Raw genomic sequence first — 72,089 nt, 5'->3', positions numbered from 1 at the left:
ATGAATTTTACTCCACAGGCAAGAGAAGTGAAGGCAAAAATTAATGAATGGGACTACATCAGACTAAGAAGTTTTTGCTCAGCAAGAGAAACTGATAACAAAATAAACAGACAGCCAACTAAATGGGAAATGATATTTTCAAACAACAGCTCAGATAAGGGCCTAATATCCAAAATATACAAAGAACTCATAAAACTCTACAACAAACAAACAATCCAATAAAAAAATGGGAAGAGGATATGAACAGACACTTCTCCCAGGAGGAAGTACAAATGGCCAACAGATATATGAAAAGATGCTCATCTTCTTTAGCTATTAGAGAAATGCAAATCAAAACTGCAATGAGATACCACCTCACACCTGTTAGATTAGCTATTATTAGCAAGACAGGTAATAGCAAATGTTGGAGAGGCTGTGGAGAAAAAGGAACCCTCATACACTGTTGGTGGGAATGTAATGTAGTACAACCATTATGGAAGAAAGTATGGTGGTTCCTCAAAAAACTGAAAATAGAACTACCTTATGACCCAGCAATCCCTCTACTGGGTATATACCCCAAAAACTCAGAAACATTGATACATGAAGACACATGCAGCCCTATGTTCATTGCAGCATTGTTCACAGTGGCCAGGACATGGAAACAACCAAAAAGCCAGTCAATAGATGACTGGATAAAGAAGATGTGGCACATATACACTATGGAATACTAGTCAGCCATAAGAAATGATGACATCAAAACATTTACAGCAAAATGATGTGATCTTGATAACATGATACGAAGCGAAATAAGTAAATCAGAAAAAACCAGGAACTGCATTATTCCATACGTAGGTGGGACATAAAAGTGAAACTAAGAGACATTGATAAGAGTGTGGTGGTTACGGGGGGGAGGGGGGAATGGGAGAGGGAAAGGGGGTGGAGGAGGGGCACAAAGAAAACAAGATAGAAGGTGACAGAGGACAATCTGACTTTGGGTGATGGTAATGCAACATAATTGAACGACAAGATAACCTGGACTTGTTATCTTTGAATATATGTATCCTGATTTATTGCTGTCACTCCATTAAAAAAATGAAATTATTAAAAAAAAAAAAGAATGAAGAAACTCACTAAGGACTCCTTTTTAATTAGACTTTGGGGAAAAGGGAAACTAGGGTAAAATGAAACCAGCTTAATTGTCACTAAAGGTTAAAGGTTTTAAAATGAAGAGTTCTGACTAAAAGTAAATTGTTATAAATGCCAATTAGTTCTATCTAAGTTGCAAAAGGTTTGTACAGTTTATAGGAAATTGATCAGTCACATTTGTTTCTTTAGTAAACTGTATTGATAATAATGCTGTTTGTTAAATATTTGTTACATGTTATAAGTTAATATCCCTACATAACAGCCTCATGCTTTTCAGTAAATTAAGTAGAAAATTTGACTTAGGATATAAAACCAGTGGGAATGTTGTAAGGTACCAAAAAGCTGCAAATTAATATTAATATTCTGGGAGAAAACATCAGGCTTTCCTATCCTTTCTTTGGAAAATGGAGGAAGGAGAATATAAAAGTCTCCTGACTTACAAGGACAACTAGGGTCATTTGGTTTTAAATTCTCTGAAAGGATTAAGGTAATCTAAAGCAGTGATTTTCAACCTTTTTTGAGCCACAGCACATTTTTCACATTTACAAAATCCTGGGGCACACCACCTACTAAAATGATACTCTAACACAGTACATATTATACATATAGTTAATAATATAGTTTCTAAATGTATTTATACTCACTTAGTGTGAAACCTGGGCCTGTTTCAATGAACACAAAAGGGATATCCTGGCAGGAATGGTAGAAACACACACACAAAGCTCTTCCTCAACAGTTCTCAGTCTCTCTCTGTTTTTAGTTTTTATCGCAGTCAAGCTTGAGAAGCTCAGCTCACATAGATATGTGGTTGAAAACAGGAGTATTGTCAAAATAGCTTTGTTGGCCAGAATGGGGAACTCCTTGGCAACAGATAACCAAAAACTGTCCAAAGGAAGATCAGCAAACTTTAGCTTTAAAGTTAGATAACATTGTGATGCGTTGTATATCACCCTCTGCGGAGGCCTCTTTTAAAAAGAAAAAGGTCAAATATCTATATACACCATCAGGATAGACATAACCAGCTTAGGCTGAGGCTTCATCTAGTGGTGGCAACATTTACCTCCAGTCCTGACCAGGATTAGAAATCGGGACCATAGGGAGGAGTAGCAGCTTCACCTACTCGCAGTGGCCACACAATGACAAGTGTGCAGCAGCCCGAGCGGGGACCTTCCTGGGTGTGGATGAGAGGCAGCCTACTATTGGTTCATCGCTAGTGGTCAGGATGAATTCTAGAAGGTAATTGGTCAGTGAGCGTTCCCTGTGCCTCCACTCTTCCTGTCGCTGATAGCTAGAGGGATTGTGAGGGGAATATTTATGTTCAGATGGAGGCGGCTGGTGGCTGGTGGCGGGCCAGATAAATAGCCTCCACGGGCCATATCAGATACATGGGCTGTAGTTTGGGGACCCATGTTTAATTTCCCCATGGCACACCTGACTATGTCTCACGGCACACTAGTGTGCCACGGCACACTGGTTGAAAAACACTGATCTGCCTGACCTATGGTGGCGCAGTGGATAAAGTGTTGACCTGGAACACTGAGGTCACTGGTTCGAAACCCTGGGCTTGCCTGGTCAAGGCACATATAGGAGTTGATGCTTCCTGCTCCTCCCCCTACCTTTCACTCTCCTCTCTAAAAATGAATAAATTAAAAACAAAACAAAACACATAAAAAAAAAAAAAAAAAAGAAAAACACTGATCTAAAGAACTCCCTTTCGCTTTCAATAAGAGAGAAAATTAACATACCACCCTACACAGATCTTAGCTCTCCCTCCCTTCCTGGAATCCTAAGATTAATGTATACCTTTAGGCATAGGAAGAGAGATAGATACTGGAAGAATTTGTGAATGTCCTTGATTGTATTACCCTGAAAGTTTTAACGTTTTCTGTAAATCCCCTAGACCAGGGGTCTTAAACTCAACTCAGCATGTGGGCCGCAGAGCAAGATCATAGCCGTTCGGCGGGCCGCACTAGGTCTACAAAAGGCAACTGTTACGCAACACTTTTCTCACTGCAGTTGAAAACAAAAAAAAATCAGTACAACAAGCACAATCGTACATGCAGTTTACTCAGTGTCACAAAACGACCAGAAACTGTAGTTCGCATCACAACTGCTGTTAACTAAGCTAATATCTAGCTAGGATGCTAGAGAAATGAAAAATACAAGTAGGCCCCTAGGCTTACTTAATTTTATCCAAAATATTTTGAACTTCATTGATTAGTCTGCGGGCCATACAAAATTGTTTGGCGGGCTGCATGAGGCCCGCGGGCCACGAGTTTGAGACCCCTGCCCTAGACAAATGTTAATCTTGTTAATGTAACATAAATCTTGTTAAATATTAATCTTGTTAATAATTATGTCATGCTGTCATGCCCCCTCCACCTGTATGTAGTCAAAGGGTATATCACCAGCCTCTGAAATATACTCAGCATGCACAATTTGGGCCTGCTATGCCCCGTGTCAGCCATATGCGACTGACATATTTAACATATTTCCTCCTTCAATAAAACTCTTCAAAATTTATCTGGACTGGGTGTCTCTACACGGACTCTATGAAGTGAGGTACAGTGCCTTTCAGAATCTGGGGTGTGGCACTTTATAACAAGTATTGTAGGTGAAGCTTCTCTGGCTTGGGTTGCTGTATCTGTGCCAGTGACTTTCTATTACTATGTAGTATGCAATGCTTTTATTTGAAAACTAGTATATTATTCTCCTTTGTTTTAGCTGACTGATGAACTCATAAAACATTTTCTCAATTTTTGTGATGTAGTCTGTATTATGCAAGGTTCTCTAGAGAAACAGAACAGAGAGAGAGAGGGAGAGATTTGTTTTAAGATGTTGGCTCACACTACATGGAGCCTGGCAAGTCCAATATCCACACAATGGGTTGTAGGCTGGAAGCCTAGGGCAGAGATAATGTTGAAGTTCAAATCCAAAGGCTATCTGTACAGAACTCACTCTTGTTTGGGGGAGGACAGTCTTCTGTTCTATTCTGGCCTTCAGCTGATGGGAGAGACCAACTTACATTGTGGATGGCAATCTGCTTCACTCAAAGTCACAGATTTAAATGTTAATCTCATCCAAAAGCATCCTCACAGATATTTGACCACCATGGCCCAGCCAAGTGGACCCATAAAATTGATCACTTCAGATTCAGATTTTCCTGAAGTCCTCTAGTTCTGACCTACCACCAAGGATGGTGTGGTGAGGTAGTCTAATGCCTTCTGACCCAGAAGTTCCACTAATGGGAATTTACCCCAAGTATCCCAAAACATTGATTCAAAAGAATATATGCACTATGTTCATTGCAGCACTATTTACAATAGCCAAGATCTGGAAACAGCCCTAGTGCCCATCAGTAGATGAGTGGATAAAAAAGTTGTGGTACATTTACACAATGGAATACTTATTATGCAACCACAAAAAAGAAGAAAATCTTACCTTTTGTGATAGCATGGATGGACCTGGAGAAATAAGCCAGTCATAGAAAGACAAGTATTGTATGATTTCACTCATGTGGAATCTATGAACAAAATGAACTAACAAGTGAAATAGAAACAGATTCATACACAGAGAGCAGGCTGACAACTGTTGGGGGTGTTGCATGAAAGAGGGGAGGGGTAGAACAAAAAAGGGAAAAAACTCATAGACATAGACAACAATGTGGTGATTGCCTGGGCAGTAGGGAGAGGTGGAAAAAGGTATAAGGGGGATAAATAGCGATGGATGAAGACTTGACTTGGGAACATAAATATACAATACAGTGTATAGACATGTGTTGTGGAATCAGGCACCTAAAACCTGTATAATTGTGTTAACCATTATCACCCCAACAAAATTCAATTTTAAAAAATAACAATTCAGAAAATTCTATAATATTCTCAACTTTTTTGGAGAAGCCCAATTTAATGTGGAAAATGCTAAGCCCTGCTTCTAACTGGCCAATCACTAAACTTATATTTTATCTAAATAAAGCCATAAAAGCAACTATATAGACTCTTGATTCTGTTAAAACCTTGTCAATCCTACCTATCTCTCAGCCTCCATGCTGCTAGGTCATCCTCCCATAACCACCACATATTCCTAAAGAAACTACTTTCATCGCATGCTTTCACTGTTCAAAACCACCTAATGTGGGACTGAAAAGATGGCAGCGGAGTAGGCAGACGCAGAGACGCCCAGCTCTCACCACCAAACTGGAATACAAATCAATTTAGGAAAAATCAGCATGAAAAACCAACTCTGAACTACAAGAACAGCTCTCAGAAACCAAGGAGCAAAGAAGAAGCCACAACAAACCTGGTAGGGAGCACCTGAATCTCCCCTGCTTACAGGAACAGGGGAGGGTGAGGCTGAGAGCCCAGAGGGGATCTCACACAAGGGAAAAGAGCAGAAACTACTGCTTACAGCCACTTGCCTGGAGACCAGGGAGTGAGGTGTGTTGAAAAGACCAGCTTATCTCCCAAGTGGAAAGGAAAGAGAGAGGGACAGAATGTGAGGGGCTAAGGAATGAAGGAGAGGACCTAAAAAAGCTGACTCATCCATGCTGGAGGTGGCCAGAGCTGGAGGACGGACTGAACCTTTCACAAAACAGAGCTGAATTGCTTCCAGATCAGAGATCTCCCAACATCTATCCAGCTCCAATCAGCACAAGACACAGCTGAAAACAAGAAGTGGGGAGGAGGGGCAGTAACTCAGGTCTCCATGGAGATACACCTCCCCCTACTGAAGCTGAGAAAACACCCTGCCCCCAGAGAGATTAATTGGCTAAAGAGGCCTTCAGAGTGTCAGGTTACACCCATCGCATTCCTGGATACAGTTTCAAGGAAGACCCCTGCTGAGATCAGTAAACAAGACTATCACCTGTTAAGAAAACAAACAAATCAAGACTTCAAAGCTGCCCAAATCCAAAAGTGGATTAAGATAACAGCTGATACCAACCCAAGAAGACCTAGAAATAACACAACTGAAAACTGGAGGCAGACAACACCAAGCCTAGACTCAACCAACTCTACAAATAAAACCCCCCAAAACAGACAATGAGAAGACAAAGAAGTGCAATCCAAATGAAACCACAAGAGACACCTTCAGGAGATGAACTGAGTGATATGGAAATAATCAAACTTCCAGATGCAGAGTTCAAAATAATGATTGTAAGGATGCTTAGGGATCTTAGAACAACAATGGATGGTCATTATGAACACCTAAATAAAGAAATAGCAAGTATAAAAAAGAATCAGACGGAGATGACAAATACAATATCAGAAATAAAGACCACAATGGAAGGAATTAAAAACAGGATAGATAGAGCTGAGGATCGAATCAGCGAGTTGGAGGACAACTGGAATGAAGGCATGAAAGCAGAGAAGAAAAGAGAAAAGAGACTCAAAAAGTCAGAGGAAACTCTTAGAGAGCTCTGGGACAATATGAAGAGAAATAACATCCGCATCATAAAGGTTCCTGAAGAAGAAGAAAAAGAACAAGGGATAGAGACTTTGTTCAATCATATCATAACTAAAAACTTCCCTCAATTAATGCAAAAGAAACTCTCACAAGTCCAAGAAGCACAGAGGACTCCATTAAAGAAAAGCCCAAAGAAACCTACACCAAGACACATCATAATTAAAATACCAAAGCTAAACGATAAAGAGAAAATATTAAAAGCTACAAGAGAAAAAAAAGCTATCACCTACAAAGGAGCCCCCATAAGGATGACATCCGACTTCTCAACAGAAACACTTGAGGCCAGAAGGGAATGGCAAGAAATATTCAAAGTAATGCAGAACAAGAACTTACAGCCAAGACTACTTTATCAAGCAAGGCTATCGTTTAAAATCGAAGGAGAAATAAAAAGCTTCTCAGACAAAAAACAACTCAAGGAATTCATTACAACCAAACCAATGCTGCAGGAAATGTTAAGGGGCCTGTTGTAAACAGATCAAAGTGGGAAAAGAATATCGCAAAAAAGGAATACACCTTTAAAGAAGAAAATGGCAATAAACAACTACATATCAATAATAACCTTAAATGTAAATGGATTAAATGATCCAATCAAAAGACATAGGGTAGCTGCGTGGATAAGAAAACAGGACCCATAGATACACATAGATTGAAGGTAAATGGATGGAAAAAAACATTTCATGCAAATGGAAATGAAAAAAAAAAGCTGGGGTAGCAATACTTATATCAGACAAATTGGACTTTAAAACAAAGGATATAGTAAGAGATAAAGAAGGCCAATACATAATGATAAAGGGAGTAATCCAACAGGACAATATAACTATTATAAATATCTATGCACCTAATATAGGAGCACCCAAATATATAAAGCAGACTTTGATGGATTTAAAGGGCGAGATCAACAGCAATACTATAATAGTAGGGGATTTCAATACCCCACTAACATCACTAGATAGATCCTCAAGAAAGAAAATTAACAAAGAAACAGCAGACTTATTGGAAACACTAGATCAACTTGATTTAATAGATATCTTCAGAACCTTTCACCCTAAAGCAGCAGAATATACATTCTTTTCAAGTGCTCATGGTACATTCTCTAGGATAGACCACATGTTAGGGCACAAGAGTGATCTCAACAAATTTAAGAAGACTGAAATCATATCAAGCACTTTCTCCGATCACAATGGCATGAAACTAGAAATGAACCACAACAGAAAAGCTCAAAAATTCTCAAGCACATGGAAACTAAATAGCAGATTGTTAAATAACGAATGGATTAAGAATGAGATCAAAAAAGAAATAAAAAAATTCCTAGAAACGAATGACAATGAGCATACAACAACTCAAAATTTATGGGACACAGCAAAAGCAGTATTGAGAGGGAAGTTCATAGCACTACAGGCACACTTTCAGAAGCTAGAAAAAGCTCAAATAAACAACTTAACCCTGCATCTAAAAGAATTAGAAAAAGAACAGCAAGTAAAGCCCAAATGTAGTAGAAGGAAGAAAATAATAAAGGTCAGAGCAGAAATAAATGACATAGAGGCTAAAGAAACAATATAGAGGATCAATGAAACTAGGAGCTGGTTCTTTGAAAAGGTAAATAAGATTGATGAACCTTTAACTAGACTCACCAAGAAAAAGAGAGAGAGAGGACTCAAATAAATAAAATTAGAAATAAGAGAGGAGAAATAACAACTGACACAACAGAAATACAAAATATTGTAAGAAAATACTATAAAGGACTGTATTTTCAATACTATGAAAAATTAGACAACCTAGATGAAATGGACAAATTCCTTGAAACATACAATCTTCCAAAAATCAATCTGGAAGAATCAGAAAACCTAAACAGACCGATTACACCAAATGAGATCAAAACAGTTATCAAAAAACTCCCAACAAAGAAAAGTCCGGGGCCAGATGGCTTCACAACAGAATTCTACCAAATATTCAAAGAAGAACTAACTCCTATCCTCAAACTATTTCAAAAAATTCAAGAGGAAGAAAGACTTCCAAGCTCCTTTTATGAGGTGAGCATAATTCTGATTCCAAAAACTAAGCAAAGACAACACAAAGAAAGAAAATTATAGGCCAATATCTCTGATGAATATAGATGCTAAAATCCTCAACAAAATATTAGCAAACCAGTTCCAACAATATATGAAAAAAATCATACACCATGATCAAGTGGGATTTATTCTGGGGAGGCAAGGCTGGTACAACATTCGTAAATCAATCAATGTGATTCATCACATAAACAAAAAGAAGGAGAAAAACCATAGGATAATTTCAATTGATGCAGAAAAAGCATTTGATAAAATCCAGCACCCATTCAGGATCAAAACTCTCAGCAAAGTGGGAATACAGGGAACATACCTCAACATGATAAAAAGCCATCTATGAGAAACCCACAGCCAACATCATACTCAATGGGCAAAAATTAAAAGCAATACCCTTAAGATCAGGAACAAGGCAGGGGTACTCCCTTTCACCACTCTTATTTAACATAGTCCTGGAAGTCCTAGCCACAGCAATCAGACAAGAAGAAGAAATAAAAGGCATTCAAGTTGGAAAAGAAGAAGTAAAACTATCATTATTTGCAGATGATATGATATTGTATATAGAAAACCCTAAAGTCTCAGTCAAAAAGCTACTGGACCTGATAAATGAATTCAGCAAAGTGGCAGGATATAAAATCAATACTCAGAAATCAGAGGCATTTTTATACACCAACAATGAACTGTCTGAAAGAGAAATTAAGGAAACAATCCCCTTAACAATTACAACCAAAAAAATAAAGTACCTAGGAGTAAACTTAACCAAGGAGACTAAAAACTTGTACTCGGAAAATTACAAAGCATTGATAAAAGAAATCAAGAAAGATACAAACAAATGGAAGTATATACCGTGCTCATGGTTAGGAAGAATAAACATCATTAAAATGTCTATTTTACCCAAAGCAATCTATAAATTCAATGCAATACCAATTAAAATACCAATGACATACTTCAAAGATATAGAACACATATTCCAAAAATTTATATGGAACCAAAAGAGAACACGAATAGCCTCAGCAATCTTAAAAAAGAAGAATAAAGTGGGAGGTATCACACTTCCTGATGTCAAGTTATACTACAAGGCCATTGTACTCAAAACAGCCTGTTACTGGCATAAGAACAGGCATATAGATCAATGGAACATAACAGAGAACCCAGAAATAAACCCACAGTTCTATGGACAACTGATATTTGACAAAGGAGGTAAGGAAATACAATGGAGTAAAGACAGCCTCTTTAACAAATGATGTTGGGAAAATTGGACAGCTACCTGCAAAAAAATGAAACTAGATCACCAGCTTACACCACTCACAAAAATAAACTCAAAATGGATAAAAGACTTAAATGTAGGCCATGAAACCATAAGCATCTTAGAAGAAAACATAGGCAGTAAGCTCTCGGACATCTCTCGGAGTAATATATTTGCTGATTTATCTCCACAGGGAAGTGAAATAAAAGACAGGATAAACAAATGGGACTATATCAAACTAAAAAGCTTTTGCACAGCTAAAGACAACAAGAACAGAATAAAAAGACAAACTACACAATGGGAGAATATATTTGACAATACGTCTGATAAGGGGTTAATAACCAAAATTTATAAGGAACTTGCAAATCTCAACACCAGAAAGACAAACAATCCAATCCAAAAATGGGCAAAAGAGGTGAATAGACACTTCTCCAAAGAGGACATACAGATGGCCAGTAGGCATATGAAAAAATGCTCAACATCACTAATCATTAGAGAAATGCAAATTAAAACCACAATGAGATATCACCTCACACCAGCCAGAATGGTGTTCATCAACAAAACAACACAGAGTAAGTGCTGGCGAGGGTGTGGAGAAAAGGGAACCCTCCTGCACTGCTGGTGGGAATGCAGACTGGTGCAGCCACTGTGGAAAACAGTATGGAGATTCCTCAAAAAACTGAAAATTGAACTGCCTTTTGACCCAGCTATCCCACTTTTAGGAATATACCCCAAGGACACCATAGAACGGCTCCAAAAGGAGAAATGCACCCCCATGTTTGTGGCAGCATTGTTCACAATAACGAAGATCTGGAAACAGCCCAAGTGTCCGTCAGAGGACGAGTGGATTAAAAAGCTTTGGTACATATATACTATGGAATACTACTCAGCCATAAGAAATGATGACATTAGATCATTTACAATAACATGGATGGACCTTGATAACATTATATGGAGTGAAATAAGTAAATCAGAAAAAAACTAAGAACTATATGAATCCATACATAGATGGGATATAAAAATGAGACTCAGAGACATGAACAATAATATGATGGCAACAGGGGTGGGGGGTGTGGGGAGGGGGGGAGAGAGGATGTGGCAAAGAAGGAGAGAGGGGTTGGGGGAGGGGAGGGGCACAAGAAAACAGATAGAAGGTGACAGAAGACAATTTAACTTTGGGGGAGGGGTACACAGCACAATCAAATGTCAAAATAATCTAGAGATGTTTTCTTTCAACATATGTACCCTGATTTATCGATGTCACTGCATTAAATTTAATAAATAAATTTAAAAAAAAGTAAAAAACAAACAAACAAAAAAAAACCCACCTAATGTCTCTGGAATACAGTGTGGTTTTTTGGAATGAAAAAATAATAAATAAATAAAACCTTGTCAATCCTGTATAAATGTCACCTCTCTCCTGGGCCATCCTGTCTTCTCAGATCCTTGTATCTTTCTCATATCTGAACTCTTTAAGAAGTAGGCTAGCCAGGCAAGCCATTGGATAATTATCAGTGCCTTCTGTAAGTTCCTACACGTTGATCAAGTGGTGAATATCAAGTGTGAACACTCATTTCAAATCAGTTTTACCAGCATTTATCATCCAAATGAATGTGCTCTTCTTCAAAAGTAATAATTTATTCTAATAACACCACAATTGTTTAAAGCATTTTAAAAATTCTTTACAAATTTCCTTTAGAAATGAATGCACAGACTTTTGAATTTCTTAAGTAGGTGTTTGGCAGATATATTATGCTCACTTTGTTAAAAATGGCGCTGCCCACGTGGAAGCCCATTGCCCAGGTGATGGTATTGGTTGCCCTTCTTGCTTGGGATGGGCGTGATTATATTAATGTGTGTTAGGGGCGGGCTGTGGGCAGACAGGATCCTTGTAGCCTGGGGCTTGGTTTTGGGACTAACCCTTTCCCACCCTTTTTAATGTGGGGTGGTGGTACACGCTCATGAGGAATCCCATTATGCCTCAGATAAGTGACTTTGTATCAGAGATTTCCTTGTTTGTATATTGAATTAAAGGTTTTGGTTTCTGCACTATTAAGTGGGGCAGACCGGGAGCTTGCTCTGTCTTGGTTGCTGAGATTAGTATTAGAGAAGAGAGCAGAGTAAGGCCATGTGGAGAAGGCCAGGAGAAGCAGCCAAGATGGCAGAGTGTTGAAGGAGAAGCCAGTTTGTGCAGAGAGGAGATGGGGAACAGAGGTGAATGAGACTGGTGAGGTTAGAAACCTTTGATTCAGGGAAACTCAGATAAGTCAGTGGCTTTGGGAGCCCTAAATGAGTGGGTTTTGGAGCCCAGTGTGTGTTTATACTTGCCCACCAGGTGCAAACTAGGATTAAAGCTAATGGCCCACCAGTTCTTGGCTCCATTGTTTCATTACCATCTGTCTGAATCCAATGCAAACCTGCATGGGCCAGGTGGCTGTGATGGTGGTCGTGCCTACTAGCTTTACAGTTGGAACATAACTTTGTTCTTTGACGATAGATTATTTGAAACAGTAAAAAGACATTTGAGCTGATAATTATGTTGGGCAATATAATCTTTTAGCCAAAAATCAAACTTTTTTCCCTGAGGTAATGAGAAGAAAACTTCCTCATTCCACAGATAAGGTAGAGATTTGCATTCTTGTTGAAATAAATTAATAGCCTTCAAGGTGACCCTTTCAATGAGAGCTTAGTTAAATCAGTCATTTTGATAAATCAAACCTTACAGATGTTTTAAAATTAAATTTTACAGTTACACTTCATTAATTTTATCTCCAATACTGAATCACAAGCATCATAAATGTTTTCCTGTTTGAACTTCTCTCCTGGCACTTCTTTTGTTCTTTATAGCTTGAACAGTGGACCTGTCTTCTCTGACAAGACTGCAGGCTCCCTGAGAGCTCAGGCCATGGTTTAGGTCTTTAAAGGCCAGCATCTGCCTCAGTGAACTGCACATAGTGGGCACTCCATCATATGTGTTAAATGAATGCATGAGTGAATTAATGAATTGCTTAGGTCACTTGTCTTATAGATTTCTATTGATTTTAAACTGTTAAAATACCTCAATTTGGCCATTTACACCCAGATTGAGGCCACTTTTACCCAGAAAGATCTGATTTTAGACTGCCCAATGTTACTTCTCTGTGACATTTGCTAATAAAATACATTAGTGTTGGAATCCATGGAAGTCCAAAAAGACCAGAATAACAGGCTTTATTGAAAGGAAGAAAGGAACCCTGCTGGGCACTTCTTTGGGGGAGAAGGGCACCAGTTACAGATTATGAGGTGAATTTTATAGGGTTTGGGAGAACCTGAGGGGGTACTGAGATAGAAGTTCTGGTATGTTCCCTTCTGTGGTTTGAGGATTTCAGCTTTCTGGAATGCTTCTCCTTGGGTGGTTGATCAACTTTCTGGAACTCTTCTGCCTCAGGGGCGATTATCCAGTAAGTAAGGGTGAGGTCAGGCAGCCAGGTGGGACAACGAAAGGGCAGTTGGAAGTTCTAGTAAATTCATATATCTATCATTTCTCAACTCTGTGGTATGATAAAAAGGAAAAGGTGGGGGGGAGAAAAGGGTATGGGGTTCAGGAAGGAGGTTTGTCTTGGACCAGCCATCTTCTGGAGGTACTTCCTGCTGTTATCCCTATTTGGGGCCTCCTTCGTGAACCCCCCCCAGGGTAGTTGCAATAGGGGTGTATTCATAGGGTTCCAGATTTTTGTTTCACGAGGGCAGGTTTCAGGGTTGGTGTGTAGGGTTAGGTAGACTTTTCCAGTTTTCTGATTGGCAAAGGTCTGAATACAGTTCTATAAGAAACTAGTGAACAAATGTAAGAGGCAGAGTTCAAAAGTTAGAAAAATAAATAGGAGAGTGAGTGGACCAATGAAAGGCACTAGTCAAGACACCCAGTTTGTGTAAAACCACTGATTCCATGTTTATGAATTCTCTGGGTCTCAGAGAGAGAGATAGAGTGGGAATAAGACAGGGCAGTGGCCAGTTCCCCTGCCCCTAGACCTGTTTTTATAGAGATGTCTAAAGCAACAAGAAGAGGGATTACTTGTACAGCTCATTTGGTCCTTAGATTGACGGGTAGTGTACTAGGAACTGGAAGAGGTTCATGGGGTGGAATTAGGTTGATATTTGGGGTGAGATAGATTAGGGTACAGGTTTCTGTCCAATTAGTAGGGAGACACCTATAGGTGTTATGCTGTTTTTCTACTTTAGCAGCAGTGGGAGTGGTCAGGTTCATGATGTGTGGACCCATCCACGTGAAAGTCAGTCCTTGGGTAATGTACTGCTGGAAGCACCTCTTGGACAGTCTTTGAACAGTTTTCTGAGTAACCTGTAAATCCTGCAAGTACTTAGGGAAAGGGTGGTTACATTTCTACACTTTGCAGTTAGGGTTTAAGTCCTTGTGACCACTGCATCTAGCTGGAATTAGCAGCAGGTCCCAGCCTACAATAGGCATGGGGCATTGATACAAGAGGAATAAAGGAGATATTACACATTAAATAAAGTAACAAAATCAGACTGTCAATACCCACAGTAGAGATCTTCAAGGGATAAATAAAACTCAAATATTCAGGCAAGGCATAGTAGATCAGGGGTCCCCAAACTTTTTACACAGGGGGCCAGTTCACTGTCCCTCAGACCATTGGAGGGCCGGACTATAAAAAAACTATGAACAAATCCTTATGCACACTGCACATATCTTATTTTAAAGTAAAAAAATAAAACGGGAACAAATACAATATTTAAAATAAAGAACAAGTAAATTTAAATCAACAAACTGACCAGTATTTCAATGGGAACTATGCTCCTCTCACTGACCACGAATGAAAGAGGTGCCCCTTCCAGAAGTGTGGCGGGGGCCGGATAAATGGCCTCAGGGGGCCGCATGCGGCCCATGGGCCGTAGTTTGGGGACCCCTGTAGTAGATGGTCCTTGTGTTCACAAGAAATGAGATCAGTTTATCTGCTACTTGAAAGAAATACCTTAGGCTCGTGAATGATATCCTTGGGCCTTCAGTGGCAATTCCCAGCTTGCTGGGCAAGGTCAGGTCACAGGTAGCTGGAGCAGGGCTAGAAGAGACTGAACCCTCCCTTCATGGAGCAAGGGAGCAGCTTACCTTCTTGTGTCCCTCTTTCCACAGCAATGATGTGTCCCTTGATGGGGCCGGGAAGTCTGGCAGGCTTCAGTTCAATAACCTTTCTTTCCACTCTGGAGCAGGGCCCTGATGGAATCCTCTGAAGCCCTTTAGGGTGCTGGAGCCTTTAAGAGCATATGCCAAAAGCTGGTATTTCCTGACTTCTTTTGGGCTTTATTTGCCTTTTCTGTTACTCCCTTGGCCATTATAGACCTTAAAAGCTATGCTCAGAAGATCTCACTGAGGGGCTTGACTAAGAAAGCAAAATTGGAAAAATCTACCTAACCCTACACACCAACCCTGAAACCTGCCCTCGTGAAACAGAAAAATCTGGAACCCTTATAAATACACCCCTACTCCAACTACCCGGGGTGGGGGGAGGTTCACAAAAGAGGCCCCAAATATGGATAACAGCAGGAAGTAGCTCCAGAAGATGGCTGGTCTAAGACAAACCTCCTTCCTGAACCCCATACCCTTTCCTCCCCCCCACCTTTTCCTTTTTATCATACCACAGAGTTGAGAAATGATAGATATATGAATTTACCAGAACTTCCAACTGCCCTTTTTTGTCCCACCTGGCTGCCTGACCTCACCCTTACTTACTGGATAATCGCCCCTGAGGCAGAAGAGTTCCAGAAAGCTGATCAACCACCCAAGGAGAAGTATTCCAGAAAGCTGAAATCCTCAAACCGCAGAAGGGAACTACCAGAACTTCTATCTTAGTACCCCTTCAGGATCTCCCAAATCCTATAAAATTCACCTTATAATCTGTAACTGGTGCCCTTCTTTCCGGAGAAGTGCCTGGCAGGGTTCCTTTCTTCCTTTCAATAAATCCTGTTACTATGATCTTTTCAAACTCCCATGGATTCCAACAATTTGCATGGTGTACATTTTTTTTATGGTCAGTTAATAAATGTTTGCTGAGTGAATACTAAATAAATGCATTTGGTTCACGGTTCACAAGCTCTTTTTAATGATAAAACTTCCAGACCTTTAGTTCATTCCTGGAGTGATTGATGGGTTTTCTTAACGCAGTTACTCTCAAGAAAATCTTCTTTGTCAATTTTTGGAATAGAATTTCTACTTTCTTTGGAAAGCATTTAATATTTGATATCAACCCAAAGTTTGTCCTGGCATAAAACTTATTTTACTGTTAATACATTTGGCACTAAGTTGAATAATCACTGTTCATTCTTTTTATCACTAAGAAGCATTCTCTTTTCTATAAGATCATACTAATTTTTGTGGGGTTTTTTTTCCAAATACTGAATAGCCCAGCTCTTTAAATGGCTCTGGAAAGTGGCTGTAAGAACCACAATTTTCCTTGTGATTAGGAAGATACCAGGAAAATATACAAGGCACAGTGGAAAGATCACACATACACACACACACACACACACAACCTGGTCACAAATTTAATCAATTCTCTGTTGATTGGTAAGAAAGTTTTAATTGCACAAAGATAGTACATAACATTTCAAATATAAAAGGGCAATAGGCAGTGTTATCAAAGTACAGAGACTTTTTTTTTTAAGGATAAAAAAATTATACTCAGGATCCTTAAGTCTTCCTCATTATAAGCATACAAAGTGATCCATTCATGCAGGTTTTATATATAGACAGGATTTTTTTTCTTTTTGAATTCCATTGTAGCAATGAGGTGAGAAATACACTGATGTAACAACATATTGTGGTAATTCGACAGCTTTCTCCTATTTTGATTTAGTGTTAGGATTGCTAAAAGCTTATATGAGATACCCAACTGGTAGAGGGGGAATAAATGGCGATGGAAGGAGACTTGACTTGGGGTGGTGAACACACAATACAAGAATACAGACAATGTGCTGTAGAATTGTACACCTGAAACCTCTGTAATTTTATTAACCAATGTCATCCCAATAAATTCAATTAAAAAGTATTTTTAAAATACCCAATTAACATAATGTGCTTTCAGTAGAGGATACTGCCACATGCATTATCTCCCCTGTCACTGTCTGGTTGCACGTCCCCTAGTCTCTATCTACACAGACCACTTTGTTATGAAGAAGGCCAAAGGGACTCAAATTTTAGGCAGCGGGTGGCAGGGTTGCCATCCTGTCAGCCTGGCCATTCTGCCTGCAAACCTCACCTGGAATGGTGCTCCTAGAGGCGGGATGAGAAACACACCTGCCTTTCAGTGAAAGACGTCACAGACTTTTTGCCAAGCTAGGTTTGCAGAGAACAGCCACAACTAAACTAAGCCCATATTGGCTGAGCTCAGGTCCAGAAAGGGGTGTCTCGAGCCAAGCAGAAGGACAAACCCTGATTTGTAGAGCATCACGGTCAACGCCCAGGTCGGACTGGTCCCGCAAAGACTGCTGGGGGAACTCCCAGGGTGCCAAGGTCCTACACAAAGCACTCGGGGCAGCAGAACCCTGCCACTACCTCTGTCTCTTTGGAGAAGTGTTCAAAAGAGAAGATACCCCAGCCGTGGGGCCTGAAGACAGCTGCCTGGGGCCTGCCAGGGCAGCACCATGAACCGGAGAGGAGCGCTCAGAGGAGCAGGATGGACCAGCAGGTGGAAGGCCTGCCTCCCACGTCTCCCACCTCTCCTCAGCCTTCAGCCAGCCTGCCATGGAGATGGGGCAGGTTCATTCCAATCAGAAAACTTGGTTAGGTGTCTCTTCTGATTCCAGAGCACTTGGAAACGGTAACTCTTCCAAAAGAGGCTCTGTCAGAGATGATCTGGGTGACAGACTGCAGTGAAAAACTTCATCTATTGAACCTGAAAGAAATAAACTAGCATTACTACCTCCCCTGGAGAACAGAGGCAAGGCCATGGTGCCATGAGAACTCACACAGCAATGAACCTTTTCAGTAACTGAGACAGAGTCCTAGCTTCCTCAGAAATACTCCAAAGCTCACTAGAGATGGGGTGTACTTTGTTTACCAGTAGGATGTGGCTTGTCATTTGCTTTTCATGGGCTGAAGTGGATTAGTAGTGAGAGGTATGAACCCTTTCTCACTTGATGACAAAAGGCCCACATCTGGGGCTGCCTTGGCCAAAACCCAGGTCTTCAGCGGAGGTGGAGCTGGGCTGATGATACACCCGGGTAGGGCTAGTGGAGGCTTGGCTGGGCACACTCGCCAGGGCCACTTGTGCATCACAGTTGTGCCCTCTGCCATGCACAATGACTGCTCAGGTCACCTTGAAGAACCCTTCCCCACTGCTCTGGTAGAAATGGCCCTGGAGCTGGCTCAGAGAAAATCTTAAGGAAGCCTTGCCCAACTTCACATGCATCTGGTGTCTCCAAGATGGCAATGAACGCCCTGCACACTACAAGACAGAGAGTGAGTGATGGTGAAACAGTAAGATCCGGCCAGGCTGCTGTGGTCCGTGGGTGAGGCTGGAGGGGTGTCACAGGAGGAATCAGGTATCTCGGACAGCCACTATAAGGCAAGCTCATTTTCCCCACTCCATGGCTGCAGTGGGGCAGAGCACAGAGGCATCTTTGTAAGGAACACCCGGACAGAGAGAGCTAAAGCAACATGGAGAAAGGGGGAGACAGGGAGAGTGGAAGAGAGGGACAGAAGGGAAGAGGGAAGGAAGAAGATGAGGAAGGAGGGAGGGAGAGACAGGGAGAAAGAGAGACAGACGGACTACTAGAGTAGCTAGAATAGCTAGAGTAAGCATTTTTGTTATAAACATCGGAAGAAAGCAACTGTCATTAAATACAATTAATGAAGACTGTATTTTACATTTGAACTTTTTTTTTTTTTTTACAGGGACAGAGAGAGAGTCAGAGAAAGGGATAGATAGGGACAGACAGACAGGAATGGAGAGAGACGAGAAGCATCAATCATCAGTTTGTTGTTGCGACACCTTAGTTATTCATTGATTGCTTTTTCATATGTGCCTTGACCACGGGCCTATAGCAGACCGAGCAACCCCTTGCTTGAGCCAGTGACCTTGAGTTCAAGCTGGTGAGCTTTTGCTCACGCCAGATGAGCCCGCACTCAAGCTGGCGACCTCGGGGTCTCGAACCTGGGTCCCCCGCATCCTAGTCCGACACTCTCTCCACTGCGCCACCGCCTGGTCAGGCCACATTTGATCTTTTTGAAAACTCTTGGTTCATAGACTGATGTTTTTTATTTGTTTGGTTTTGTTTGTTAGAATTAGCAGCAAATTTTTTGGTTCAAGGAAGTTGCTTTCCAGTCCCACTAGCACAGGACAGAGAGAACAGGCTCAGAGAAGATGTCACTGGTGTCACCTGCTCAGCCACACCAGTCTGAAAAGTCTCCTCAATTCCTAGGGAGGAGGCACTGATACCAAAGTCCAGAATGCAGCACAGAGAATAGGTCGTTTGTCCAGCGAAGCATTCTCAAGTTATTCTGTGGTATTACAAACTCTGGAGAGCCCTTCCAATTTTGTATTGCTGTAAACTTGACAGCTATCGACCCTGTAGGCCAGTGGTAGTCAACCTGGTCCCTACCGCCCACTAGTGGGCATTCCAGCTTTCATGGTGGGTGGTAGCAGAGAACCAAAGTATAAATAAAAAGATAGATTTAACTATAGTAAATTGTTTTATAAAGATTTATTCTGCCAAACTTGGCAAAAATCTGACATAAAGTACTTGGTAATTATTATTATCTGCTTTTTTTTTTTTTTTTTTTGCATTTTTCTGAAGCTGGAAATGGGAAGAGACAGTCAGACAGACTCCCGCATGTGCCTGACCAGGATCCACCCAGCACGCCCACCAGGGGGCGATGCTCTGCCCACCAGGGGGCGATGCTCTGCCCATCTGGGGCGTCGCTATGTCGCAACCAGAGCCACTCTAGCGCCTGAGGCAGAGGCCACAGAGCCATCCCCAGCGCCGGGCCATCCTTGCTCCAATGGAGCCTTGGCTGCGGGAGGGGAAGAGAGAGACAGAGAGGAAGGAGAGGGGTAGGGGTGGAGAAGCAGATGGATGCCTCTCCTGTGTGCCCCGGCCGGGAATCGAACCCAGGACTTCTGCACACCAGGCCGATGCTCTACCACTGAGCCAACCGGCCAGGGCCTTTATTATATGCTTTAACTTGCTGTAACTCTGCTTTATAAATTTTATAAAGTAAAGTTACTTCCCTACTTTATACATCACCATTACTGTGGAACCAGTGGGCAGTTAGAAAATTTTACTACTAACAGAGATACAAAAGTGGGCAGTAGGTATAAAAAGGCTGACTACCCCTGCTGTAGACGTTTCCTCCAGCTGAGACTTCTGTTCACATCCTGCTGCCAAGAATATGTACATCAAGAAAGCATCATTCTTTCATAACATTTAAATAAATGTTAATAGCATTCAAAGGAGCATCAATATGTATTTAAAATAATATATTTAAAAATTATTTTCTGGGTATGCTGCACAATGTTGCTTTGATGTTAGGAAACTTTAAGGAAACTAAAAGGAAAAGTCACTGTATTTCTTTTTGGTGGTAAACATGTCTCACTTCTTACTTTTGAACAATGTGATATATTGTATCTCCCCTTTAGCAAGAGGCTTCACCTTCTCCATTCACTGACTCTCCTTTCCCATTATACTATTCTACCCTTCTTTTTCATTACAAGAATTTTTAACCTACCTCTGGAAGTTACACTGAATTTTCGGTCAGAGAAACTGCCTCTTCGGATTAATGGTTCACTCATTTTTTCCAGAAATAATTTAATTGTCTCCTTCTTTTCTGGACTTGTACTCGACAAATTCAGAACTTTTCCATTCACCTTTACAGTGGAATTGCTGAGCCCAAACCAATAGAAGAAATCAAATAGTGCGTCGGCTTTGAATTCATAGGCAAAGCTCAAATTTTCTCCATTAACCAGCTCAGTTCCCAGAGGGAAAAAATTTTTTACTGCCTCTTGAAAATCAAACTGAAAGAAAAACATTTGATAAATTTCATGCATCTAATCATTATGTTATTTGATTATATCCTATATAAGACATATAAAATATCCTAGAATTTTGTTACTATAGAATTGTATTATAGAAATAACAACTACTCAAATGTCAAAACATCACACCCCTTATTTGCTTTGTTTTTCAAAACAGACCTATGTGTTAGATCATGTTATATCTACAGACCTTGAAGTGTTGATCAAGTTGACATTTATTATTACCCCATTTCTAATAAGTTGTGAGAAACTTCACTCATGAAAAAGCAACAAAAAACATCTATGTCTGGATGCAGCCAAGTTATAGTTGAGCTCTAGGAACAGCCCTACGTGAATTGCTTGAGCCCCTCTCTGTGTGGTCATAGTCCTGGATTCAGATAGGCCAGCACTCACCTGAAGCCGGTAGCTTTCTCCAATCACTGAGGAAATGACCATGTCCATGCCTTGCTCTATCTGTCTTCTTATTTTGGGGTGCCTTGTGTTCACGAGGAAGGCATATGTTCTTTCTAGAAATTTGGAAGCAGAATTTCAAAAAGAAGTGTGCATGTGTGACATAAACAAACTTCTGAGCGTTGGACAAAGCAGTGATTCCCACCTTACTTGCTGATTTTATTCAATTTTAGCCTCCCTCACCACAAAACCTCACCAGATCTCTAGAAACATTTCTGAGAGCTTTGCAAATATGAAGGAAGCAGGCCCTCCAAGACTGCACTTTGTCACTCTTATCTGGAAAATCAAAAATCTGGATGAGCCATCATTATCAGAGGTTGGGACTGAGCTCCAGGTGTGTGTGCAGCGCAGGAGACGTGGGATGGTTTCATGCCACCACCTTGCTGGATATTTGGACACCAGCTTGGCTGTCACCAACATGTCCTCATTTGCAAAGCAAAAAATCAGCCAAGTCCAGGAAAGGAGGCTGCCTTATGCCCCCACCCCCAGTTTCTCTCAGCCAGGGAGATGGCTTTCATTCTGCCAAGGGCTGGTCTAGAGTGCTAAGGATCAAGACAATCTGAGATGGACTCTCCTCCATGCCCCAACAATCCCCGGTGGGAAGGGAAGTCCCTCCCACTGCTTAAGTTACACCATGTGTGTGTCCTGCACAGTGGGTTGTTGTTTGTCTTGATTTGGTTTTGGGGGTATTCTCTTATATCCAGTTCTGACCACTCCTATATCATCTAAGTGAAGGGAAAATTGTTTGCTCTTTCAAAAATCTGAAATATTATTAACCAACCACCCCTTAACTTTTCAGCCCCCAGTAACTTCTTAATTGCTCAATCACTGCTTCTAGAGAGACACATATATAACAAATCATTGGCCTCTGCTAAACAGCACGAACCAGCATAGGTAACTGTGAGAACGCAACATTCTGCCTTTCCTTGAGCACCAAACCTGTGGTTCACCAGCAACACGCATCAACCCTCGAGGAACACATTTTGAACTAACCTTTGCACTGGCCGAATTCATCTTAATTTTCCTACCCTGTCTTTCTCCCAAATTACTTTTTTGGGACTTTCAGTAGAAACTACTCTATGTTCTCTTTGAGATGAGACAGAACAAAACAAGTAAACAAACAAGCTATTTTATACTTTGAATTAACTTTTACACAAACCAAACCTGGCCCTTGAGGCTCACACTCAGGGCCAGCCTGCTCCATGACTGGCTATACAACTCTGAAAGATGACATTCACATTCGCAGACCTTGCTATGTGTGTATTTATTATGCCAATCTTCTGGAAAGAGTCAGTAAATTGTCTTGAGTTAATGGTGGCTTTTTCTAATTTGTACAATAGTACAGTTCAGGGTAGCAGCAGGGCTGGACATCATGTTACCTTAATCACAATTTTCATAATTTAAACAACACCATCTTGATTAAGCTTCTGTATCATAGAATCTCTCCTCATTTCATGGCTTCCCTCACAATGAACCAGCATTGGGTTTCTGTACCTCCTTTCACAATAGTTACACCACTATGTGCCTTTTGTAACCTGCCACCTACTTTCCTGAACTGATGTTAAAATGTTAAAATAAGGCCCTGGCTGGTTGGCTCAATGGTACAGTGTCGGCCTGGCATTCAGGAGTCCCGGGTTCTATTCCCAGCCAGGGCACACAGGAGAAGCGCCCATCTGCTTCTCTACTTCTCCCCCTCTCCTTCCTCTCTGTCTCTCTCTTCCCCTCCTGCAGCCAAGGCTCCATTGGAGCAAAGTTGGCCCAGGTGCTGAGGATGGCTCTATGGCCTCTGCCTCAGGTGCTAGAATGGCTCTGGTTGAAACAGAGCAATGCCCCAGATGGGCAGAGCATCACCCCCTGGTGGGCATGCCGGGTGGATCTCGGTTGGGCGCATGCGGGAGTCTGTCTGACTGCTTCCCATTTCCAACTTCAGAAAAATACAAAAAAAAAAATGTTAAAATAGAGAGGCTCTTTATTCTTACTTAAGATTCCTCCTGAGAGGCAGACCAGGAATTATATCCCTAGAGAATCCTCTGGATTCCTGACTATTACCAAGCTAAGTAAGTTCAGGGGCTCAAATGCTTTAATGAGCATTGCAGTTACTGTGTGCTGATCCCAGCCCCTCCTGCCTAGGGCATCCAGATTTTGAATTACAAAGTGAGCAGAAAATGTGAATAATTCTGATTGAAATGAGCAGAGAATAGGCTCCAGAAATATGGATGAGACTGAATGTTTAAGACTGAAAATTCTTTGGAATTTATAGACTTTTTCTTACCACCTTGCACTCACTTTAAAGAATGTTATGTATAAGTATGTTTCAGAAATTCTATTTCTATAATTATGTCTATGATTTCCCCCACATGTCCCTCTGAGCAGCAGGAAGAAGGGAAAATTGAAATATTTTCATATTGGAATTTGAGTTAATATAGCTATTAGTAGTCAATCTGATTCCTTGGAAGAAACCAGAAAGAGACATTTCTAAAATTGAAATTCAAATATCATAGCATGAGACATTAAAGCATCTACAGGTACTTATTTTCTTTATCTTAGTTTTCTCATCTATAAAATGGGGAGAGTATACGTACCTCACAGGTAGGATGACCATGCATCCTAGTTTGCCTGAGTTAGTCCCAGCAGAATTATTAACAGTGCCAAATTTCATGTTCAAAAAGGTTCCCATTTGAGTAAGCTCTGCGGGGCTGTTGTGCCAAGTGACATTTGATAGAGCAGACCTGGAATACCTAAGTGTCTCACATGTCGTAGACAGTATCACATGCCATCATTTCCCTCACTCCAGGCATTTTTACAACCCCTGCAAGCTGAAACCCCTGCAGAATGTCAAATCACTTCCTGCCTTGACAGGAAGTATGAAAGAAAATTCAAAGACAGATGGCTACTGTCTCAGGCTTATGTAGAGATTTGTTCTGCAGGCTTACGCTGTTCTTCAGATGGCCTGACAACAGGCTTCTCGCTCCAGCCTTGTCACAAGCCGACATCCACCCCTCTATCTCCATACCGAAGTTCTATGTCATCAGCATGCCAAAGTCCACAGCCCAGCAAGCAGAACCAAATCAAAATATTTAGATACTGACCTTTTGAGGTGTCTTTTCTGGTCTGTACACTGACAAAGAACAGCATTGGTTTGCTCAGTATAGTTTCTCTATAGTCTTTATAATCGCAGTAGTTGGTCAGCTCCACATATCTATGAGAAAAGCAGAGATAATTGCAAATGTAGTATACCTGCCCAGCTAAGTAAGGAAGGAATGGCTGGACAGCTGCCTGCCGCATCCATAGTCCCTTTGAGAGAAGTCCCCTAAAATGTGTTCTTGAGGAGGCAACCATATTTTGTATCGTATAAATAAAGCTCCCTCTCTCTCTTGGTCAACTGTGATCAACATACAATTCAAAGATGGCTGTGGTCCACCTGACCAGATGGTGGCATAATGGATAGAGCGTCGGACTGGGATGCAGAGGACCCAGGTTCGAGACCCTGAGGTCGCCAGCTTGGGCTCCAGCTCATCTGGTTTGAGCAAAGCTCACCAGCTTGGACCCAAGGTCGCTGGCTCGAGCAAGGGGTTACTCAGTCTGTTGTCGCCCCACAGTCAAGGCACATATGAGAAAGCAATCAATGAACAACTAAGGTGTCGCAAGCAAAAACTAATGATTGCTGCTTCTCATCTCTCTCCATTTCTGTCTGCCTGTCCCTATCTATCCCTCTCTCTGACTCTCTGTCTCTGTAAAAAAAAAAAAAAAAAAAAAAGATGGCTGTGGTCCTTGAGGTGGCCTGACGCCAATGCTTGACTCTCAGATGGTGACTGGTACTATCTGTCTTTGGAACTCTAAGAGTTCATTTGAAGCTATCAGAGCTCTCTATCTGCACTGAGAACAAATTACACTCAGTAAGTGGAATTAGTTGGGTCTTCTCCAGTACAGTCATCCTGTTTTATTAAAAGCTTGACAATTTTCTTTTCTTTCTTCCCTCTTCCCTTCTCTAATCCCAAAACCAATCCAGTCTCCTCCACAGATTACACATAACCGAATACTCATATGAACTAATTCACATCTGCCTGACCCTGAGCTTGTACAATTAAAAAACACACACAAACTGATGTTGGACTTCCTTTGGGACTGTGATTTTAACTTCTGTGGCTTTCACTCACCATTCCAGCCTGAGAAGAGCTTTTACATCGTGACTCTATCTCCTGGTAAGTCAGCTTTCTCTCCCTACTCTACAAATTTTCCAAGCTGTCTTTCTAGGTCTCTACTCGCACTGCTGACAAAAGGCAGGTACAAAGTATAAATTAGCTTCCTTCAAGATGGCTAATTTTCTAACCAAACCCAAGCGCTGGTTCCATGGCGATGTAGCCAGTCTGACTGGCACCCAGTCCAGTAGGCTGAGGATGCACTGCCACAGTCTCTCTTCACCACAGAGTTGGTCCCACTGGCACCCCAGCTGTGGGGACCTGTGCCGAGCAAACGGCCAACCAAGTAACAGCATGGGCTGCCTTTGCTACACTGCAGCATGTTTGCTTCTGACACCGGGTTAAAAGCACAGACAGCTCCAGCGTGTCTCTCTGGCTTATTGTCCTTCGGTGTATGACATGAAAATCACAGCCCTGGGGAGCTCCCGGCAGCAGGGTGCTGTGGCCCAAGTCCTTGTGGCCTCCCTCCCCTCGCCACATCACACAACCCACCTAGGCCAGTGGACAAACCCCAGACCCAGGCCTGGGTAATGAGCACATGGGACAACACCTACCCCCGAGTCAGAAAAGCACAGCTTCTGCTTGTCTGTCACCCAGCTTGGTTTCTTAGAACTATGTGTTGCTATCTTTTCTCTGCGCTTGTCAGACCTGATTTTGAGAGCTTTTAAAACCTGATCCCTGACAGAGCCTCTAACATGCTCCCTACCTTCTGATTCACCACGCTTTTAATGCAGCCTCCGCTTTCCCAACCTATGGGCACCGGTGGTGGTCAGGTGGCTGGGAAGAACATGGGGAGGAAAGGGGGTGCTGGTGTGATGTTCAGGGGTGTTGGTGAGGAGGGCAGGTGTTGGGGAGAAGAGGGTGGGAGTGGAGAAGAGTGGAAGATGGACTGGGTCTGACAGTGCAGGCTGAGGGTTTTGTGTGGCCCTTTCTCGGGGCGGGGGTGGCAGAGCAGGGTTTAGGGAGAATGGATTGAGGTGGGGCACCTGAGGGGAGGGGCATGTGTGGTCCACATCAGCAGAGAAAGGACTTTCCTGTTCTTCTTTGTCACAGCCGGCCAACTGCTAATAGGTGCTGGAGAAAGGAGGCAAAGAAGGGGAAGGGGCCATCATTGCTAGATCCACTCTCTCATTCACTTAACGACATACCCTGAGTACCTAAGATGGGCTGGATGCCAGGGAGGCGATCACGTGGGCCTTATCACATCTGAGGAGCTCAGGGCACAAGAAGCGGGAATGGGGAGAGGGCACCTGGAGCGCTCTGGCCCCCTCTGCCATCAGGCAGGCAAGGGTGGCCTGGGTGGAAGAGAGGTGGGGCCTGTGGCTGCAGGAGAGGCGAGGGGGGAGGCAGAGGGAAAAAAAGGGAAGAAAACTCTAGCAATAGAACAAGAGAAAGACTGAGTGGATTACACATCAGAAAGTCAGATATGTAACTTTAGAGCAGGAGTCAGGGGCCACCTGTGAGCCAGCCAAGGTGGATTCTGCAGTCTCCCCGATTTACCACGGAGTTAATTTGCAGTCACTCCTGCACTATCTCCCTCAGAGCGACTCTTCTGCTCTCAGCGCCTATGGTCTGATTGTCATTCTCCAGGGCTGCCAGAAAATCTGTAGTTTTGATTACTATTCTGATGACATAGATGACAATACATGTCTCTGCCTATACAATCTATTGACATTGTATTATCAGTAAGAAAATACAAAAATTTCAACTGAGAAATGATTACTAAGTGTGAAAATAACCCTTCCACTCCAGAATCCTGTGGAAGGCTCTTCAGAACGCTCCGGGTCACAGCACCGTGACTCGGCATGCTCAGAGCAGCGGGCGGTGGGGCCCGTGGATAGCCCCAGGCTGACTTCAATGGCTCACTACCTGTGAGTCAGCCTATGTTTTTAGAGTCTGAATTTAATAAAATCCCTTGAATAATAAAATTATGCTCAACATAATTTAATCTTTCTCTGGTGATTCAGAGGTACTTTTAGAATCTTCACAGGCCTGTAAATGTCACAGCAGAGCGTGTCAGTTTCCCTTTACTGCAGACATGCAGGAATGCAGCTAACCTGAGAGTTGCGATAACGGGACTCACAGACAGAGATGGTGGTAAATCCCTCCTTACTGAACTGGTCACAAATAAGAATATCTCCTCAGGTCATCTATTCCCAGCCTCCTGGTCAAACACCAATTGTTAAACACTGCTGAATTCCAGTGAAATAAAGAAATATGAACATTCTTTTGGAAGTCACTGTTACAAAATCTGGATAGGTGAGTCACCAAAATGCAAAAAGATTGAAGACAGAGTTGTTAAGTCTCACAAATATTTAAATATCTGACATCCAATCAATTTGTTTTATTTTAGGAGGGGCCTTACTAGACTGTATTAGGTACTAGTTATTTCATCTTTAATCGTGCACATTTTTGAATTGCTAATAATGCTTTTGTGTACTGGGTACTTATTATATTTGCTGTCATTATCACTAGGTAGGAAAAGCAAACAGCTTAATGTGGTTTCTTTAAACTCTCAGTTATTTGTCGCTTTTACCCTAACCCCAGAATACTTCTAGGCTGAAGCTTTTTACACGTGGCTCCAATCCAAAGACTGAGAAGCAGAACACTGTGATGGAGAGCATAGAAATTCAAAATGAAAAGATCTAATTCATGCCTTAATTGACAGATTGTATGAACTCAGCCCCACAGCCACAACCCACTGTGACCTTGAGTGAGTTACTTAACTCTTCTGTACCTGGGCCCCAATCTGTAAAGGGATACAACAGTATTAAGATAATGTCCAACGATTCAATGCAGTGCAAGTAGTGTTGGCATGTACTTGAGCTCATAGTAGATGCTCACAGACATGATTAGTAGCTGTAATCCTGGCCATGGGGTGAACAAAGCTCTATAAGCTTCTGACACTCACCTAGGGCTGGTTCATTGAGTTAACAGGAAAGGAGGACAGTCTAAGCATCTGAAAAATAAGTTAGCAAGACCTTCTGCTCCCTTGCTCCAACTTCTATCCTCATCTTTTCCATTTGGAAGGCTAAAGAGAATAGCTCAAATAAGGCAATATCCGAAAGGCAGGGCAAGAAAAGAACCCTGTTTGTTCGCTTCTAAGACACCCCCTTTTTCTGAATTCCCTGCAGGATGCACAGCATCTGCAGCATGACCTGAAAAGCTGCTCCAGATTCCCCTTGGTGCTGACAATTTACTGCTCGAAGATGAATGGGAAGTCAAAGCTGTGGCTTCCATCTGAGGGTGTATGTTCGTTTTTAAAAATATGAGGAGAGAAGCAGGGAAAAGGAGAAACACATGTTGGAATAGTCCTTGTATAGAAAGCCCAGAAATTGCTTGAGAATTCATAATCCTTTGCCTGCAGGGACCTTCTGCCCTTGGTAGCATGCAGGATGGCCTTCTCGTGTTTCTAGTGTTAATGTGATAGCTCACCTAAGTCCTCAAGCTGTTCCGTCTCTTTTACTTTTTCCCAGGTTTCTTCTGTCCCTACCCTAGTGAAATTAAGCAAAAAAATTTAGATTCATCACTACATTGCCTGTGCAATGAATCCGGAATACACATGGTCGTGCATTCATTCATTCATTCGTTCATCAATTACTGATGCCCAGTGCAGTGAAACAACGTGATGGTGCATAGAATGACTCATTCATCTACTCATGCCGTAAATATTTGCTAAGCACCAACGACATGCTGGGCACCAGGGACACAGATGAGAAAGGAAATCGTTTTTTGCTTTCAAGAAGCATATACAGGGGCTCTTTGTGTTACAACAGTCTTTACATACAACATTTCGAGTTTACTATGCTCATTCCCATAAAATCTTTAAAACATTGAGATGTGAGTGTTTTGGCTTACACAGTTAAGAGTCATACTTGTGGACTATGTGGGTGAACCTGTTTGGTCGCGCATGGCAGAAGAATACTCAGCTCTGCGTACAGTACAGTGTATTTATGTTCTTTCCCTTTTTCTGTGGCTTACTTGTGTTTTTATGTTCTAGATTATGATTTTACAACTGTGTTAGGATAGGTAAGTGACTTAGGGTAGGATGTATTTCAACTTGTACCAAAATCAGGGTTATGTCACTGTTGTAGGAATAGAACTGTGTTGTAATGCAAGGACCCATTGTAGTCCACTGAAGAGATGGATAAGAAGACGCACCATTTCGATATGAAATGACGACTGTCTAAGACCTTGTTGCTTAAAGTGTGGCCCTTGGACTAGCAGTTCTGGCATCATATGGGAGCTTGTGAAACTGCAGATTCCCAGGCCCTTCTTCAGGTTTATTCAATTGGAATGTATGTTCCCACCATCCCCAAGATACCAGCATGTTTACTTAAAGTTTGGGAAACACTGGTAAGACATGGTCCCACCCACTCAGAGGCTTACAAACTAGTTAATCATTCAAACACACAAATGCTGGAGGAATGCAGCTCTCTGCACTCAGTGTCCGCTCTTCCCTGGGGTATGCCCCAGTTACTTAAATAAGAAGAAGCAAAGTGAGAGGGTCCTGGGACTGAGCTGAGATAGACTGGGTGCTAGAAGAGTGGGCTTTCTGTCAGGCCCAACATCCCGCCGGTGGGCAGGCAAAGCAGGAGAGAGATGGGGACCCCAGTAAATGACGGCTTACCCAAGCCCTAGGGACAATGTCCAGGCCTCCAGGTAGGCATGTGGCAAGGCCCAGGAAAGTTGAAAGCAAGAAGTAGATCAGAGTGTGTCTGAAAATCCAGAGCAAGGCTCCTGAGGAAGAAAGGCAGGAGAGAAGGCAGCAGAGACCTGTGGCTTTTCAATCATCAGATCTGAATTTGAGCTCTGGGTCCGTGACTTTGAACCTGGCCAAGATCCATTTCCTCGCCTGTTGAATCTAGCCAATAAAAGGTACCCCATAGGCCCTGGCTGGTTGGCTCAGTGGTAGAGCATCAGCCTGACGTGTGAATGTCCCAGGTTCAATTCCCAGTCAGGGCACACAGGAGAAGTGACCATCTGCTTCTCTACCCTTCTCTCTCTTCTCCTCCCATGGCCATAGCTCGATTGGTTCAAGCAAGTTGGCCCCAGGCACTGAGGCCTCAGGTGCTAAAAGTGGCTCAGTAAGCAATGCCCCAGACGGGCAGCATGGCCTAGTAGGGGGCTCGCTGGGTGGATCCCGCAGTGGGGCACATATGGGAGTCTGTTTTTCTGCCTCCCCTCCTCTCACTTAATTAAAAAAGAAAAGAAAACAGGTACCCCATGAAGTGGCTAAAGTAATGTGATTAAATAATGTCTGTGAAGCACTTGGCTTTGGGGCTGCTTAATAACAATAATATAAAAGCTAACGTTTGTCAAGTAATCAGTATGTGACAATAATTATTTTAAGGACTCTTAAATTTTCATTCTGAACAGCAACTCCATGAGTGTGATGAATTATCATTCACATTTTGTAGCTGAGGAAACTGAGTCACAGAGATGAAGCAGCTTTTCCAAGTCACTAAGCCAGTGAGAATAGAACTCAGATTCTAGCCAAGACCTTCTGGTCCTGGCCCTCCTGCCAGTCCACACTTACTCGAGAATGACTCTCACAAAAATCACAGCTCAACACAGAATGGCAATTACTTCATCACTCTGTGTCCCAGGGAGAGGTTGTTGAACAGGGCAGGTCACCAAATCCAAGACTCAGACATAGGGACCGAGGCTGAAAACCAGTTAAGAGGGCAGGACAGGAAGCTGCTGAGTGCAGCAGCGGCAGGAGTGACCACGCTACCCACTGTATGTGGAGCTATCATTGCTTCCACACCGCCTGGCCTCAGGCAAGGTCACTTCTGAGGCAGGCCTGAGCAGGCAGACAGAGCCCAAGCACTTCCCACTGTGCGGTGCTGGTGAGGCTCCCCAGTAAAAATCTAACTATGAGCCAGCCCTGCCTCCATGTCCTCAGTTTACCTCCACGAGTCTCCTACTCCAACCCCATGCACTCTGTGCCCCTGGTGCTGTTCTCCAGGTGAGTGTGACTGTCACTCACCTAACAGTTGGTTGGACCCAGACAGGACCAGGTCACCTCTCTGCTTGTTGTGGCTTCTTTACAGCACTGGACTTACTTTTGCTTTTAGGCTGATTAAACAAGATGAATACTGGCTGATGTGATTTCAATTATTTTTATTTATTTATTTATTTTGTAGATTCAGGAAACCTGAGAGATCCTCGGCTGTCTACAGCAGGGCAGAATGATTTCAGACTGGGGCAGTTTGCTGAACACCTGGATTCATGGAGAAGGCTGCACAGGCTCCTTAGCACCACGCTCCCTGGCATCCTAGTTCAGTGCGGTACTTGACCTCGCCCAATTCTAATTGCTCATCTGCAAAAAGGGGACACAACAGTGCCAACTTCATAAACTTCTGTGAACTAAGACCTGTGAAACACTCGGCACCACTCCTGGTGCTCAAGCAAACATTAGTGGCCAATGTTTTTACTGACGGGCTTATTTTTGTTACCCAGGCAGCCTCTTTCATACTAGAGAAGACAGAAAAGCAGGGATTATAGCTCCTCTTTGCCCAGGGCTGGCCACCACTCCTCACAGAGGCGGCATTACAGGAAAAAGGTGTGTGTGTGACAGTCAGTGCTGATTTGCCCGCCATCCCAAGCACGTTTTGTTTGCAACACCGATGGAAATCCAGAGTTTGAAGGAAAAATTAATAGTAAGATCTCGCCATAAATTCGACGAAGTCAGAAAAAAAAGCAAGCTCTCAGGAGCTTTAAAGCCCTGGGGGCCACCAGGAGACCTTCCCAGCACCCTAGCTTTCCTTAGGTTTATTTAGCAGGTATGTATGTGGGAAAATGCTCAAGTATAGACAACAAATTGGACTAAGTTGAGGGAGTAACTCATAGGAGTATCGGCAGCAGTAGCTATGAACATTTCAGGTTCCTTGGGATAGGACCCCATGGAAGCCACAGTGCAGACTTCTGAGGCCCTGAAAAGAAATCTTGCTTACACTGTGGGCTTCTTTCACACAAAAATATTTGGCAATGAAAAAAATAATAATTAGCAGAGCAAGGATTCTTAACCTGGATCCAACTACCTTGTAAAGTACCCAATGGTCAGCAACACTGGATGCACCTCTACATTTCTGGGGAGAAGGTGTACATATTATTGACTCCCCAAAGCAATACAGTTCAAAATGATTAAGAATCACCACTTAACTTTCCTGCCCAACCCCCCGGCCCCCCAGCCACCTTCTCGCACAGAATGTGGTGGCTGCAAAGATCAAAAAGTTGCTAGAGTCCGTCAGCTCTAGGCCTCATCGTGCTGTGAAAAGTGGAATGTAAGTGCCAGGGTTGGGCCAACTCCCAAGATGACAAATAAGGCAGAGAAGCTGGTCATTCCTGCCAACAACTGCCCAACCTTGGGAAATCTGAAGCAGAGTACTACTCCATATTGGCTAAAACTAGTGTCCAGCACTACTCTGGAAATAATATTGAACTTGGCATAGCCTGCTACAAACCCTGGAGCACCCACACTGCTGGTATTGACCCAGGTGATTGTGTGCTCATTAGCAGTCTGCCAGAACAGACTGGTAAAAAGCAAATCATGCAGAATGTTTCTTTAGTAAAACTGGCCAAAGCCTATTGAAGGAAGGAGAGAAGGAAGAAAGAAAGGGGGAGAGGAAGGAAAGGAGAGAGGGAGGGAATAAATCACTGCTTTGGAGCAATATTTTGAGAGGGGAAGTAGTATGCTAGTCTCAAGGCCAAAGACAACTGGGTAAATTTGGCAGAGCTGAGGAGCAGAAACTTTGGAAATCTGAGTTCTGACTATACATTCACCTCCCGATCTACGAGGGCAAACCTCTCACTGGTGCCTACAACTCAGCCTTCCCTCTCTATCTGGCAGGTTCTCCATTCCTACCCGCTTCCCTGCCAGTCATCCTTCCAGACCTTGTACCCAGTTACACAAGGCCTACCTCCCTGCCATAAGAAGGCCTACTTTCTTCCCCCTGAGAAGAAGACAGATGGCTCCTTCCATCACCCAAATTCTTCTCAGGAGTTCCTGCTCTTTCCCATGGTACAAAAACCCTCACACAACTGCTTAGAAAACTAGAACGCTGTATTTGTTGATTGTTTGCACCCTAGTCTGTGTTGCCTTGTCATTATTTATTCTGGATTCTACACTGCCAGGGTTCCACTGCTGTTTAATTTTCTTTTATGTAGGAGGTGTTCGAAGCAGGGGAAGCTGGCTCTATCAAAAGCTTTAATTAATTCTGGGCATTTTTATTTTTCAGACTCCATTCTCAAACACAATGGTTAACTTCTTTATGAATCTTTGCAAAACAGATTTCTAATTCAGTTCCTCCCAGGCCCCTGTTCATGAGTTGGAATTTTCAATTCACTAAAAAAGGGAGATATTCTTGTCAGGGAGTGGCTTTTCAGGCATTCAAAGACCTCATTTTCTTTGTGTGGAAAAGAAAGGTTTTCCCAGCAGCCTGAAGAAGGCATTTTAAATGTCATTTTGTTTGCGTGCCCCCTTTGGCTCCATCTCACCCAGGGGGCAGCAAGTACTGCTGTCTTTCCCAGTAGCAGAGGCTTTGTCATCGCTGGCGGGCAACTCATCTCTGAATCTAGCTCTAGACTGCCCACTTCCTGGCAGTCAGTTTACCACACAAATGTAAGACACAGGGCCCGGGGCTGGACTTCATGGAGCTTTATTTTCTTCTCATCTAGAGTTTGTGTGTTTATTAATTTATCTGAAACACTAAGGGAGGCCAAAGATGAGACACTTTGAATTTGTTTATTATTATTAAAAAGAGAGAGAGAGAGAGAGAGAGAGAGGAAGGGAGAGAGAGAGACAAACATCCATCTGTTCCTGTGCGGTCCCTGAAGGGGGGAGATCGAACAGGCAACCTTTGCGTATCAGGACCATGCTCTACCAACCTAGCTATCCGGCCAGAGCCACTTTGAACTTTTTTACACTCTTCTCCATTGGGTCTCCTCACTGGATAAGGTTCGTGGAGCACAAAATTGAGCTCCCCCAACCCCTGTCCCCCACTCTAGAGCCAGGAAGCGAGTCTCTGTAAACAACTCCGAAGGGTGTGCCCCCACTTTGAGCTCATCTTGACCCAGTTAAGGAGTCAGAATAGGAAAATCAACCGCCAGTGACGCGCTCCCCACCCTGCTCTCCCCCGTGTCCACCCCGGAGCCTTCCCTGGGCGGCTTCAAGAGCAGCTGCATATGTCAAGGCCAAGGGCAGAAAAGCGGGGGCCTGGAGTGGGGGGGTAAGCCTGCGGTCTCGGTGACGTCAGCAGTGAGAACACTCTTAGACGCGCGGCACCAAGGAGGCCAGGCCAGTGGGGGCTCCCGGGAACTGGAGGACGGGGCGGGGTGGGGGGGCAGGTAGGAGGCGGCACCCACCTCTTGATGTAGCGGCCGAGGCGGCAGAGCTGCCCGTCCAGGCGCACGAGGCCATCGCCAAAGATGTTGAAGCCGCCGTGCGCGTCCGCTTGCTCCTCGAGCCCGGGCACCGTGAGCTGGTCGCCGCGCAGCTGGAGGGCGCCGGGTAGCAGGCGCAGCAGCTGGGCCACCCGCAGCACGGCCAGCTCGCAGTCGCACGTCCACAGGCTGCGCAGCTCCCCCGACGAGATGGAGGTCAGGCTCGGCCTGCCCGGGGGTGCACACGCCGCCGCTGCCATCCCGCCTCCCGGAGGTGCCCCGTCCGCCGCTCCGGTGCCGCCCGCCCGCCCGCGAGGAGCGCTGCAGCCCGGAGCGGAGAAGGAGGCCGGCGCCGCACGGCCCTTTTATCGCCGTCGGTGCCGCCCCTCCCGGCCGGGGCACGACCCCGGGCCTCCGAGCCCAGTGCGCACCACTCAGAGCCTGGCGCGCTCCGCCTTGCCGCGCCGGCCCGCCCGCGGCCAGCGGTTACTCATCCTGCCCCCACCCCTGGTCCAGCTCCGCACCAGGGGCTGGGCGGACACCCGCGGCGGGGTGGGGAGGAGGGCCCTGGGGTCGGGTCCAGCTCCTGGTGGGCGGGGAGGGCACTAGCACCAATCCAGGGCCAAGATCCCTCACTTGGGTGTGCGTATTGGTGGGGGCGCGCCCCCAGCCCGCTGTCCGCACCTGCGGCTTCGGGGCCGTCGGAAAACAGTCAGACCCCTGATTCCAGCTCTGCCGCCCGCCTCAGCTTGGCCAGCTGCTGACCGCTGTCTCCCGGCCTGTTTTCCGCTTTTCCCGTGCCAGATTGTAGCCTGCGTTTTCCCTCCTCTCACGCTTTCCTTTCCTCGTACTGGTTCCTTCCCTTGCATTCCCCTTTACTCGGACACATTCCACGGGTCCTCACGTCACTTTTCCACGAAGCCTTTCTGTACCCCCTGTAGATTCCTTCCCATCGCTTCTCCTGGCCTCTCCTGCGCAGCGTGCCTGCCCAGGAGTGGGATGCAGGGGAGCAGCAGCGCTCCCTCCTGCTGCCTCTGCAAGCCCTCAACAAGTTCATTTTTCAGTCAGTCTAGAGCAGCGATTTTCAACCGGCCTGACGGAAGAATGTTTAAAACATGCAATACCTGACTATTTAGTCAGGGGCACTGACCTCTTTTCCCTTAAGGTTGTCAAACGTTTTAAGAAATTACAAGAGCCAACACAACAATAGCCATCTGGAGTGCGTGAATCAAAATTACACCTATTTTTTTTTTTTTGTCAGACCAGCCAAAAATATATTTTTCTGTGTGCTGCGGAATTTTAGTAATTGGCTTATGTGTGTGGTGAGATGGAAAACGTTGAAAGTCGCTACTCTATAAATACACACTCTGTAGACAATGGGTTGGTCTCCTGTCTGTAAAGGACTGTTTTGTTTAATTTAACCAAACAGCTATTTCTGAAACATCTACTAGGAGCCAGATAATCAGCTAAATTCTAAGAAGACTGGAATTACCAAACGCAAGCCCAGCTTACAAGGAGAATCTGGTCCAGTTCTGAGGTGAGCAGCGGGCTTCCTGAAGCCCCATAATTTAGAACACTAAGCTAGATCCTAAAAGTTGAGGACAACTTAGAAAATATCTTTCATTTGTCTTTTTGTGTGCCCATCACGGACCCACCCATAACCTTAATCAAGTCCAATGAAGAGTCCTGTCATATCTCACTTAAACCTCAGAATATAGATTTACAGAATATCCATTTACAAGTCCTTCTCCCAGACATGGGTCTCCTAGCCTCAGGCTTAGTCCACAACATTGGGCCTCTCTGAGTAAATCTAAACCACCCTGCATGCATTCATCCCAAAAGAATCAGTCTTTTACAAAGAGGTAGGGAGGATCTGCCTGTGACACCAGCACCTAAGTGGATTCTTTGGCAACATGAAACTTAACCACTGCACGGAGGATGGGTGTGAGGTGGACTGAGGCTGTGGGCTGCATTCACAGGGAAGGTCGTGGTGCCATGCCTTAGACCAGGCGTGGCCAACAGTTTTTGCCCCCGGGCCAGATTAGCAAGAAAATTTTTTTCACAGGCCAGATGAAATATTAAAATTAAAAAATGTTAAATACAAAAATGATTTGTTTAAGTAAACAAAATTTTATTATGTAATTTGTTTATGAATAAATGTGCGTGAAAAAATTTTAATATACAATATTATTTTAATAAAAATATATTTTAATAAAAATATAATTACATACCATATAAATATCCAAACTGTATCGCAATTACTCGAAACAAGATTTAATAGAATGAGCTTGAAGGGGTTTTATTGCAAATAAAACAATTATTTTGTTTTACAGACAACCTGGACACATTTTCAGTTATCAACTGCAGCTATTGTCTATGCTACAATGCCACTTGATTCAGCACACTTGATCACAAAAATAACGAATTGTTTGACCTTGGGTGCACACTGGCAAACTTCGCCTAAAAGAATATGGGTTTCACATCACCGCTAAATGTCAAACAGTTCATATCGAGTACAGACGAGTACAAAAGTTGTAATCTTTATAATGGATTTTTTTTTTAAATAAAGAAGTATTGCGAATCCATTCAACCCATTATTGGAAGTTAACCCTAGATTAGTCACACGTGGAATTCTTTTCCGCGTATCACTACCTTCTTAAATATCTCCATTTCCAGTAATCAAAGACACTTCCCCTTCTGAGTAGCTGAGATTTTAAAGTAGCAGAGAATATTAAAAATTTAATCGCAGGCCACATAAACTCATTATGCGGGCCAGATCCAGCCCACTGGCCATATGTTGGCCATGCCTGCCTATTGGGGACCGAATAAATAAACGGTATTTTTGCAATCTGGACAGAGGTGCTGGGCCCAAACTCCACCTCCTTTGCCTACTTAACAAAGAGCTACACCTGATTCTCATTTGTCTCACCCGTGTTCTCTGGAGGAGGCTGGAAGCTAGTTTCTTATTAGTGTAAAGTAGATTCGGATGGTATGGTGGGTGTTGTCTTTGAGTTGCCTTGGAAACTTAATTGAATTGCTGATGGACCACATTTTTTTCTATGAATAAAAGTGGATGTGTTTCTGGGAGCAGACACGTTACAGCTCCTTAGCTGTAGAGACTGTTTGCCATGGCGTCCTCCTGAACACATCTGTGTGTAATATATATATATATATCTTTAAGTCCCTGTCTATCATTTATTTCAACTCTATACCCTTTCCCGTTCAAAGACCCCATAATAAAGTCATCGTGGCTGGACCGCGATACCTGCCTTAGACCCAGCACACCCTACCAAGTGTTCATTCTCGGCCCAAACACTAACATGGTCACTGCTATGCAAAGGCATCATCTTAAGCTCTGAAAGTAGCAACAGCAGCAACAAAGTGAAGACCCTGGTCAGGATGAGTACTATAATAGATGTATGGACTAAGTTTAAGTACTTGAGAGCAAGGTGAAGAGAGTGATTGCTGCTACCTGGGAAGCCCCAGGAAGGCTTCACAAAGGATGTGACAAATGGATTGGACTCTGAGTACAAGGAAGGAGCCCCCAGATGAAGGAGCACCATCAATAAGAAACTGGGAGAGAAGATTCTAGACCAGTCTATGTAAAGAGAAGAGGTATGGTCTATTTGAGGAAGAATAGGAAAGTTTATATGGCCAAAGCAGACCAGGCCTATTTGGTGTAAGAGGGGTAAGTTTTATAAGATACCAGAAAGGGAAGTTGGAGCCAGATTGGGAGAGGCCTTCTAACTGAACTAACAATTTGGATTTTAAGGCAGTGGGGAGTTTTTGAATGTTTTGAAGGAAATAAGTGTATAACTATAGCTGAGTTTAGATAGATACCTTTGGTTGGTTATAGCCACATAAATGATGTTTTGAAACAGGAAGACTAAAGGCAGAGAGACTAGTTGGGAGATGGATGCCATAATCCAGGTGAGATATAATGAGGTCTGAACTGGTTCACACAGCAAGCAGCTGTAGGAATGGAGATAACAGGGTGAATTTGGGATGTGTTTGAACTAGAGTCAGCAGGATTTGCTGACCAAATAATTATATGAATAGAATAATTCAGATAATTCTACTGCTTTTTTTCTATTGCACGAGGAAACTGAAGCCCCTAGGGTAATGTGCTCAAGATCTCAGGTCAAATTTAAACTCAAATCTGGGTGATAAGGCACCAATGTCTGAGCTCTGTGCCACATTGCAATTCTGCCTCACCTTGTCTCAAACTTACTTTGGTGATGAGAAGGTTAAGTAATTTGCTCAAGATGATATGGCTTTTAAGTGTCAGAGCCAGATTTTAAACTAAAATCTTTGCACTCTCTATTATGCAACTTCTTCACAAGCTAAGGGAGGAGAGAGTTGCTGGGTCAAGGGTTGTCTAGCGAGATTATAACAAAGTGTCTGTAATATTTGGCCATATGGAGGCCATTGGGGGCTTAGGAAGGTCAGTTTTCAGTGAGACAAAGCTGGAATCATGTTGGAAAGTCTTGAAGAGTGTATGCAGGAGACAGAGATGATTCTTTAGGGAGTTTGACTATTGAGAGTAGAAGAGAGATGGAAAGTGGCTGAAAAAGGAAGAGGGATGTAAAAATGTTTTAAAAATATTTTTTGTTTAAGAGGAAGGAACCTGTAGATATTTGCACACTGACAGGAAATCTAAGAATAAGCATAGTGATAGTGAAGATGTTTCTTTGCTTTTCCATAAGTTCTCTGACTTTACAATTCTTCTGCATTTTCCAAATGAGTGTATTGTTTTGTATAGTAAAATGATGTTCAACAGAATAAAAGCATTTTGAAGATGCTTTTGTAGTGAGTTAGGTAAAGGTTTCACTTGATGAATTTTCAAGAAAACAGCTGCATTTCTTTATGGATAACTTGTACTCTACCAAAATCTAGGGAACGATATGGAAAGTGAGCAGAAAAAAATAGCATTAGTTGTAATCGGCCATTGGTAATCAGCCAAGAGACATAGCAATATTTTTATGTTTAATATCATTTCTTTGTCAAAGGAACAGCCAGGTAAAAGAAAAATCACTGCTGGTAAAGATATTTTAATATTTTTTATATTATTGGCTGTTTACACAGTTGTGTTGATATTGTAGAATTTTTATCTTGCTTTTCTCACTTAACACTATATAGATCATGTTTTAAATTTTTCTCTGTACATCATAATTTAAGCCACCACATTATTATATTTCATCAAGGGGGTGTACTGGACATTTCTTTACATGTGAACACTTTGATTGACTCATTTTTCCTCATTATGAACAATGCTGGATTGAATATCTTCACACATTTGTTTGTTTCTACATCCAAACTCTCAGAAATGACATTATTGAGGCAAGTGATGTGACAATGTGTGAGGTTCTTGAAACGTACCATTGTCCTCCAAAAAGATTTCTACCAGTCTTCTCACCAGCAGTGGATTCTCCTGGTTTTAAAGCTCTGGTATTAGGGGGTATGGCACCTCATGGTTATTTATTAACAGTTTAGCTGTGATGTTATCATTTAGACTTAGGGACTGTTTGTCACAGAACAGTAGCCCATTGGTGAGTCTGTGGCTATGTTTACAGTTAAAAGAGACAAGGTGACAACCTTTCCATCCCCATGTGCCCCCACTGGGGTGACTGTGCTTTGGTGACATCACCGGTTATGGGCTCAGTTTTAGAGGTATTCTGTCAGACTCAGAGGATCTGATTCAAAAGAACCAAACCCATAGCAGACTAAACACCAACTCTTCACTATCACTATGCTTATTCTTAGATTTCCTGTCGGTGTGCAAATATCTACAGGTTCCTTCCTCTTAAACAAAAAATATTTTTAAAACATTTTTACATCCCTCTTCCTTTTTCAGCCACTTTCCATCTCTCTTCTACTCTCAATAGTCAAACTCCCTAAAGAATCATCTCTGTCTCCTGCATACACTCTTCAAGACTTTCCAACATGATTCCAGCTTTGTCTCACTGAAAACTGACCTTCCTAAGCCCCCAATGGCCTCCATATGGCCAAATATTACAGACACTTTGTTATAATCTCACTAGACAACCCTTGACCCAGCAACTCTCTCCTCCCTTAGCTTGTGAAGAAGTTGCATAATAGAGAGTGCAAAGATTTTAGTTTAAAATCTGGCTCTGACACTTAAAAGCCATATCATCTTGAGCAAATTACTTAACCTTCTCATCACCAAAGTAAGTTTGAGACAAGGTGAGGCAGAATTGCAATGTGGCACAGAGCTCAGACATTGGTGCCTTATCACCCAGATTTGAGTTTAAATTTGACCTGAGATCTTGAGCACATTACCCTAGGGGCTTCAGTTTCCTCATGCAAAATTATGGAATTTAATGAGCTCCTGCAAAGGACTTGGAGCACTGCCTGCACACAGTCAGTGCTGTTGAATTGTCCACTGTATGCCTGCTCCAGGGGGACCTCTGTAAGTGTTACATGCTAACACAGTCTCTGGTGCAGCTCCCTGTCTTCTATTCTTCTTCTCTTTCTGAGTCTCAGAGTTCTGTTGTTGGCCACCTCTACTTTGCCCAGGTGACATTGTCAAAATTCTTAGCTCCAATAACACAGTATAAGCTGATGATTCCCAGGTCTCCTCCTCCAGGCCAAATCTCTTTTCAGATACCTACCCTGCCGAGCTCTCTCTGGACTTGTCCATTGGCACCTTTCTCCATCTCCAGTTTTGCTCCATCTCCTGTGTTCTGGGGAAGCATTGCCCTTGTCGAGAACAGCAAAGTCATCATCAGCATAGATGCACACTCCTTTCCTCCCTCCACCCACGCTTCCTCTGTTGTCTCTCCATCCCAGCCAGCTGCTCCCCTCCCCTATCCCACACACAGATCCTCCTCCTGTAAATCTCAGGAATCTCTTGCTTTCTTCCTACCTCCACTGCTGATACTTACTCAGCCTCCCATCATTTTCCCCTGGATTATCCCAATAGCTGTCACACCAGCCTCACCTGCTTCAGTCCCGCCTCCTCAGAGCTTGTGATAGCCAAAATCATATGTTGAAACCTAATTCCCAGTACCACAAAATGTGACTGAGTTTGGAAACAGAGCCTTTAAGGGGTGATGATATTAAAATGAGGCTGATAGAGTGAGGCCCTAATCCAATCTGATGTCCCTAAAAGTAGAGGAAGAGACACCAGACATACTTGCACAGAAGGGTGACCATGTGGAGACACAGCAGGAAGGCAGCCATTGATAAGCCAGAGAGAGGCCTCAGAAGAAACCTAAACTGCCATCATCATGATCTTAGACATCCAGCCTGCAGGCTGTGAGAAAATAGATATCTGCTGTTGAAACCCCCAGTCTGTGGTACTTTGTATGCCAGGCAGAGCAGACTGAGGGCTCTGCTCTAAGCTGCCTGTACCTGGGGCTTGTAGGGCCCAGAACGTGTAAGCTGACTGCCCCCTGGTGCCTGCATTGGTTGTTCTGTTGCACTGCCTCTGCTTACTGTTAAAGGTCACCTTCACCTTCCAGAAACAGTGTAAACATCACCTCTTCAGGGTTGAGTGACATGCCTTCCTGCTAGGCTCCAGGACAAATGTCATATGCTGTATTTGTCCTCACTGCAGGTGTTGTTATTGATTAACTGTTTGTCTCCACCACTAAATCCATGGGAGAAATTTAAAAAAGAACAAAAAAAAACCACAACTGTATCTTGCAAGGCAGCCTGTACACCAGTGGGGCGGCCCGTGCTGTAACCCACAAGCCAGCATGCCTAGCAATGCTGGTGACCAAGCGCCTGTCCAAGGAGGTGGCGGCGGCAGTGGGCCAGCAGACTAACCACACCTTGGGAATAGAGAAGGCACACATACTGGCCAAGAGTAGATAAAAGCCAGCCTAGGAGTGCAGCTGATATTTACAATGGCATCAGGGCCCAGCAGAGGCAGTCACAAATTCTGGATCGCCTGTAACTCCAAGAAGGTTGCTAACGGCCAGTCATAAGCAGTGACCCCACTGGTCTATGCCAGGTTATGGCCAGGGACGTCCAGAGCTGGTACATCCATCGGCCAGATACAGAGAATATCAGTTCAGAACCTAACAGCCCTAGTTAAAGTGGTATCTTAAGGAAAGGTTCCTCACAGCTGACCTAGCTAAGGCATAGAAAGTGCTGACACAAATAGCAAAAAGAGCAGTATCAGTAGACAAATAGCCTACAGTGGATTACAAACAACAGCTGAGGCCAACCCAAGAAGATCTAGAAACAACACAACTGAAAGCTGGAGGCAGACAACAACACCAACCCTCTACTCAGCTAGCAACACAAACAGCACATCAAAGGAGTAGTCTATACACAGACAAAATGGGGAGACAGAGAAATACAATCCAGATAAATCAACAAAAGAAATCCCCAGAAAAAGAATGAATGAGATGGAAATAACCAAGATACTGGATGCAGAGTTGAAAATAATGATTGTTAGGATGCTCAAGGATCTTAGAGCAACTATGGACAGACATAATGAGCACCTAAAAAGAGATAGCAAGCATCAAAAAGGGCATTGAAATCATAAAAAAAGAATCAGACAAAAATGACAAATACAATATCAGAAATGAAGACTACACTAGAAAGAATTAAAAGCAGGCTGGATGAAGCAAACGATTGAATCAGCAATTTAGAAAAAAGGATAAATGAAAGCATGGAAGCAGAACAGCAAAGAGAAAAGAAGATCAAAATGTCTGAGGAAACTCTAAGAGAGCTCTGTGACAACATGAAGATAAACAACATCTGCATCATAGGGGTTCCTGAAGGAGAAGAGAACAAACAAGCGATAGAGAACCTGATTGAAGAAACTACACCTGAAAACTTTCTTAAATGATGAAGGAAAAAGTCACACAAGTTCAAGAAGCACAGAGAATCCCATTAAAGAGGAACCCAAAGAGACCTACACCAAGATACATTAAATTAAAATACCAAAATTAAGAGATAAAGAAAGAATACTAAAAGCTGCAAGAGAAACGCAGTCAATCACCTACAAAGAAGCACCCATAAGGAAGACATCTGACTTTTCAACAAAAACACTTGAGGCCCCCTGGCCGGTTGGCTCTGTGGTAGAGCGTCGGCCTGGTGTGCAGGAGTCCCGGGTTCAATTCCTGGCCAGGGCACACAGGAGAAGCACCCATCTGCTTCTCCACCCCTCCCCCTCTCCTTCTTCTCTGTCTCTCTCTTCCCCTCCCGCAGCCAAGGCTCCATTGGAGCAATGTTGGCCTGGGCGCTGAGGATGGCTCTGTGATCTCTGACTCAGGCACTAGGATGGCTCTAGATGCAACAGAGTAACGCCCCAGAGGGACAGAGCATTGCTCCCTGGTGGGCATGCCGGGTGGATCCTGGTTGGGTGCATGCGGGAGTCTGTCTGACTGCCTCCCTGTTTCCAGCTTCAGAAAAATGCAAAAAAAAACAAAAAACAAAACAAAAAAAACAACAACACTTGAGGCCAGAAGGGAATGGCAAGAAATATTCAAAGTAATGAAAAACAAGAGCCTACAACCAAGACTTCTTTATCCTGCAAAGCTATCGTTTAAAATGGAAAGAGAAATAAAAAGCTTCCCAGACTAAAAAAAACTCAAGTAATTTATTACAACCGAACCAATGCTACAAGAAATGTTAAGGGTCCTGTTGTAAACAGAACAAAGGAGAAAAAATCTAGATAAAGGAATGTAGATTTAAGGAATAAAATGTCAACAAACAAGTACATATCAATAATAATCTTATATATAAATGGATTAAATGCTCAAATCAAAAGACATAGGGTAGCTGCATGGATAAGAAAACAGGACCTGTACATATGCTGTCTACAAGAGACCCACCTCAAAACAAAAGATACACATAGACTGAAAGTGAAGGGATGGAAAAAATATTTCATGCAAATGGAAATAAAAAAAAGCTGGGGTAGCAATACTTATATCTGACAAAGTAGACTTTAAAACAAAGGCAATAGTAAGGGGAAAAAAAGGTCACTATATAATGATAAAGGGAGCATTCCAACAGGAAGATATAACCATTATAAATATCTATGCACCTAATATAGGAGCACCTAAATATATAAAGCAGACTTTGATGGATATAAAGGGTGAGATCAACAGCAATACTATAATAGTAGGGGATCTCAATACCCCACTAACATCACTGGATAGATCTTCAAGAAAGAAAATTAACAAAGAAACAGCAGCCTTAAAGAACACACTAGATCAAACAAATTTAATAGATATATTCAGAACCTTTTACCCTAAAGCAGCAGAATATACATTATTTTCAAGTGCTCATGGTACATTCTCTAGGATAGACCACATGTTAAAACACAAAATGAGTCTAAATACATTTAAGAAGATTGGAATCATATCAAGCATCTTTTCTGATCATAAAGGCATGAAACTAGAAATCAACTACTATAGAAAAACTGAAAAACATTCAAACACTTGGAAACTAATAACTATTGCATGTTATTAAATAACGAATGGGTTAAAAATTAGATCAAGGAAAAATCAAACATTTCCTTGAAACAAATGAAAACGAACATAAAACAACTCAAAATTTATAAGACACAGCAAAAGCATTCCTGAGAGGGAAGTTCATAGCATTACAGGCATACCTTAAGAAGCAAGAAAAAGCTCAAATAAACAACGTAACCCTGCATCTAAAAGAACTAGAAAAAGAACAGCAAGTAAAGCCCAGAGGTAGTAGAAGGAAGGCAATAATAAAGATCAGAGTGGAAATAATGACATAGAGGCTGAAAAAACAATACAGAAGATCAATGAAACCAAGAGCTGGTTCTTTAAAAAGGTAAACAAGATTGACGAACCTTTAACCAGACTCACCAAGAAAAACAGAGAGAGGACTCAAATAAATAAAATTAGAAATGAGAGTGGAGAAGTAAAACTGACACAGCAGAAATACAAAGGATTGTAAGAAAATACTACAAGGAACTGTATGCCAAAAAATTAGACAACCTAGGTGAAATGGAAAAATTTCTTGGAACATATAATTTTTCAAAAATCAATCTGGAAGAATCAGAAAACCTAAAGAGACCAATTACAACAAAGAGATAGAAACAGTTATTTAAAAACCCACAACAAACAAAAGCCCTGGGCCAGATGGCTTCACAGGCAAACTCTACCAAATATTCAAAGAAGAACTAACTTCTATCTTTCTCAAACTATATCAAAAAATTCAAGAGGAAGGAAGACTTCCAAGCTCCTTTTATGAGGTGAGCATAATCTTTATTCCAAAACCAGGCAAATACACTACAAAGAAAGAAAACTATAGGCCAATATTACTAATGAATTTAGATGCTAAAATTCTCAACAAAATATTAGTAAACTGGATCCAGCAATACATGAAAAAAATCATACACCATGATCAAGTGAAATTTATTCTGGGGAGGCAAGGTTGGTACCATATTTGCAAATCAATCAATGTAATTCATCATATAAACAAAAGGAAGGAGAAAAATCACATGATAATATCAAAAGATGCAGAAAAAGCATTTGATAAAATCCAGCTCCCATTTATGATCAAAACTCTCAGCAAAGTGGGAATACAGGGAACATACCTCAACATGATAAAAGCCATCTATGACAAACCCACAGCCAACATCCTAATCAATAGGCAAAAATTAAAAGCAATCCTTTTAAGATCAGGAACAAGGCAGGGGTGTCCCCTATCACCACTCTTATTCAACATAGTTCTGTATATCTTAGCCACAGTAATCAGACAAGAAGAAGAAATAAAAGGCATTCAAATTGGAAAAGAAGAAGTAAAACTATCCTTATTTGCTGATGATATGATACTATACATAGAAAACCCTAAAGTCTCAGTCAAAAATCTACTGGACCTGATAAATGAATGCAGCAAGGTGTCGGGATATGAAATTAATATTCAGAAATCAGAGGCATTTTTATATACCAACAATGAACTCTCTGAAAGAGAAATTAAGAAAACAATCCCCTTCACTATTGCAACAAAAAAGAAAAATAAAGTACCTAGGAGTAAATTTAACCAAGGAGGTTAAAGGTTTATACTCAGAAAATTATAAACATTGATAAAAGAAATCAAAGAAGGTACAAACAAGTGGAAGCATATACCATGTTCATGGATAGGAAGAATAAACATCATTAAAATGTCTATATTACACAAAGCAATCTATAAATTCAATGCAATTCCTATTAAAATACCAATGGCATAGTTCAAAGATATAGAACAAATATTTCAAAAATTTATATGGAACCAATAAGGAACACAGCCTCAGCAATCTTGAAAAAGAAAAATAAAGTGAGTGGTATCACACTTCCTGATATCAAGTTATACTACAAGGTCATTGTACTCAAAACAGCTAGGTACTGGTATAAGAACAGCATATAGATAAATGGAACAGAACAGAGAACCCAGAAATAAACCCACACCTTTATGAATAATTTATATTACAAAGGAGGTAAGAGCATATAATGGAGTAAAGATATTCTCTTTAACAAATGATATTGGGATAATTAGACAGCTACCTGCAAAAAAATGAAACTAGACCACCAACTTACAGCATTCACAAAAATGAACTCAAGTCGGATAAAAGACTTAAATGTAAGTCGCGAAATCATAATTATCTTGGAAGAAAACATAAGCAGTAAGCTCTCAGAGATCTCTCACAGCAATATATTTGCTGATTTATCTCTGCGGGAAAGTGAAATAAAAGACAGGATATACTAATGGGACTATATCAAACTAAAAAGCTTTTGCACAGCTAAAGACAATATGAACAAAATAAAAATACAAACCACACAATGGGAGAACATATTCGACAATATATCTAATAAGGGGATAATAACCAAAATTTATAAAGAACTTGTAAACTTCAACACCAGTAAGATAAATAATCCAATCAAAAATGGGCAAAAGAAATGAATAGACACTTCTCCAAAGAAGACATACAGATGGCCAATAGGCATATGAAAAAATGCTCAACATCACTAATCATTAGAGAAATGCAAATTAAAACCACAATGAGATACCACTTCACACTTGTCAGAATGGTGCTCATCAACAAAACAACACATAATAAGTGCTGGCGAGGATGTGGAGAAAGGGGAACCCTCCTGCACTGCTAGTGGGAATGCAGACTGGTGCGGCCACTGTGATAAACAGTATGTAGATTTCTCAAAAAATTAAAAATGGAACTGCCTTTTGACCCAGCCATCCCTCTTTTAGGAATATATCCTAAGAATACCAAATCACTGATTCAAAAGAAGAAATGCACCCCCATATTTATGGCAGCATTGTTTACAATAGCCAAGATCTGGAAACAGCCCAAGTGTCTGTCAGTAGATGAGTGGATTAAAAAGCTGTGGTATGTATGTATGTATATATATATATATATATATATATACACACACACATACATACACACACACACATACACATACATACAATGGAATACTATGGGGCCATGCAAAAGAAGGAAATCTTACCTTTTGCAACATGGATGGACCTGGAAACTATTATTCTAAGTGAAATAAACCAGGAAGAGAAAGAAAAATATCATATGACCTCACTCATTTGAGGAATCTAATGAACAATGTAAACTTAGGAATGGAACAGAGGCAGAAGTGGGATCAAAGAAACCAGAGGGAAAGTGGTCAGAGGGAAAGCGGATGAGAGGATGGGATCAGAGAATGGAAAGAGATTATTGAAATTATATATATATTTATAGCAGCATTATAAAAAGCAGGACAGCAAATCCTGGAGGGAAGGGGGGAAGGAGTTGGTGGGAGGGGGCAAGGGGGATGTCGAGGGGAACATGGGGGTAGAGGGAGAGATCTATTTGGTGGGACACTTGAATCTATATAAACACAATAAATTAAAATCAATAAGGAGTGACGTCACGGAAATGGCGCCATGAGCAGCGCGTCCGACAGATCTCCCCAAAATCACAACAAATTTATCAACTAGAAACAGAAAAATTTATCCTCGGAGCATTCCGGAGTTCCACACAAACTGAAAGCGAAAGGACTGTTATCACTTGAATCTGAGAAAGGAGGGTGTAGAGGAAGCTACCGCAGGGACGTTCATTCAAGCAATGGAGGGAGTGCGCCTGTGGTGAGTCAGCCCACACTCGGGAGCGGCGAGCGGCCGCTGGCGCGCGCCCGGTCCGGTTGCAGAGCGAGTACTGCCCACACTCGGGAGCCGTGGAGGGAGTGCGCCTGCGGTGAGTCGGCCCACACTCAGGAGCGGCGAGCAGCCGCCGGCACGCGTCCGGTCCGGTTGCAGAGCGAGCTCCACCCACACTCGGGAGCTGCGAGCAGCCACCAGCGCGCGCCGGGTCCGGTTGCAGAACGAGCACCGCCCACACTCACTCGGGAGCGGCGAGCAGCCGCCGGCGCGCGCCCAGTCTGGTTGCAGAGCGAGTACCGCCCACACTCGAGAGCGGCGAGCAGCCGCCGGCGCGCGCCTGGTCCAGTTGCAGAGCGAGCACCGCTAACGTTCCCAGCGGCCCGCGCACTGTGAGTGAGAGACCCCAGCCACCGGTGCCCGGAGCACCCCATCCGCGCGCGTGCCCTGGGCAATCCACGCGCCCAGAGCGCCCTACTGGCCCGCACACCCAGGGTGCCCCATTATCCTGCGCCCGGTGCGCCCCAGCCGCCAGCAGCGGGAGGAGCGGGAGAGGCACCAAGGCGGTCTTCCCTACTTGGGAGATTCTCTCCATGGGCAGGGCACCTCACCCAGCCATTCAAGCTAACAATCAAGCGTTGAGGGAGGGGCACTCAGGCAGCCTGAAATACCTTCGGGAGCACAGCTGCGGACCCAATCACTGAAATTAGCTTAACCCATGAAATCTGCGCACCCACGGGTTCTAATTGATAAGATCTCTCTCAGTTCAGCGATACAAGACAAGAGGCGTGATATTTTTTAGTGCCTCTCGCTAAAGGGGCGGGGGCAACTTCTGATTGATAGAGCCTCCATATTCAGGGATAAACGCTAACAAGAGGGACTTGGCAGATAATAAGATCTATACTACACTAGTCGCAAGCAGAGACTAGTGCCTCTTCTTCCCAGCCAAAACAGGCTACAAAGTGTGGAAAGCCTGGGTTGAGTGGTCCAACTGAATGCTAGGTGCTAAACAGTCACCTTGACAACAATTGACTCCCACTCCTGCCTGCCTGATTACACTGGAGGCTCTGACTGCCAGAGCCTTTCCCAAAGCCTTGCGCTGAGTGGGGATAGAGTGGGGACTTCCCAGCTCTTTGAGCCTCTTACTCCCCAGGCAGAAGCAGTTGCAGCCTTATAGCTAGATCACCAGGCTGCTAATTCAGGAAGGGGGGACTAGGAGAGAGACTCCAGGAAAGCAAACTCTCTCATCGTTGGACCCTGCAAACGCCAACAAGCCTTGACTACCAGCAAGACTAAAGCCAATTATATGACATTGCCATAGAATCCCATCAACTGCAAATCCCTACCTAAGTGTGACACAGGGGCAGAGCCTGGGGTACAGAGTCACCGACCAGGAAAAGGGAGAGAAAAGAAAAAGGAAGAAGTTAACCTCTCAAAATCAAGAAAAATCCACAGACTTTACAACTTGTTCCACTAATTTTTTTGTTGTTGTTGTTTGTTTCTTCTATCTTATTGCCTTTATTATTATTATTTCTATTTCCTCCACCTCGGTCCTTCTATTCTCTGCCCATTTTATGCTTCCCTTTTCTTGAACTACACTACCCATGAGTGTTACATTTTATTTCTCTTCTTCATCCTCACCTTCCTTTAAGGTTATACTCCAAAACACTTAACTCTCACTCTCTCCTCTTTTGTTTTTTTTTTTGTTTTGCTTTATTTTGTTTTTTTCTCTTCCTTTTTTTTTTCTTCCTTCGTTTTTCTCTTTTTCTTATTTTTTCCTTTCTATTCGTTTTTTCTTTTCTCGTTTTACTTTCCTCCCATTTAATCCTCAATCACGAACAAATTAGTTAATTTGGGACTCAAGGGGTTTTTTTGGCTTTATTTTTCTTTTTTGCTTTTGTTTTTGTTTTTTTCTTGTTTGTTTGTTTATTTTTGTGGCATTTTGGGTACTTTTTACGTTGCTTTTTAATTCACTAGCATTCATCCCAACCCAAGGTCTCCATTGTATTTAGTCTTTGCTCCACTTAATACAACAGATTTTTACTTATTATTTTTATTTTTTTCTTCTTTATTATTCCTTTTTTTTCCTCCTTTTTTCTGGTTCCCTCTTATCCCTCTCATTATATCTCTTAGTTGACCATCACTTACAAGCAAATCATCTTATGCTTGTCTAAGATTTTCTTCCTTTTTTTATTTTTTTTATTTTTATTTTTTGCATTTAGTAGGTCCCTACTCCCTTTTTTTGCCCCTTGAACTCTTCACCCCAAATCAGGCCCTCCATTATAGGCAGTTTTTGATCCATTTAGCATAATATAATTCACAGGTCATCATGATATTTCCCTGAGGAGGGGAAAGGAGGGAAAGAGAAGAAAGAAAAAAGGGGGAAATAATAAATTATTACTGTTTTTTTTTTGTGGGGTGTTTTACCTTTTTTTTTTTTTTTTTTTTTACTTTTTACTCTTTATTAATTCTAATTAGTGCTATCAACAAGACCACCCTCAGATGCCAATAAGAAAGAGGAAATAAAATATTATGGATACAAAAGAAAGAGAGGTAACACAAATAGATGTGGAAAAATCTATGGAGAAAAGACTTAACATATTGGAAGCCTTGGAGCTAAATGACAGAGAATTTAAAATAGAAATCTTAAAAATACTCAGAGATATACAAGAAAACACAGAAAGGCAATTTAGGGAGATCAGAAAACAACTCAATGAACACAAAGAATATATTACCAAGGAAATTGAAACTATATAAACAAATCAAACAGAAATGAAAAACTCAATTCACGAGCTGAAAAACGAGGTAACAAGCTTAGCTAACAGAACAGCCCAGATTGAAGATAGGATTAGTGAAATAGAAGACAAACAACTTGAGGCACAAGAGAGAGAAGAAGAAAGAGACTTAAAAATAATAAAAAATGAGAAAGCCCTACAGGAATTGTCTGACTCCATCAGAAATAATAACATAAGAATAATAGGTATATCAGAGGGAGAAGAGAAAGAAAATGGAATGGAGAATATACTCAAACAAATAATAGACGAGAACTTCCCAAGCCTGTGGAAAGAACTAAAGCCTCAAATTCAAGAAGCAAACAGAACACCAAGTTTTCTTAACCCCAACAAACCCACTCCAAGGCACATCATAATAAAGATGACACAAACCAATGACAAAGAAAAAATTCTCAAGGCAGCCAGGGAAAAGAAGAGTACAACATATAAAGAAAGGCCTATTAGATTATCATCAGATTTCTCAGCAGAAACTCTACAAGCTAGAAGAGAGTGGACCCCAATATTTAAAGCCCTGAAAGAGAGGAACTTTCAGCCAAGAATACTATACCCATCAAAGCTATCCTTCAAGTACGAAGGAGATATAAAAACATTCACAAATACAGAAAAGATGAGAGAATTTATCAGCAGAAAGCCCCCACTCCAGGAAATACTAAAGGGGGTTTTCCAACCAGATTCAAAGAACAAAAGAAAACAACACCACAAGTAACAGCTCCACCAAGAACACAATAAAACCAAACTTAAACTGTGACAACAAAGGAAAAAAAGGGGGGAGAGGATGGAGATTAACAGTAGCAAAGGACGATGAAGTGCAGAAATACTCATAAGATAGGGTACTACAATGAATATGGTAGGTACCCTTTTCATTACTTAATGGTAACCACCCTTGAAAAAACCACCACAAAAACACTTGACTTAAAAAAGGTAGCAACAGTGGAAAGAAGTATGGAACACAAACAAACAAAAACAAATGATAGAAAAACAAAAGAGAAGAATCAAACAAGATACAAAACTAACAGAAAGCAATTTATAAAATGGCAGTAGGGAACCCACAAGTGTCAATAACTACACTAAATGTAAATGGATTAAACTTACCAATAAAAAGACACAGAGTAGCAGAATGGATTAAAAAAGAAAATCCAACTATATGCTGCCTACAAGAAACACATCTAAGCAACAAGGATAAAGACAAATTCAAAGTGAAAGGCTGGAAAACAATACTCCAAGCAAACAACACCCAAAAAAAAGCAGGTGTAGCAATACTCATATCTAATAATGCTGACTACAAGACAGAAAAAGTACTCAGAGACAAAAATGGTCATTTCATAATGATTAAGGGGAAGATGAATCAAGAAGACATAACAATCCTTAATATATATGCACCAAACCAAGGAGCACCAAAATATATAAGACAGCTACTTATTGACCTTAAAACAAAAACTAACAAAAATACAATCATACTTGGAGACCTCAATACACCGCTGACGGCTCTAGATCGGTCATCCAAACAGAGAATCAATAAAGATATAGTGGCCTTAAACGAAACACTAGAGAACCTGGATATGATAGACATCTACAGGACACTTCATCCCAAAGCGACAGAGTATACATTTTTCTCTAGTGTACATGGAACATTCTCAAGAATTGACCATATGTTGGGCCACAAAGACAATATCAGCAAATTTAGAAAAATTGAAATTGTACCAAGCATATTTTCTGATCATAAAGCCTTGAAACTAGAATTCAACTGCAAAAAAGAGGGGGAAAAACCCACAAAAATGTGGAAACTAAACAACATACTTCTAAAAAATGAATGGGTCAAAGAAGAAATAAGCGCAGAGATCAAAAGATATATACAGACAAATGAAAATGAAAATACGACATATCAGAATCTCTGGGATGCAGCAAAAGCAGTAATAAGAGGAAAGTTCATATCACTTCAGGCCTATATGAACAAACAAGAGAGAGCCCAAGTAAACCACTTAACTTCACACCTTAAGGAACTAGAAAAAGAAGAACAAAGACAACCCAAAACCAGCCGAAGAAAGGAGATAATAAAAATCAGAGCAGAAATAAATGAAATAGAGAACAGAAAAACTATAGAAAAAATCAATAAAACAAGGAGCTGGTTCTTTGAAAAGATCAACAAAATTGACAAACCCTTGGCAAGACTCACCAAGGAAAAAAGGCACAGGACTCAAATAAATAAAATCCAAAATGAAAGAGGAGAGATCACCACAGACATCATAGATATACAAAGAATTATTGTAGAATACTATGAAAAACTATATGCCACCAAATACAACAATCTAGAAGAAATGGATAAATTCCTAGAACAATACAACCTTCCTAGACTGAGTCATGAAGAAGCAGAAAGCCTAAACAGACCAATCAGCAGGGAGGAAATAGAAAAAACTATTAAAAACCTCCCCAAAAATAAAAGTCCAGGCCCAGACGGTTATACTAGTGAATTCTATCAAACATTCAAAGAAGACTTGGTTCCTATTCTACTCAAAGTCTTCCAAAAAATTGAAGAAGAAGCAATACTTCCAAACACATTTTATGAGGCCAACATAACCCTCATACCAAAACCTGGCAAGAATGGCATAAAGAAAGAAAACTACAGACCAATATCTCTAATGAATACAGATGCTAAAATACTAAACAAAATACTGGCAAACCGAATACAACAACATAATAATACATCATGATCAAGTGGGATTCATCCCAGAATCTCAAGGATGGTTCAACATACGCAAAACGGTTAACGTAATACACCATATCAACAAAACAAAAAGAAAAACCACATGATCTTATCAATAGATGCAGAAAAGGCTTTTGATAAAATACAACACAATTTTATGTTTAAGACTCTCAACAAAATGGGTATAGAAGGAAAATATCTCAACATGATAAAGGCCATATATGATAAACCATCAGCCAACATCATATTAAACGGCATAAAACTGAGGACTTTCTACCTTAAATCAGGAACAAGACAGGGTTGTCCACTCTCTCCACTCTTATTTAACGTGGTGCTAGAAGTTCTGGCCAGAGCAATCAGACAAGACAAAGAAATAAAAGGCATCCATATCGGAAAAGAAGAAGTAAAGGTATCACTTTTTGCTGATGATATGATCCTATACATCGGAAACCCGAAGGACTCCACAAAAAGATTATTAGAAACAATAAACCAATACAGTAAGGTCGCAGGATACAAAATTAACATACAAAAGTCCATAGCCTTTCTATATGCCAACAATGAAATATTAGAAAACGAACTCAAAAAAATAATCCCCTTCACGATTGCAACAAAAAAAATAAAATACCTAGGAATAAACATAACAAAGAATGTAAAGGACCTTTATAATGAAAATTACAAAGCATTGTTAAGGGAAATCGAAAAAGATACAATGAGATGGAAAAATATTCCTTGTTCTTGGATAGGAAGAATAAATATAATCAAAATGGCCATATTACCCAAAGCAATATACAAATTTAATGCAATTCCCATCAAAATTCCTATGAGATTTTTTAAAGAAATGGAACAAAAAATCATCAGATTTATATGGAACTATAAAAAACCCAGAATAGCCAAAGCAATCCTAAGGAAAAAGAATGAAGCTGGGGGCATTACAATACCTGACTTTAAACTATATTATAGGGCCATGATAATCAAAACAGCATGGTATTGGCAGAAAAATAGACACTCAGTCCAATGGAACAGAATAGAAAGCCCAGAAATAAAACCACATATATATGGTCAAATAATCTTTGATAAAGGGGCCAACAACACAAAATGGAGAAAAGAAAGCCTCCTCAACAAATGGTGTTGGGAAAACTGGAAAGCCACATGCAAAAGAATGAAACTCGACTACAGCCTGTCCCCGTGTACTAAAATTAATTCAAAATGGATCAAAGACCTAAATATAAGACCTGAAACAATAAAGTACATAGAAGAAGACATAGGTACTAAATTCATGGACCTGGGTTTTAAAGAACATTTTATGAACTTGACTCCAATGGCAAGAGAAGTGAAGGCAAAGATAAATGAATGGGACTACATCAGAATAAAAAGTTTTTGCTCAGCAAGAGAAACTGATATCAAAATAAACAGACAGCCAACTAAATGGGAAATGATATTTTCAAACAACAGCTCAGATAAGGGCCTAATATCCAAAATTTACAAAGAACTCATAAAACTCAACAACAAACAAACAAACAATCCAATAAAAAAATGGGAAGAGGACATGAACAGACACTTCTCCCAGGAAGAGATACAAATGGCCAACAGATATATGAAAAGATGCTCAGCTTCATTAGTTATTAGAGAAATGCAAATCAAAACTACAATGAGATACCACCTCACCCCTGTTCGATTAGCTATTATCAACAAGACGTGTAATAGCAAATGTTGGAGAGGCTGTGGAGAAAAAGGAACCCTCATTCACTGTTGGTGGGATTGTAAAGTAGTACAACCATTATGGAGGAAAGTATGGTGGTTCCTCAAAAAACTGCAAATAGAACTACCTTATGACCCAGCAATCCCTCTACTGGGTATATACCCCAAAACCTCAGAAACATTGATACGTGAAGACACATGTAGCCCCATGTTCATTGCAGCACTGTTCACAGTGGCCAAGACATGGAAACAACCAAAAAGCCCTTCAATAGAAGACTGGATAAAGAAGATGTGGCACATATACACTATGGAATACTACTCAGCCATAAGAAATGATGACATCAGATCATTTACAGCAAAATGGTGGGAACTTGATAACATTATATGGAGTGAAATAAGTAAATCAGAAAAAAACAAGAACTATATGATTCCATACATTGGTGGAACATAAAAACGAGACTAAGAGACATGGACAAGATTGTGGTGGTTACCAGGGGTGGGGGGAGGGAGGACATGTGAGGGAGGGAGGGAGAGAGTTAGGGGGAGGGGGAGGGGCACAGAGAACTAGATAGAGGGTGGCGGAGGACAATCTGACTTTGGGTGAGGGGTATGCAACATAATTTAATGACAAAATAACCTAGACATGTTTTCTTTGAATATATGTACCCTGATTTATTAATGTCATCCCATTACCATTAATAAAAATTTATTTAAAGAATAAAAATTAAAATCAATAAAAATTTAAAAAGAGAAAAAAGAATATGCTGTTGCACAGATGAACGTTAAAAACAACAATAAAAAACAACTAAGGAACCACAATGAAGAATTCCCGCTTCTCATCTTTCTCCCTTCCTGTCTGTCCCTATTTGTCCCTCTCTCTGACTCTGTCTCTGTCTATGTCAAAAATAAAAACATAAAAACGTTATTAGATTATATGCTTTAAATATGTGTACTTTATTACATGTCAATTATACTCAATAAAGCTCTTTTCTTTAAAAAAAAAACAAAAAAAATAACAAAAAAAAAAACCTATCTTATGCCTTTTTATTCCTAGCCCAACGTGGTCTCACAGACTATATCCAATTTATTTTTATTGAATGGATGAATAAATGAATGAAAGGCGACCTTCTGTAATGGTTATAGATGAAGTTTTTAGAATGGTGCCTGACATAATAGGTACTATTGAGCGTTTGTTAAGTAAAAGAACAAAAATATACTGAATGTGCTTCAGATAATTTTTTTCCTACACTCATAACTGTTGAAGTCCTGTGAAAGCTGAAGTGAGAACATGTGGGAAAATGAAAACCAACTCTGTGGAGAGATTCGCCCAGGTAAATCAGCTCAGATTCAAAGTCATTGTGTAGTAAGGTATTTGAAGAACTTCCTTGCTCTTTCAATAGGAGATAGAATTTGTATATTGCTTTCTTTCTCCCCTCTTTGAATCCTAGGAATAGCATGCCCCTAGGCAATGGAGGGAGGGGAAAGACATTGGAAGAATCTGTCAAATGCATGTCTTGTGAATCCCCACCTGTATATAGTTGTAAGCTTGTGTCATGATGTTATGTCTCCCCCTACCTGTATGTGGTCAAAGAGTATATAAGCAACCTCTGAGAGGTGATCAGGGCTGCATGATTTGGGTAGGAGGATTGCCCATGTATGCCACCGGCTTTTTATAATAAAACTCCTCAAAATTCATATTGTACTTGGTGTCTCTACATGAACCTGCAGAAATGAGGTACAGTACTTTATAACAATTGTACTGATTCCCTAAGGCTGCAGTCAGGGCTGAGTGAAAATGGAAAAGGTGACTTTCCTCCTGTGTGCTTAGCTCACTGGGCTCTGGCTATGATCCTCTGAGCTCACTGATTCCTGTCTCCTGAGTAGACATGCCCTCTCAGGGCAGAGTTCGCAGGGAAGCTGTAAAGCCAGGAGGCAGGGCCAGAGCCACCATCAGAGCAGCCCAGCCCATGCAGGTTCGCATTGGATTCGGACAGTCGGTAAAGAAACCATGGAGCCAAAAACTGGTGGGCCATAGTCTTTAATCCTAGCTTGCACCCGGCGGGCAAGTAAAAACACACACTGGGCTCCAAAACCCAGTCACATTCAGTGCTCACAAAGCTACTGACTTATCCGAGTTTCCTAGAATCAAAGGTTTCTAGCTCACCAGACTTATTCACCTCTGTTCCCCATCTCCTTCCTTATCCCAGATACAAACTCTACACAAACTGGCATCTCACTCAGCACTCCTCCATCTTGGCTGCTTCTCCTGGCCTCCTCCACGTGGCCTTTCTCTGCTCTCCTCTCTCCTCTAATGATAATCTCAGGAACCCAGAGCGCCAATTCCCATTCTGCCCCCACTTTATATTGTAGCTTCACAACCTCTAATCCAATATACAAAATAGGGAAGTCTCTAATACAAAGTCACTTCTCTGAGGCATGATTGGATTGTATCACCCCACATCAAAACGGGTGGGAAAGGCTTAATCCCAAAACCAAGCCCCAGGCTACAAGGATTCTGCCTGCCCAGAGAGACACACATTAATATCACCTGGGCAACGGCCTCCACGTGGGCAGCACCACTTTAACAAAGTGAGCATAATATATTTTATCTGCCCAACAGAAGCCCACCAGCCAGTTCTCTTCTGTCCTTCACTTTGGTTCATGCCTTTGATTATTTTTATTTATTTATTCATTTTGAGAAGAGAGAGAGGGGGAGAGAAAGAGAGAAGGGGGGCAGAAACAAGAAGCATAAACTTCCATATGTGCCTTGACTGGGTAAGCCCAGGGTTTTGAACCGGCGACCTCAGCATTTCAGGTCAACGCTTGATCCATTGCACCACCACAGGTCAGGCTGGTTCACCCCTTTGATTGGCGGTGGGGCACCGAGGGCTGTGGCCACCTAGGTGAAGTAGGCTGGGCACTGTGGCAGCCAGAGCTTCTGGCTAGTAGGGATAGTTCAGAGGAAGCACAAATGGTGAAATGGCGGGAGAGGAGCGAGTCTGTTGATGAGAACCAAGTGTGAGAACAGAGGTACAACTCAGTTCTATGAGTGCTGCCGGGTGCCTGCATGGGCCAGGTGCTCGGGGCACAAAGATGCTCAAGTCCTCAAATCAAGTCAGCTACAAATGTTGGAGGAAGAAAAGGAGGAGGACATAGAGAAGGAAAGACTGACATGAGGACAGTCGGTATGGGGAGAGTGTCAGGACAGAGGGTCTGAAGCCCAGGAACAGACATATTGGTTAGGTATTAAAGGCAACCCAGGAAGTCACTAGAACTTTTAGCAGTGTTGGTGTAATGCTGGCTGCAAATAAGATTTCTGCCTTGGACAGAGGTTGTACTAGAAGGCTTCTGAGAAGCCTTCCACTTCTAAACACTTTCTACTTTGAAATGAGCAGTTTTGGAGGCCACCAGATGGGCCCAGGTAACCCCATAACATCCTCCAAGTTACTGCTGCCCCAGAAGAAATAAACATGCCTGGCAGCTTTAAGATTCGGCATCAGCCCCAACGGTACCATAGTGATAGTGGCTGATGTTTGGTGAGGACTTCTTTGTGCCGATCACTGCTCTGCCTTCAATAGATGATGACACTTAATCCTCAACCTGGGGATCACTCATGTTCCCGTTCTATAGAAGGAGAAATAGAGGTGCACAGAGTGCCAGTAACTTGCCCAAAGTTACACAGGTGGTACAATGGAAGAGCACTTGTCATTTCCATTTTCAGCAGCTGAACTGACCACCTAGACCAGGGGTAGTCAACCTTTTTATTCCTACCGCCCACTTTTGTATCTCTGTTAGTAGTAAAATTTTCTAACTGCCCACCGGTTCCACAGTAATGGTGATTTATAAAGTAGGGAAGTAACTTTACTTCATAAAATTTATAAAGCAGAGTTACAGCAAGTTAAAGTATATAATAATAATTACTTACCAAGTACTTTATGTTGGATTTTTGCTAAGTTTGGCAGAATAAATCTTTATAAAACAACTTACTATAGTTAAATCTATCTTTTTATTTATACTTTGGTTGCTCCACTACCATCCACCATGAAAGCTGGAACACTCACTAATGGGCGGTAGGGACCAGGTTGACTACCACTGACCTAGATGGAAAGGTCCACTCCTCTCATTGGCCTTGACCCCCACAGCAGAGTGAGCAAGCTATAGCCCACAAGCCAAGTCCCACCTGCTGTCCATTTCTGTACACTGGTGATTAAGAATGTTTTTAGCCTGACTAGGTGGTGGTGCAGTGGATAGAGTGTTGGACTGGGATGTGAAGGACCCAGGTTCGGGACCCTGAGGTCGCCAGCTTAAGCGCAGGCTCATCTGGTTTGAGCAAGGCTCACCAGCTTGAGCCCAAGGTCACTGGCTCCAGCAAGGGGTCACTCAGTCTGCTGAAGGCCCGCGGTCAAGGCACATAAGAGAAATCAATCAATGAACAACTAAGGAACTGCAACGAAGAATTGATGTTTCTCATCTCTCTCCCTTCCTGTCTGTCTGTCCCTATCTGTCCCTCTCTCTGACAGTCTCTGTCTCTGCCACAAAAAAAGAATGTTTTTAAATAGTTGGAAAAAATTAAAAGAAAAGTAATATTTTATGGCATGTAAAAAATATGTGAAGTTCAAAGTTCAGCATTTATAAATAAAGTTTTACTGAAATACAGTCACACTCATTTGTTCACATATGGGTACAACAGCAGGGTGAGCATTTGCCACAGAGACTGTTGAGGCCTTGAAGGCTAAAATATGTATTTTCTGGTCCTTTACAGAAAGAATGTGCCAGTCCCTGGTCCTGAGTCCAGACTGGAGTCTAGAGTCAGGGGTTCCATTTCTGTATCACCCCCTTCTGTAGGCAACACAGCTCCTCATCCTCTCCAGGGCCTACAGCACCCCCCATTTAAGAGACTGCAGATCACAAGAGAATAAAAGCCACTCCAATAAACCTACAGCCTCAATCCCCAGAGTACCTCTCTCAGAGAAAGAGTAACTTTACTTAATGGCCGTTTTCACATTCTTTGGCAAGTTGGTAGCATCCTGTTTGTGCATTCACCCCCGCCACAGTCACTTATTCATCCCACAACATTGGTTGATCCTGAGCCCTGGTGCTGTCTAGTGTGGGTGAGGGAGGGGAGGTGAACCTTCAGTCTCCACATGGTCAACAGGGACGTCTGGTATCAGCACCTGACCTGAGTGGGCAGATCCAAATGAAGATCCTGGTTCTTTTTCTCCTAGTTCTGAACATAAACAAACCCTGACTCACAGCACCCAGCAAGAGATGGAGTTCTCTGACCTCCCTCCCATTCCTGTTAGGAGTGGTCAATAAAGCCTGGCTGCAAAGCCCTTTGCGCAGGGCAGGGCACAGAACCAACCCCCAAGAACTGACTCTGCCATCAGCACCCTCAGCGTCACTATAGTTACTGAAGGACCTACCCAGGCTACCTCTGAGTAAGCAGATAAAGCTGATGCAGATTTAGAAAAAGTTTTCTCTTTTTAAAAAATGTAATACCAGGAAACACTGTACAATCTCTAAGCTCCTTTGTGTTTGTTACAAACTCAAGAGCCAAAATGATTTTAGTAAGGAAAAAATGAGAATTTTGCTCTCACCACAATCCACTGGGATTGTGAGAAAACACAAACCAGAAATCACAAGGCTCTTGGCAACGCGAAGCTGACAGCAGTGGGAAGAGGCCAGACCCCTGGTCCAACGTCAGGTCTTAGGAATGCTTGGCTCGGCGCAGTCATCCCTTTAGAAGAAGAAAGAAAGAAGAAGAAGAAGAAAAAGACAGGCACAGAATGTTCAGAAGGAAAGGAAATTTTAAGAAGAAAAACATATTTGTGTCAGTATGAGAGGCCTTACAGTCAAGGAAGAGCTTAACAGAGGTGGGGGTTTGGGAAGTTGAGCTGGTTCCTTAATCTTACTTTGGCCTGTAAATTACCAAAGCAGCAGAATGAGAGAGAAATGAATATTTTCTTACCATTTTGAGAGCTCAGAAACTTTGAAAAACTTGCAGTTCTTCACTGCTGAGTGATATGTATCAAGTGCAGAAAAATCAGAATATATTAATTTATTTTAAGTGAAAGGAGGGGAGATAGACTCCTGCATGTACTCTGACCGGGATCCACCTGGCACCCGGTTTGGGGCCCACACTTGGGCCAGTTGAGCCACTGGCTGAGAGGGGAAAAGAGAGAGAAGGGGGAGAGGGAGGAGAGTAGAAGCAGATGGTCGCTTGTCATGTGTGCCCTGACCGGGGATCAAATAGGGACATCTGCACACTGGGCTGATGCTCTATCCCTGGCCAGGGCCTTGTTTTAATTTTTAAAAGTTAATAAATAGAGGCCCCCTTCCCTCATTATCCCCCCACCAACAGGTGAACACCAAAGGCTGGTCATTGTGTGACCCAAGCTTTTCTCTCTTGGTGTAAAGTGAGCTTGGAAAGCATGTTTTCGCCCAATGTGGATGGTAGTAACAAGGCATTTTGCAGTCACAGGACCTGGATTTGAATCCTTGCTCTGTCCTTGCCCGCTATGTGACTATACTTTTCTGTCTCCATTATTTCATTTGTGAAATGCAGTTTTTCTTAACAGCCACTTTTTAGGGCAGTGGTGGTGATTAGATGAATTATTATATGGAAAACAGCAGAACAGTGACTGGTACGTGTGTGTGTGTGTGTGCTCCTTCCTATATATGCACTTTCTTAAATAAAAGTATATCAAACTCTGGTCATTGGGACTTGGACGTGAGCTGCAAAGTATAGAATTGTGACAACAATTCCAGTGCCATGAGGACTTTTCCTGGACTCCTGTTCCTTGTGACAGCTCCTAACGGACTGAACTGGGGTTGGGTTGCATTTGCAGGGATCTGGAATGGTGTTGGTGCCAACTTGGACTTGGTGAACATGTTAAGGACACTACTCTTTTATGGATTCTTGCTGTATTGGCCAAGAGTTTGCTTAAAGGCTTTAATCACTGTAAAAAAATAGAAGACTGGATAAAGAAGATGTGGTACATATACACTATGGTATACTACTCAGCCATAAGAAATGATGACATCGGATCATTTACAACAAAATGGTGGGATCTTTTTTTTTTTTTCTGAAGCTGGAAACGGGGAGAGACAGTCAGACAGACTTCCGCATGCGCCCGACCGGGATCCACCCGGCACGCCCACCAGGGGTGATGCTCTGCCCACCAGGGGGCGATGCTCTGCCCCTCCAGGGCGTCGCTCTGCCGCGACCAGAGCCACTCTAGCGCCTGGGGCAGAGGCCAAGGAGCCATCCCCAGCGCCTGGGCCATCTTTGCTTCAATGGAGCCTCGCTGCGGGAGGGGAAGAGAGAGACAGAGAGGAAGGAGGGGGTGGTGGAGAAGCAAATGGGCGCTTCTCCTATGTGCCCTGGCCGGGAATCGAACCCGGTTCCCCTGCACACCAGGCCGACGCTCTACTGCTGAGCCAACCGGCCAGGGCGGGATCTTGATAACATTATACAGAGTGAACTAAGTAAATCAGAAAAACCAAGAACTGTATGATTCCATACATTGGTGGGACATAAAAACGAGACTAAGAGACATGGACAAGAGTGTAGTGGTTGGGGGGGAGGGGAGGAGGGAGAGGGGAAGGGGGAGGGGGAGGGGCACAAAGAAAACTAGATAGAAGGTGATGGAGGACAATCTGACTTTGGGTGATGGGTATGCAACATAATTGAAGGACAAGATAACCTGGACATGTTTTCTTTGAATATATGTACCCTGATTTATTGATGTCACCCCATTAAAATTAATAAAAATTTATTTATAAAAAAAAGGTATATCAAACTCTTCATGGCATTTGGTAGCCTTTCTTTTAATAAGTAAATTATCATTTATATGATCCTATATTGTCAGTAGTTCTTCATTTTTCACTATTATTTAAAAAGTACCGCTAGTTATGTTTATTTGCTGGGATCTCTGGCAACTTGCTCAATTATTTGCTTAGAATTTATCCCCAGAAGCTGGATTGTATGTTCTCATCTGTGGATTTGGACACATAATGCCAAGTTGCTCTCCTAAGAAGTTTTATACCTTAAGTTCCAACCAGCACAGCATGAAAGTGCCTATGTCTTGCAAAACCTTGCCAACACTGAGTCTGTTCATTCTATTCCATTTTTTTCCTACTAGGTTAGTGAGTTCTATTATTTTAATCTTTATTTTGTTACCAAAAAAGTTAAAAATTTTGAGGGTTTTTTGCCATTTTTATTGTTTTTCCACTGTGACTTTGCTGTTTGTGTCCGTTATTAACATATGGAGTCAGCTTTTCCTTATTGGTTTGTTAGAGCTCTTTATATATTAAGCATGTTAACTTTTACTTAAAGTTTATCATTTGCCTGTTAGCTTATTTAAATACCAAAGCATATCAGAGTATATTTTTTCACTATTCAGAAGTTTTACAAGTGTTTGTGAACTTATGTATATTAGGTACTAAAACCTAGCAATATTGTCCCTTATGAATTTTTTCCTGGAATTCATAGTTATAAGGTCTTTTTCTGTCATTACCCCTCAAATTATAATAATATTTTTTAAATTTTCTTCCAAAGTATTTAAAACTTTATGTTTACATTTTAAAATTGAATTTATTTCAAACTTATTTTGCAATTTGAGTTTTAAAATATATGGTTTTTCCTTTAGGCTCAGTGATTCTACAATATAAACTGATCATTATTTAAGTTGGTCAATTTCTTTGAACATCAATGTTCCCCTCCAAAAATTTTCCTGATTGTTAATGACCAATTAATTTACTAAAGTTTCCTAAGGCAGGTATAGGGAGACATGTGACATTGTTTGAGATAAAAGTATGGTTTAAGTATGTCAGTGACACTTTATACTTTTAGAATGTCACAGAATTGACTTTACATACTGTCAAAAAAAACAACAAACAAAAGCAAATTCTATTACTTAAAAATTAAGAAGTGGTTAATTATCAGGTTTTTCTGCTGAAAAACTTACATTTCCTAAATTGCTTTGATTCTCCATAAACCTCATGCCAAGTTTATCAGTATTATGCAAACTCCCACTTCCATTGCACAATATTGGAAAACTTTTATTCTGTTATTTCTTTAATCAGAATAATGCATATAAAGAATAGGTCAGAAGTGGTCAGCCAGGCCACCCCATTTCCTTCAGTGTTCTGGGCTCTGTCCACACACACCCACACCCACACCCACACTAAGCCTTGCACTAGGACTCTGTGCTCTGTCACTTGGCAGCCTTCCCTAGTGTGGCCAGAAGGAGTGATGATGAGAACCAACAGCCAGCTGCCATTCTACTTCTGCTTTTGGTCCTTAACAGAAATCAATCACACTGTGAACAGCTGACTCTGGCATGGACTCAACTTCAAAGATGGAGAAACAGCACCAAGTTTATGAGTTAGCAGTTAAGAAATTGTTTTTGAAAGAATACCCAAAACCTGCTGAATAATCCACAGTCACTCATCTCTTTTACTGTTAGTTTGCTCAAGTTTCTGCAAGACATTATCAGAAACATGAGACATTTTGAATGCTACTCAACGATGTGAATTGAGGCCTCCTTCCTTCTCTCAGATGAATGCTAGTAAAATTAGCAATAAGAGTTACAAGACAGCAGTGTTCACTCTCATTATGCACCCATGACTGAATTATGAGTAAGAAATTTTGATTCTCTGGAAAGTACCACGTATTCTTTATTTGTTTTTTCTTTTCTGCGCTATTGGATGCTTTCCGAAGACATGTTTTTCTTTTTCTGTTAAGAAAAGCAAGAAATAAGTGTGACAACACTTTTTTAATGAGTCCAAGTACAAAATAACAGCGGCCATTTCCCACATGCCTAGTATATGCCAAGCATTTATATACTTAGACATGTATCTAATTGCCACAACACTTTATTAAGGTAAATACTGTCGCTGTTTTCCAGGTGAGGAAAGGAGGATTAAATAACTTGCCTAAGTTGTCAGAAGCAGGATTTGAACCCAGCTCCATCTCACTCCAGGGCTTTTGCTGTTTCCACTATTCAGGGATGACTTTCCTAGGCTTGAGCTCCAAAATGCATTCAACATGTATTTCTCTCTTTTTCTATGCTCTCGAGCAGGACAGGAAAAGAAGAGAACCATGTTGACTTTTTAAATCTTGAAACAATGTTTATCCATTGATTCTGTGAATTTAATTTTTTGAAGTTCTATTATATATAAGGACGTAAATGTCTTGGTTGTATCTCCTTTCAGTTGTCCATCTCAACCCCAGGGGAATTAGAGTTCAGGCTGTTTTCCTGACATCTTGGTCAGTACCTCATCCCACAGAGTGATCTTCCTTTCACTTTCCTGTTATTCTAAAACTGACTCTCAAATCTATCTAATGTCATCTCTTGTTAAGTATGAATTTTTTTTATCTTCTATGATGCATACTAAGTAGTAAAAATCAATCTTATTGGTTCTCCAGAGATTTGAATGAGTGAACATTTTAACATATGTCCAAGAGAGACTTAGACATTGAGAAGACTATAATTCAGTATTTGTGAGGTATTTAGACTGCACCATGAACTTACAACATACACTCATATGTTCTTCTACCCAAAAAGTGTCCATTCTCAAGATATACAAGGTGGAAATGGTGGACACATGCAGTAGAAAAAGGTTTTATAACATCAGATCCTCTCTAGCAAATCAATGCAGGACTTTAAATATAAATAATCTCTTAATAGTTTGAAACTTTTAAAAGAGTGCAAGAATATTAAAGATGTCAACATTCATTCTGATTGGGCCCCCTTGGGTCACATACCCACTCTGCAACCAATGTCTGTGTACAGAGGAATGAAAGGCAGTGATTGGCTTAGATTAGGCCACATGCCTCATCCCTGGAACCTCACGGAATCCCCAGTGGGAAGTGGTCAGCTGCTGCAAAGAGGATGAAGATGGAAAGGAATGGATGATGAAGATGCAACCAGCAAACTGCCTGATTAGCTGAATATAAAGCAAGAGTCAAACAATAACGCTGCCTAGAATCCATGTTATGGTCCCAAGTGAACTAAAAAAAAAGAAACAACAACAAAACTCAATATTTGGAAAAAGTAGAATCATCAATAGATATTCTATGATATCTATAAATTATAGGTATATAAACAGAGCTCTGAAAAGTAAGGTAATTAACGAAATTGTTGATATAATCCACTATGTTACTCCAAATAATGGCCTTATTGTTTAAGTGAATTCTGAAACTTACAAAATTATTATAAAAAAATAAATGGCTGCTTATCTGATGATAGATATTTTCACAGACTTAGAAAATGTTATTTTCCCATTTAAATCTCTTATTGAAACCAGTTCTGATAGTTTCTCATTCCTTAAAAGACATAAAATGCCTTTCACCTCTGAATAATTTATCTGGAGAAGGCTGAGCCACCTCTAGGCCAGCCTAACAGGGTGAAACACCCAAAGGAAAAGAGTCCAAATTCTTAAAAGTTTGGAAGGAATATAAATCTTTGCTGAAGGTATCTCAAGGTATCTCTTTGCATAAGGCTTTCCTTTGCTCTAAGGAAAGCCTTATGCAGAACGATACACAGAAATTTCCATAGTCCATTGTATTCAACTATCCTCCACCTCATGGGCACAAGACAAATGGGGTTCTTCGCCTTGTGTTCTCTAGCACCTGAGTCATATCTCCAAAAGGAATTATAAAGAACATCTTCCACAGGTGGAAACTTGCAGCCATGATTATATTCACTATATGTTTGAAATATTTTGATATGGGGCACGTGGACCTACCTTACTAAGTTATCAGAGAGAACTTGAGAAAGCAAAGGAGCTTAATGGATGAAGTCAGTAACAACAACATCATTTATTGAGCATGAAAAATGTCACTTCTCTGTAAATGGACTGAGATGCTGACTCTTGGGACAAAAAATGGGAATTTCATGAAAGGCCCAAAAGAAGTTCCAAGTTTCTAAATGGAGAAAAGCACCCTGTCACTGTTGGTGAGAACAGACTATCGGGATTACAGTGCCAACAATCCAGGCTGTTTTGCTCCTGACTTTGAGTCATGTAACAAATGTTTGTGAGTGGTTTTCACAAAGCCTCAGGTGACACTTGCAGCCTCCTAACGGACTTCGTGAGACAGAAGTAATGTAGACCTCTGGAGTCTCCACCTCTGCTTCAACCAAAGTGTTTCCCCTTATCTCTTCTACATCTTAAATTTCTGAATAAGATTTTATTTGAAGGCTTCCTTTTTTAAGATGGTGGCCACAGAGTGTGTCTTCACTTCCCCGCTGAGGGGCAAAATGAATCAGGGGAGACGCCTTGACTGGCCCCAGTGGGCACCTCTGTCTTGCCTGCTGACATCTGCAATGGGGCAGGAGAGAGGACTTCAGATAAATGACCATGGGGGAGGAGCCAGATACCTCCTCCTTCATCTTCCCGAGGCTAAGCACCCAACAGCAAGGGGTGCTCACGGGGCTTCCCATGCTGCCAGGATGAGAAAGGGGTCTCAGCTCCTCCACCAGGGACTGTTATTCCACAGAGCCCCTCATTGCCTCCCTCTCTTTTCCCAGTACTCTCCACTTCCTTTGAAGTCCTCTCACTCTCTCTTTCCCATTAGCTTTTCTTAAATTGCAGTAAAATATACTGAACAGAAAGTTTCCGTTTTAACCATTTAAAATTTTTTGTATTTTGTAATTGTGGTAAAATACACATAACATAAAATTTACCCTCTTAACCATTTTACATGTATACTCCCATGGGGTTAAGTACCCACACTGCTGTGCAACCATCATCACCGTCCATGGTGAGAAATTTTTCATCTCCTCAGACTGAAACTCTGGCCCCATTAATCACTAACTCTGTACTCCTCCTCCTCCCCTGCCCCTGGCAGTCACCACCCTACTTTCTATCTCTATACATTTGACTACTCCTGTATAAAAGTGAAACCATGCAGTATTTGACTTTTTGTGAGTGGCTTTTTTCACTCAGCATAATGCTTTCAAGGCTCATTTATGTGTTAGTATCTGTCAGAATTCCCTTCGTTTTTAAGGCTAAATAATATTCCATTGTATGAATAGACCATATTTTGTTCATTCATTCATCATCAATGGACATTTAGGTTGTTTCTGCCTTTTAACCTTTGTGAATAATGCTTCTAGAAATACTGCTGTACAAATACAAGGATGGGCAAAAATAGGTTTACAGTTATAAGCACACAAAACACCATTTATTCTTGAATTATTTATTTATTATCATTTTTAAATTTTATTTCCATAGAAATAACTGTTGTAAACCTACTTTTGCTCACCCCTGTATTTGTTTGAATTCCTGCTTTCAATTATTTTTTGTATATATCCAGAAGATCAATTGCTAGTTTGTATGGTAATTCTACATTTAATTTTTTTGAGAAACTGTCATATTGTTTCCCACAGTGGCTACACCATTATTAATTCCCACCAGCTGTGAACAAGGGTTCCAGTTTCTCCACATTCTCACCAACACTTGTTATTCACTTGTTTGCCAAGGGATTTTTTTGTTTGTTTTTTGTTTCATATAGAAGCCCCCCAAGTGGGCACGTAGTGGCATTTCCTTGTGGTTCTGCTTTGCGTTTCCCTGAGGACCACCGTGATGTGGAACCCTCTTCATGCGCATGTTAGCCATCTGCATATCTTCTCTGGAGAGGTGTCTATTCAAGTTCTGTTTTGTTTTTGTGTATTCTGGATATTAAGCCTTTATCAGATATGTGACTTGCAAATATTTTCTCTCACTCCTTGGATTGTCTTTTTACTCCGTGTGTCCTTTGAAGCCACAAGACCTCCTCTTCAAGGCCTCCCCCTGGCACCCGCCCCTTCTCTAAAGCTCCACTGCACCAATCGTGCAGGGTTACTGGTGTTGAGGGGCTTCCTAGACCCCGCACCCTGTTCCCCCCCCACACGTAGGCTCCATCCTGGCAGAAGGTGTGGGAATGGTGGGTGCTTTAACGCCCCCACAGGGATGCCCCAAGCTGTTTCCTTCACACTTAAAACTGAAGACCATATCCTACCATGAGGATTTGCTAACAGCTTTTTAAAATATGGAAATGTGTTGTGAGCTTATTTGGGGGACAGTTTATAGAAGATAGATGGATAGATAGATAGATAGATAGATAGATATTGTAGATAAATACAGATGTAGATGGAGAGAGAGAGAGAGAGAGGGAAAGCAATCTCTATTTTTCTAAAATTTAGGGGATATAACAACTCCTCTACTCCAGCTTGAGGGCAAGGGCTATGTTGAAGAGTGATTGGCAACAACTAAACCAGAAAAAAAGGCAGGTGTCCACCTGAGGCTGTGAGGGGAGATGGCAGGGTCAGTGATAGGTAACCTGGGTCAGGAAACACACCTACGGGCCCCACATCGGGTCCACCCTCTGGGAAGCCTTGGGTCCAAGGTGGTCTTTGGCCTCTGTGGGGAGAGCACCCAGTGCAGGGGAGAGAGAACGCAGAGTCAGGAGACAGACCATGTCGGGCTCAGCCTCACTGCTGTGATTTGGGGCTGCAACCCCCCCCCCCCCCCTCTGATTGGCATCTCTGGTTTTTATATGAAAAATCAAATCAGTAATTGTTATAAAACCTCGTTGTTGTTGTTTTTTGTTACATGATTTATACAGTGCTGTGTATACATTATCCAATTTAACAAAATACTACAGAGTGGAGCGAGTCAAGCACTTTGAAAAGAATAAAATGCTTAACATATGTAAGGAATTCTTTCTTTTCTTTGAAACCTGCCGTGGGTGGTTCCACTATTGTTTGTTTAAGGAATTATATGATTCTGAGACCTGGCTCCTTATCTTGCATAGACCAAAAGGCAATTAAATGTCAGAATCTGAGGTATGAAGAATGCTGCTTCAAAGGGTCCACTTGACAAAGTGAAAGCAGTTGAGTAGAAACAGCATGCTCCGTATGATTTCCTTCTGGAATATCCATGCCATATGGCCTGAAGCAAGAACTTCAAACTCTGTGAGGAGAAGGAGACAGAAATAAAAACTTTAACTTTTTTTTTTTGCTCTGATTTCTCTTAGCCATCTTTTGAAGAGCCTTGGGAAACCACACTCTGTCTTAAAGAGAAACCAACCCAGACCCTCCGAGGAAGGTGGTTCTTCTCAGTGGGTAGAGATCATGCAGTCACAAATCGGTATCTTTTTCTAAGAGGAAGGTTTCAACAACAAAAGTTGGTCATAAACAGGACATTTAACCTTAGTATTCTCCTCACTGACCCCACTCATTTCTAACCCAAGGATGTAGGGATGGTACCCAGCCTGGCAGTCAGACCATCAGGACACCAGCTTCCCTGATAGAAGAATACAAAGTTAATAGCAAACACATTCATACATAAACCAATGCCACACCCCCAGCACTGCCACTCTCACCCTTGCCCAATGTCCCCCGTAACCTTTAAATTGTCTTGCAAGGCTGTTGTTGTCCTTCAGTGCCTGGGTGAAAACCCCTCTCCAGGCTGCCCTGTGGGAATGAGTGGCCTGTCACCTGCTCAAATGTGTGGTCTTTGTAGAGCCTGGACCTCCCCGGAGTAGCCTGACAAACACAGTCCTGCCAACAAAAGGAATTTCCAAATAGCTCTAATCATTTATTCCTGTCCCCCAACACTCTAGGGGTTCCCTGGACATAGCTCACAGCACACTGTAAGAAAGTACCCTCCCTGTATATGTCCAGCCCAATGCACAGGTGTGTTGCTCCACAGCTCTACCATGCACTTGTCCTAACACCCAGCCCTTCTCTTTTCTGTCCCTCTCCTTGCACCTGGCTCCCTAATGGTGTGGCTGGGCTTTCTGTGACAGGAGTGTTTGGAGGCTGTGAACACT

The 72,089-nt window shown here is 41.9% G+C and overlaps 1 protein-coding gene across 1 annotated transcript; it reads right to left on the bottom strand.

Moving 5' to 3' along the window:
• Positions 1 to 16,681: 16,681 nt before the first annotated feature.
• On the bottom strand, positions 16,682 to 35,896 carry MEDAG (mesenteric estrogen dependent adipogenesis). The gene is made up of 5 exons (XM_066369293.1): positions 34,958 to 35,896; positions 24,479 to 24,588; positions 21,333 to 21,445; positions 20,633 to 20,918; positions 16,682 to 17,798 (listed from the first exon to the last, which is right to left on the bottom strand). Exons 1-5 carry the CDS (start codon positions 35,233 to 35,235, stop codon positions 17,674 to 17,676), a joined length of 912 nt encoding a protein of 303 aa, XP_066225390.1. The 5' UTR covers positions 35,236 to 35,896; the 3' UTR covers positions 16,682 to 17,673.
• Positions 35,897 to 72,089: the final 36,193 nt, after the last annotated feature.

Source organism: Saccopteryx leptura, chromosome 2, assembly GCF_036850995.1.
Source record: "Saccopteryx leptura isolate mSacLep1 chromosome 2, mSacLep1_pri_phased_curated, whole genome shotgun sequence".
NCBI classification, from domain to species: Eukaryota; Metazoa; Chordata; class Mammalia; order Chiroptera; family Emballonuridae; genus Saccopteryx; species Saccopteryx leptura.
The sequence above is the reverse complement of the archived record's forward strand: the minus strand, read 5'-3'. Positions and strand labels throughout refer to the sequence as shown.

Coding starts and splice junctions, on each gene's coding strand:
- MEDAG (XM_066369293.1), bottom strand. CDS start 35,235: ATGGCAGCGGCGGCGTGTGCACCCCCGGGCAGGCCGAGCCTGACCTCC. Junction 24,589..34,957: donor CTCGGCCGCTACATCAAGAG/GTGGGTGCCGCC, acceptor CTTTTCTCATAG/ATATGTGGAGCTGACCAACT. Junction 20,919..21,332: donor GAGAAAGCTACCGGCTTCAG/GTGAGTGCTGGC, acceptor TTTTTCTTTCAG/TTTGATTTTCAAGAGGCAGT.